The 71,408-nt window shown below is 47.2% G+C and overlaps 3 protein-coding genes and 1 non-coding gene across 7 annotated transcripts; 2 read left to right on the plus strand and 2 right to left on the minus strand.

The window, feature by feature from the left end:
• Positions 1-13,409: 13,409 nt before the first annotated feature.
• On the minus strand, positions 13,410-20,959 carry LOC123123763 (PTI1-like tyrosine-protein kinase 1). 2 transcript variants are annotated; one of them, XM_044544364.1, is made up of 8 exons: positions 20,670-20,959; positions 19,578-19,686; positions 17,552-17,796; positions 17,308-17,434; positions 16,926-17,199; positions 14,668-14,800; positions 13,979-14,065; positions 13,410-13,860 (listed from the first exon to the last, which is right to left on the minus strand). In XM_044544364.1, exons 2-8 carry the CDS (start codon positions 19,669-19,671, stop codon positions 13,714-13,716), a joined length of 1,107 nt encoding a protein of 368 aa, XP_044400299.1. In that variant the 5' UTR covers positions 19,672-19,686; positions 20,670-20,959; the 3' UTR covers positions 13,410-13,713. The 2 variants fall into 2 exon arrangements, with proteins under 2 accessions (XP_044400299.1, XP_044400300.1); XM_044544365.1 differs by having other exon boundaries at positions 19,578-19,679; positions 20,670-20,931.
• Positions 18,986-19,057, plus strand: TRNAC-GCA (transfer RNA cysteine (anticodon GCA)). The gene has a single exon. It is a non-coding gene; the product is annotated as a tRNA-Cys (tRNA).
• A 4,055-nt stretch (positions 20,960-25,014) lies between the features above and the next one.
• LOC123123764 (serine/threonine protein phosphatase 2A 57 kDa regulatory subunit B' theta isoform) lies at positions 25,015-29,047 on the plus strand. 3 transcript variants are annotated; one of them, XM_044544367.1, is made up of 4 exons: positions 25,015-25,240; positions 25,666-27,075; positions 28,121-28,495; positions 28,589-29,047. In XM_044544367.1, the coding sequence occupies exons 2-3, from the start codon at positions 25,894-25,896 to the stop codon at positions 28,478-28,480; spliced, it is 1,542 nt and encodes a 513-aa protein (XP_044400302.1). In that variant the 5' UTR covers positions 25,015-25,240; positions 25,666-25,893; the 3' UTR covers positions 28,481-28,495; positions 28,589-29,047. The 3 variants fall into 3 exon arrangements, with proteins under 3 accessions (XP_044400302.1, XP_044400303.1, XP_044400301.1); XM_044544368.1 differs by having other exon boundaries at positions 28,592-29,047; XM_044544366.1 differs by having other exon boundaries at positions 28,121-29,047.
• A 41-nt stretch (positions 29,048-29,088) lies between these two features.
• On the minus strand, positions 29,089-31,848 carry LOC123123765 (GDSL esterase/lipase At3g48460). The gene is made up of 2 exons (XM_044544369.1): positions 31,116-31,848; positions 29,089-29,795 (listed from the first exon to the last, which is right to left on the minus strand). The coding sequence occupies exons 1-2, from the start codon at positions 31,767-31,769 to the stop codon at positions 29,271-29,273; spliced, it is 1,179 nt and encodes a 392-aa protein (XP_044400304.1). The 5' UTR covers positions 31,770-31,848; the 3' UTR covers positions 29,089-29,270.
• Between the last annotated feature and the right edge of the window lie 39,560 nt (positions 31,849-71,408).

Raw genomic sequence — 71,408 nt, forward strand, 5'->3', positions numbered from 1 at the left:
CTAAGCCGTAAAGCATGGCACACTGAACTATCAAGTAGTCATCAGCTTTGCTCTGCCAGACGTTCATAACATCTGGCGTTGCTCCTGCACCGGGTTTGGCACCTAGCGGTGCTTTCAGGACGTAATTCTTCTATGTAGCAATGAGGATAATCCTCAAGTTACGGACCCATTCCGTTTAATTGCTACCATCATCTTTCAACTTAGCTTTCTCTAGGAACACATTAAAATTCAACGGAACAACAACACGGGCCATTTATCTACAACAACATAGACATGCAAAATACTATCAGGTACTAAGTTCATGATAAATTAAAGTTCAATTAATCATATTACTTAAGAACTCCCACTTAGATAGACATCCCTCTAATCATCTAAGTGATCACGTGATCCATATCAACTAAACCATGTCAGATCATCACGTGAGATGAAGTAGTTTTCAATGGCGAACATCACTATGTTGATCATATCTACTATATGATTCACGCTCTACCTTTCGGTCTCACTGTTCCGAGGCCATATCTGCATATGCTAGGCTCGTCAAGTTTAACCAGAGTATTCTACGTGTGCAAAACTGGCTTGCACCCGTTGTATGTGAACGTAGAGCTTATCACACCCGATCATCACGTGGTGTCTCGGCACGACGATCTGTAGCAACGGTGCATACTCAGGGAGAACACTTGTACCTTGAAATTTAGTGAGAGATCATCTTATAATGCTACCGTCGTACTAAGCAAAATAAGATGCATAAAGGATAAACATCACATGCAACCAATATAAGTGATATTATATGGCCATCATCATCTTGTGCCTTTGATCTCCATCTCCAAAGCACCGTCATGATCATCATCGTCACCGGCTTGACACCTTGATCTCCATCGAAGCATCGTTGTCATCTCGCCAACTATTGCTTCTACGACTATAGCTACCGCTTAGTGATAAAGTAAGTCAATTACATGGCGATTGCATTTCAAACAATAAAGCGACAACCATATGGCTCCTGCCAGTTGCCGATAACTGTGTTACAAAACATGATCATCTCATACAACAATTTATATAATCACGTCTTGACCATATCACATCACAACATGCCCTGCAAAAACAAGTTAGACGTCCTCTACTTTGTTGTTGCAAGTTTTACGTGGCTACTACGGGCTTAGCAAGAACCGTTCTTCCCTAAGCATCAAAACCACAACGATTTTCGTCAAGTTTGCTGTTTTAACCTTCAACAAGGACCGGGCGTAGTCGCACTCGATTCAACTAAAGTTGGATAAACAGACACCCACTAGTCACCTGTGTACGAAGCACGTCGGTAGAACCAGTCTTGCGTAAGCGTACGCGTAATGTCGATCTGAGCCGCTTCATCCAACAATACCACCGAATCAAAGTATGACATGCTGGTAAGCAGTATGACTATTATCGCCCCCAACTCTTTGTGTTCTACTCGTGTATATAACATCTACGCATAGACCTGGCTCTGATACCACTGTTGGGGAATGCAGTATTTCAAAAAAATTCCTATGATCACGCAAGATCTATCTAGGAGATGCATAGCAACGAGCGGGGAGAGTGTGTCCACGTACCCTCGTAGACCGAAATCGGAAGCATTAAGTAACGCGGTTGATGTAGTCGAACGTATTCGCGATCCAACCGATCAAGTACCGAACGCACGGCACCTCCGCGATCTGCACACGTTCAGCTCGGTAACATCCCTCGTACTCTTGATCCAACAGAGGTCGAGGGTGAGTTTCGTCAGCACGACGGCATGATGACGGTGATGATGAAGTTACCGACGCAGGACTTCACCTAAGCACTACAACGATATGACCGAGGTGGAAATCTGTGGAGGGGGGCACCGCACACGGCTAAACAATCAACTTGTGTGTCTACGGGGTGCCCCCTCCCCCGTATATAAAAGAGTGGAGGAGGGGGAGGGCCGGCCTCATGGGGCGCGCCCAAGGGGGGATTCCTACTCCTAATAGGAGTAGGTTTCCCCCCTTCCCTAGTTGGAGTAGGAGAAGAAGGAAGAGGGAGAGGGAGAGTCCCCCCTCCCAATTCGGATTGGGCTTGGGGGCGCGCGCCTCCCACTTGGCCGCCTCCTCCTCTCTCCCACCATGGCCCATTAAGGCCCATTAACTCCCCGGGGAGTTCCGATAACCCCCCGGTACTCCGGATAATGCCCGAACTCATCCGAAACCTTTCCGGTGTCCAAATGTAGCCTTCCAATATATCAATCTTTATGTCTTTACCATTTCGAGACTCCTCGTCATGTCCGTGATCACATCCGGGACTCCAAACTACCTTTGGTACATCAAAACACATAAACTCATAATACCGATCGTCATCGAACGTTAAGCGTGCGGACCCTATGGGTTCGAGAACTATGTAGACATGACCGAGACTCATCTCCGGTCAATAACCAATAGCGGAACCTGGATGCTCATATTGGTTCCTACATATTCTACGAAGATCTTTATCGGTCAAATCGCATAACAACATACATTGTTCCCTTTGTCATCGGTATGTTACTTGCCCGAGATTCGATCGTCGGTATCATCATACCTGGTTCAATCTCATTACCGGCAAGTCTCTTTACTCATTCCGTAATGCATCATCCCGTAACTAACTCATTAGTTACATTGTTTGCAAGGCTTATAGTGATGTGCATTACCGAGTGGGCCCAGAGATACCTCTCTGACAATCGGAGTGACAAATCCTCATCTCGATCTATGCCAACTCAACAAACACCATCGGAGACACCGACGTAGAGCATCTTTATAATCACCCAGTTATGTTGTGACGTTTGATAGCACACTAAGTGTTCCTCCGGTATTCGGGAGTTGCATAATCTCATAGTCATAGGAACATGTATAAGTTATGAAGAAAGCAATAGCAATAAACTAAACGATCATAGTGCTAAGTTAACGGATGGGTCAAGTCAATCACATCATTCTCTAATGATGTGATCCCATTCATCAAATGACAATTCTTGTCCATGGCTGGGAAACTTAACCATCTTTGATTAACGAGCTAGTCAAGTAGAGGCATACTAGTGACACTCTGTTTGTCTATGTATTCACACATGTACTAAGTTTCCGGTTAATACAATTCTAGCATGAATAATAAACATTTATCATGATATAAGGAAATATAAATAACAACTTTATTATTGCCTCTAGGGCATATTTCCTTCAAAATACGGGTCGCGCGGAAAAATCTACCCGATCAGACACCGCATAAGCGTCCGACTCGTAAACTTTTTTGCGGGGCGCGACAAAAGATCTCCCCCGACCTCTAGATTCATAGGGTGGGAGGATGACCAGAGCTCGGCCCCTATCCGCAGCGAGATTTGGCGAGATGTACATTTCCACGCGGCCGTTCCCGCTCCCCCCACCCTCCGCCACCTCCCGCTCCGGTGCGTCTTCCTCGGCAGTCCTTCGCCGCCATGGATGACTCCTTGCTGTACCCCGTCATCGTCGAGGTCGCACATGCTCAATCCCTTCGGGCGGATCTCGTCGCCGGCCATGTTGGCCCCGCCATCGCCCAAGGCACCACTGCGCTTGCCAGCAAGCGGCAGGGCAACGTGGTCGTGCAGGGCAGGAATCCGGTTGCCCCCGCCGTGGAGGCCCACGCTCCGGGCGCCAACGCCGATGCGCGATCCCGGCCGGTGGCGGAGAAGGTCGCCAAGGTCTTAGGCGTAAAGCAGAAGAGGATTCCGGCTACAAAGAAGCCGGCTCCATCATCCACTCCCCCCGCCCCGGAAAGAGGTTCCCCGGTGATGCCGCTCAACGGTGCTGCTCCCAACGCAAGCGAGGTGTTCGACGAAATGGCCGGAAGGTATGCTCTTGACTTGTTGTCGTTCACTAGAGCGGTGGTTCGAACATGCAAGTGTCGAGTTCGTGAACTTGTTGGACACCAATGCCGTTGAAATTGAACAAGCCCCGTTCGCCGCATTTGATTACAATGAAACGGAGGGCGGCGTGGATGATCATGGAGGTGAAGAAGAAGTGGAGGAGATCGATGAGGGGGCGTATGAGCAATCGCAAGCAAGAAGTGGAAAAAGCCAGAGATCGAAGAACTACACGATCTTGGAAGATCAAATCTTGATCAAGGCATGGAGTGCGGTGTCTCTTGATGCATGCACGAGTACTTCTCAAACCGCCAAGAGGTATTGGCAAAGGATCGAAGATCAATACTTCCGCATGATGGCAAAGTATCCCTCCACGCACCTTTCGGTCGCTCCAAGGGCGTTGGGACGTGATCAAGCCTATTTGCAGCCGTTGGGCAGCTTGCTTGGAGCAAATACGCAATGCACCTCCAAGTGGAACCGTGGAATCCGACTATGTGAGTTCGTTGATTGACTTTGTTCAAGATGTGCACATCATATGAAATCATTGCATCATATGAAATGATTGCATCGTTCAAATTGTGTAGGACAAAATTGCCCAACAAAGATACAACAACATGGAAGCTTCGGAAGGCAAATTCTTCAAACTAGCTAGAGCATTGTTGGGACTTGCTCCAAGAGTGCGAGAAGTGGAAGTAGATTGACAAAGAATCCCCACCGAAGAGAGGTTCACTTAAAAACATGGATGAAGATGAGGATGATGATGGCCCAAGAAACTTGAACAAGCCCGATGGTGACAAGAAGACTAAGGAGAAGATGGAGAGAGAGCACGAAGCGTCGAGCTTGAGGAAGAAGATTGATGCCATGGTGCACTCAAATGAGTTGATGTTAGTGAAGACGTTGGAGACCAAGAAAGAGTTGGCCGAGAAGAAGGCATGGGAGAAGCAAGAAAAATGGCAATTTCTCAAGGAAGAGGGGCTGCGCAAAGCGGCCATTGAGGAGAGAAGAGCACGTGCCGCTGAAAACAAAGCCATGTCCAAGTTGCTCGCCGAAGAGAACAAGATCATGACAATGAACCGCAATGATATGGACGCCCTCCCCAAAGAATGGCATGATATGGCAAGAAGAGAAATCTTGAAGAGGAGAATGCTTGCGTCGGCCAGTGTGTGTTACCGTGCCGGAGATGTTTTTTCAGCAGGGTTTGGAACCATTGTCGCCGATGCGTTCAGTGCACCAGCCAATGATTTCGGTGCAGGAGTTGGAACAAGCACCGGAGGTGGATTCGGTGGTTCCGAAGAACTCCATGGACTCGATGGTGCGGAGTGAAGATTGACCAAGATGAAGCCGGGCGTGGTCGTCACTTTTGCAAGACCTCTTTTGCGTTTGTCCTACAAAACTTAAGCTTTTATTTGCGCGTAAACTGTGTTCTATTGTTTGAATTTGAACTTATTGTCGGAACCGATGTCAAATTCGATAATTGGGCGTCTTCGGTTTGAGGGTCGACGCGGCGGTGCTCGAGCAGACCCCGCGTAGCCGACCCGTAAAAAAAGCATATTCACCGAATATCCTTTTTTACGGGTCTGTTTTGTGGGGTCTGAATCTGACCTCGCCCGCGCCGGCATGCATATACACTTTTCCGCGAACTGCAAAACACTTATGTGGGTTGGTATTTTGTGGGGTCTGCTAGAGATACTCTTAGGCCAACTCCACCGCGCGACCCCGTCCTATCCGCCCCCGTCCGTTTGGGGTAAAACGGACAAACCAGACGGCCCAGCGCGCGGGCGCAAACGGACTTTTGTCCGTTTTCTGTCCACTTTCGACCCATTCCCGGCCCAAGTTTGCGCCGCTTTTGGGGTGAAACGGACAGCACGCGGATGCGCGGGCCGTCTGCGTGTATCCTTCCCTGGCCCGCCCGACGGTGGCACAGGGGCGCCTTTTTCTATCCGGCCCCCTCCCTCCCTCCGGCCGCACGCCCTCCATTCTTCTCCACTCTTCCCCACTCTTCCCTCGCCGCCGCCGGCGCTGCCATTGTAGCTGTGCAGCTCGGACGCGCGCTCGCCCAGCCCCTTCCCCCCGGCGCCTGCGAGCTACCCAACCACGGCCACCTGATTTGCACACCCGCCGGCCGGATTTGGGGCGGATCCGGTCGGTCTTGAGCTCGCCCGGCTGTGGGAGGCCGCGCCGCGCCATGGACTGGCCGGGCACCGGGCCGGAAGGCCCTGGCAGGGCCGCAAGGCCACATGCAGGCAGTGGCTCCTCCTCTAGCCGCTCGGATCTACACCGTCGGTGGTCCGCCGGCAGATACACGAATGGCGGGCGGCCGGGCTCGGTGCTAGCCCAAAAGCTCGTCGGCGCACCGTTGCCGCTCATTAAGTGCGACCACTGCCCAAAGAAGGTCGTGCGCCGCGTGTCTACAACGCCGGAACATCCCGGATGGGTGTTCATCAAGTGCTTAAACGATGGGGTATGTGCTCTTTTTAGCTTCGGTTTGTGCTCTACATTTGACTAGTTGTGCTAACTTCAAATTTTGTTATGTAGAATGGATGCAAGTTTTGGTATTGGGAAGAAGAGTACATCGATATATTGATAGAGCGCAATTTAGTAGATGTTCGTGCACTTTTAGCTAGCATAGAGGCTGTAGATAAGACAAGCGCACTTGTTGCTAGATTAGAGGCTAGACACGAGACTAGATGCGAGGAAGCAACCTCTACTTCTTTAGCTCGAAGAAGAAGAAAGAAACACGCAAGATGGAGGCGGCTCCAAGGCACTAATCCAACTTACAGGAGCAGTTATGGAAGTTGGACATCTTCTAAAATATATTCTTGTGGTTCTTGTTTTCTTTGGTCTTACTTTTCTAGTTAAAATTTGGTGATGTATTCCCATGTACCAAAAAAATGAATGAAGAAAAAAGTTAAGGGCTTGCAAAGAAAATGGTATGCGGACAGGATGCAGCAGGGATGCGTCCGTGCGTTGGGCGCACGGCCACCGCATCCCAAAAACTGCCCGGACACGATCCCATTGCCCTACCCAAACGGACAAAATTCGGACAAAGCGGACGTCCGTTTGGGATCGCGTAGTGGAGTTGGCCTTAGTTGTGAGAGCGTGGATCCTGGACGCGCAGATATCTGGCCGCGCGCTGCGTCAAGATGATGTGCGCATTAATAATGGGGGAATGACAAATGGAGGCATACATCGATATATACTCCCTCCGTTCCTAAATATGTGTCTTTCTAGAGATTTCAAATGATTATCACATACGGATGTATAGTATAGATTCACTCATTTTGTTCCGTATGTAGTCACTTATTGAAATCTTTAAAAAGACAAATATTTAGGAACGGAGGAAGTACAAACAAATACATGTGTCTGACTTAAGCACCAGGCGTGCAGGGTGGTACTTTTTTGCCACGTGGGCCTGAGTTGGTTTTCTTTATGTGTGCGATGTGCCGGACCTGCTTGATGCTCGGATTGCTGCTTCTCCGTGCTGTATTCTCTCTCTGTCCATGATGACGGAGTTGATTCAAAGCCTGTGTCTTGCTGGTCGCCCCGGTCTTTGACGAACTTCTCCGCCCATCGACTGATTCAAAGCATGTCCGTCGACATGTGCCGTGGGGTTAGGCAAAGTGCGGCGAGGTAGTGAGAGTGCGGCAAGAGATGGCATATATACTTGGCAACAGTGCCGTGGGGTTAGGCAAAGTGCACGATCATTCGTCTCACTTGCCCGTATACTTCGCAACAGAATGACCGTGCTGAGCGCGTGCTTCATACTCTTAATGACTGCGTCCGCACGTTTCTTTTTCATGCCAACGTGCCATCACGGTTTTGGCCCGACGCGCTTGCCACCGTATCACTACTCATTAACATTCATCCTTGTCGCACTCGCGGGAATTTTGCACCTCATCACCTCCTGTTCGGCACGCCACCCTCCTACAATGAGCTACGCATCTTCGGTTGCTTGTGCTATCCTAGCATCGCTTCCACTACTCCGCATAAGCTCGCTCCTAGGTCCTTGGTCTGCATCTTTCTCGGCTATCCACCGAACACCAAAGGCTAACGCTGCTATGATCCTATCTTCCATCGGGTGATCACTTCCCGACACGTTTACTTTGATGAGATGGTTTTTCCGTTTCAGCAGGTACCTTCGGATGTTGCGGCTTTGCCCGCTCCCGATGGCTCTCCGACGAGCCTTTTCGGTGACGGCCACTCGAGAGCATCTCTCGGGCCGCCTCCCGGCTTTGAGGGCGCCCCTCGCGCCACGGTTCGAGTTCCTCCCCGTTTGGCTGCCTCAGGGGCCGCGCCCCTCCTCGGGTCGGCACTCCCGACCCCGACGCCTTCGGCGTCCAATGCGCCCGCGCCATCTCCGGCGCCCCCGACGTCACCAACGTCCTCGGTGCCCCCCGCGGCCTCGGACGCGGCGGGTTCTTCAACATCCTCACTCGCCGCCGACCCGGACCCACTGCCCCGCCTGATGACTCGCTCTCGGGCTGGCACTCTTCGCCCGAGCATGCGGTACACCAGCGATGAGTATCTTCTCGCTGCTTCCGCCTCTGAGCCGTCCCATCTCCCATCGTCAGCTCGAGCCGCCCTCCACGATCCTCATTGGCTCGCTACGATTCAGGAAGAGTTCGACGCTCTCCAGCGGAACCGCACCTGGCAGCTCGTCTCTTGGCCGCCTCGTGCCAACATCATCATGGGCAAGTGGGTCTTCCGGCATAAGACTCGTCCGGACGGCACTCTCGAGCTCTACAAAGCTCGCTGGGTGGTTCGGGGCTTTCGGCAACGTGCGGGCGTGGACTTCACCGACACTTTTGCATCGGTTATCAAACCGGGCACGATCCACACCGTGCTCCAGTTAGCCATCTCCCGGGCCTGGCCCGTGCATCAGTTGGACGTTTCCAACGCCTTCTTGCACGGCCACCTCGCTGAGCAGGTGTTCTGTGAGCAGCCCACCGGCTTCGTCGACACCACGCATCCCAACCACGTGTGCTTGCTCTTCCGTTCCCTTTACGGGTTGAAGCAGGTGCCCCGGGCCTGGTACCAGCGTATCGCTGCGTTCCTGCAGACACTTGGATTCACATCCACTCGCTACGATGCGTCCCTCTTCGTGTATCATCACGGAGCTGCCACGGCCTACTTGTTGCTCTATGTCGACGACATCATCCTGACGGCATCCACTGCCGAGCTCCTTCGACGGCTCACTGCTCGTCTTCGCGATGAGTTTGCCCTCAAAGACTTGGGGCCCCTGCACTACTTCCTCGGCATCGAGGTGGTTCGACGGCCAGATGGGTTCTTCCTGCACCAGCAGCGGTATGCCCATGAGCTTCTTGAGCGTGCTGGCATGCTTAACTGCAAGCCCGCCACCACACCTGTCGACATCATAGCATACACATTTCTATATAAATATGTAAGGAAACCAATAAAGTAACAGATACATACAGAAGTACTCGGGCCCGAAAGGCCAATCAGATAAGCCAAGATGAAGTACTCGGGCCCGAAAGGCCATGATCCGCGACTAGACCCTATGGGCCTCAGCCCATCTTCAATGGATGGCTACATTAGTGTCATCTTCCTCCCGATGTGAGGCATGATCTGAATGGTCAATAGAGCACCCTCGTGTGCATCTCTCCTTCCTCTTGAACCCTAGACTTTCCCCTCTTCTGTGCAAGCTCTTATATCTGGATCCATATTACCGTCTAGTGTGTCGCTGGAGAGCACCCTCGTGTGCATCTCTCCTTCCTCTTGAACCCTAGACTTTCCCCTCTTCTGTGCAAGCTCTTATATCTGGATCCATATTACCGTCTAGTGTGTCGCTGGAGATGTCATGTATGTGACAACATTTCTCCGAATGGTCTATCGTCATGAGCAAGCATAACACATGACAAAGCTTAGGTTTATAGGTTAGTGGCCGGGCATAGGAAAAGGACGCCAACAATGGTGTGACACGATGGCGAAGAAGATTGATCATGTGAGCGTAACACCATATAGTGGCGAAGCTAGACGATGAATTGAAGGGGCGTGTGCTGTTAAAACAGGTTTAGGGAGAGCCAAGCCAAAGAACAATAAGGTATTTACCGGCTGGGCCCACCCCCCATGAAATTCGGGGGGGGGGGGGGGGGGGGGATTTGTTTGGAAGGTTAGTAGGGCAGTAGGCCTTCATAGTCCATTCGTAGATGTAGAATTGGTTGCTCATTTTTCTTCTGGAACGAGGCGCGGTGTGTTTCCATTCTCGTCGACTCATCATATAACACGAAAAATGGTGTATGTTTTTGCGGATCTGAAAAATGGTGGCTCTAAATTTGACATGGGAGGAGTCCGTTAAGAGAGACCTGAAGGATTGGAGTATCACCAAAGAGCTAACTATAGACATGGGTGCGTGGAAGCTTGCTATCCATGTGCCAGAACCATGAGTTGGTTACGAGATTTTATGGGTTTCACCTCTAGCCTACCTCAATTTGTTTGGGACTAAAGGCTTTGTTGCTGTTGTTGTTGTTGTTGTTTGAAAAATGGTGGCTCTGAGTAGTCGTTCCCATCCCATTTCAAGAGGCAGACAGAAATATATTGCCCAAAAACAAGAGGTAGAAGTAGAGCACGTCCGTACGCGCACCGTACCTGTCAAAAAGAAAAGGGAAACGGATCCGTGCGTGCGTGCAACTATGTCCGCTGATTAATTGCTCCCACTTGTACCTGCTGCGATACGAGGAATGTACGGATGTTGAGCTATGTATACGAGGAATGTCGTCTCCATATCTTTCTCACAGCTAAGCCAACACAAATGGTCAACGTCATGGCGCGTCAATGCTCGCTCCTCCTCCTTGTCGCCGCCGTGACGGCGTTCGGGGCGGCCGGCGACTCCTCCAAGGACGTCACAGGGGGCTACCTTCTGTACGACTGCGACCCGGATCCACGGCCCCCGGTTCTACGACGTGGAGGCGCTGGTCGAGCTGGCGCGGCCCCTGGCGCCCCGCGCCGCCGGGGGCTCGGGGCCAGGGCGCATGCTGGCCGCGGCGAGCGCGAGCCTCGGGGCGAACGGCAGGCTGCACGCGGTGGCCCAGTGCGCCCCGTGGAACGTGACGGCGGCGGGCTGCGCCGCGTGCCTGAACAGGTCGGTGCGAGACGTGCCGGACGAGGACAGGCTGATCGGCGGCGTCGGGCGAGGCGTGGGCTCCGTGCACCGCTACAACTGCAACCTGCGGTTCGAGATATCCCCGCCGGTGCCGCCGCCCATGGGGAAAGGAGCGAGTATCCGTACGTGAGCTCGCCCGTGCATGCATTCTTAGAGTCAAACTAAGTAAAAGTTGGTGATTGAACTTATATCTTCTGTCGTGTGCGTGTAGAGAAGAGGATTCGAGATAACCTTGTCGTCGTCATAGTGGGCGCCGTCGCGGTGGTCGTCGTCGTCGCGATCATCATCGGAGGAGCTTTTCTCCTTGTGAAGCGAAACAGGATGAGGAAGAGGCTCAACACATTCCTAGCGACTCCTAGGTAGGGGCAACATACAGGCTCCTCCCAAGCTACATACACACTATCGATCACATTACATCACATTTGATCTCATGGATGGAGGGCTGCCTTCTGGTTTCTGCCTTGATTTGATTTGATTTCTGTACTGCCGAGCTTTGTGCCTTGCAGCCTCGGCCATCATGCATTCAAGTTCTTGCTTGAGTTTTCTTATGTGCTTAATTATGTTGCACTCCTACCAGAAGCCCGTCGTGTATTGTTATCGTTGCTTTGAGTGAACAACAAGCTGGGAATAATTACTCACTATCTGTTGCAGAGTGTTATCAACAAACTGAGAATTCTTTTTTTTAATGCATATATGAACCAGTATCACGATAGTGATAAATCAAAGAGAAAGGTCCACATTATAACCCTCAAGTTGCCACTCGGTTTAGGATTCAACCCTCAACTTAAAAACTGGTTATCAGACACCCTACACTTGCCAATTGGTTCAGGGATCAACCCTCTGCTTGGTTTTGACCGCATTGACGGGTTTTCATCATGTCAACTGCTGATTGGGCAACGCCGCATCAGCTTTTGATTGGTCAAATTATTTGAATTTTTCCCGTGTTTAATTAATTTGGGCCCCTTCTCATCCAAAAAATCCCTGCTTGAATCGTGGGACATTCCTTCCTCACAGTAGCAACATTATCTCTTCTTTATTCTCCCCCACCTTTCACATGGTAGCGGCCACCGTTGTTCCTCATCCCGGCTGGTGAGCCACCTACGGCCACCACATCCTCCTTATCGCAACTCGTAGCCATGTCATTTTTTGATTCTCACATACTCCCTTCGTTCCTAAATATAAGTCTTTGAAGAGATTCCACTATGAATCACATACAGATGTATGTAGATGCATTTTAGAGTGTAGATTCATCTATTTTGCTTTGTACGTAGTCCATAGTGAAATCTCTACAAAGACTTATATTTAGGAACGGAGGGAGTACTTAAGAAGCTTCTCGCTCCACCTGCCCTGGGAGAGGGCCTGGACCCTGGAGAGACACCATGTCCTTGTGCCGCCCACCCAACATCTTCTTGCTCTCCGGGAACCAATCACTAGGTCCGAGGGACACGAAGACAATGAAAACGGAGACCACTGACACGCAGTAGATGGAGTTGGACCAAGTGTGGTACCATCGCTTCATGAGACGACTGACTATCAGGGTCCACCAGTCAGGTCCACGTCGCGAGAGAACGCCAAATCACTTGTCGCTCCTGTTTCTTTCTAGGGAGCTTGGAGGTCTAAGGGGCATGAAACAATTGAACATTGCATATCATATTTCTAAATAGTTGGTATCCACCAACTATTTTTTTCAGTTTTGCTAATTGTCAGGTGTCCGAATTTTTTTCCCTGCATCAGTCAATTTCCGTTTTGGATGAGGCCGAAGGTGGGGATGAAGTGAGGAGCGGCAGCGACGAACATCGGCCACACAGAGGCCGAGCCAAGACCTCGATGGAGGCAAGGACAATGTTGCAAGCAGCAGCGTTGCGGCGTCCCAAGGGTTGGCAAGGAAGAAACTTGATGGGTAAGCGTGCGAGGGTTGGGAGGAGGAGTAGAGGAATGTCCAGGGCGGCGGCCGGCATGAGGTGGGGGGGAGGTTGGGGTGGCAAGGCAGCGATGGCAGGTGGTGAAGGCTGGGTCAGAGAGCAGCTACACGAGAAAGAATATGAACAGGGAACGCTTGAGGAGGAAGAGAGGATATGAACCATTAGATTTGGATCGGAAGGACGGGGAACGAAAGATGCAAACTTTTTTTCAGACACCTGATGAGTAGGTGCTCCCGATTTTTATTCTGTACTCACGAGCTATATGCCATGTCACCCTTCCTTTTGTCGAGTTTCACCTCCTATTTTTCCGAATCAAAAATATTGTTCCCCACTCAAATGCTATAAATGTTTGGACGTACAGTTCTGAATTTCCTCATGCTTTCCATCTCAGGGATTAGATGTGAAAAATATGCATTGCTGAGATTCTTCGTCAAGATTCTACTCCCTCCGTATAGTGATCTAAACGCTTTTATATTTCTTCACAAAGGAAACTATCATGGGTGACCACACGAAGCACAAATATAGAAGCTCTGAGCATGTTGCACTTAATCTAGTTCCAAACGATGTCTCGAGTTTTCAACACTTCCGATATGCACTTCCAGTAAAAAGAGAACAGATAACCACTAACCACCTATAACAGACAAATGCACTGCACAAATCTCAAACAGCAGAGAAGTCCCTAGGGTGGCAACAGACTGGCAGAGAAAATATTCTGTATCCGACCGAAGAATCCCGCAAAACAAATCTACAAACCGCTTGCAAATCACACCAGGTGTGCCATTTCGGGCTAGTAAGCGCTGGGAAGTCTCATGATCCAACACCTCCTAAGCCCCGGGTGCCGGGGCCAGCTCAGAGGCTGCCGGCGCTGCTGCTCTTTGTTGTAGCAGAGGCGAGAGCGCCTTGACGACGATGCTCATGTTGGGCCTGAACTCTGCTTCATACTGCACGCACAGAGCTGCCACCGCACCAAGCTGCAGGTTGAGAATGCAATGGGTAAACATAAGTAAGTGACCCCATTGTTCACCGTGACAAAATAATTGCGGAACAATGGAAAATACCATACAAACAGAGTGGATGAGATAGATATACCTTAGCAACTCCCTTTGGAGGATATTCTCCCTTCAACCGAGGATCTACGCATTGCTTCACCTTATCTTCACTCAATCTTGGAGTAGCCTGGAGAGAAACATTGCACAACCAGATTGCTGTCGATCAGTACCAAGTGCTCACTACTTACCAACTGGAACCAGCAAATAATAGCCATAAGAAAAATCCAAAATTCTAGACAGAAAGTGCGTGTAGGTGGTTATCACCCAATTTCCTGCTAGGTCTGGTATTCAGACTTAGAAAAATCCAAAATTCTAGACAGAAAATGTGTGCTATCATCCAATTTCATGTTAGGTCTGGTGTTCAGACTTCAGACACGAACTGGTTCAAGTAACTCAGCTGGACTGAGCTGTTACTGTTCAAGTACACTGCTGAGAGAGTAAATTCACATCCCGAATGACTTATAGCCAAGCTAACTTTTAGAAAACATAAATCAGTGTGCAAATGCAGGTATCCAGTATTCCAGTCAGATAGTTACTGTACTGTTAGGATTTTACAATTCTGAACTTGCAACAAGCTGCTTGCTCTTAAAAGCCTCTCTTTTCCCAGTATTTTCTTTATAACTTTTACAGCTTCAGTTTTACGCACTTGATATGTAGACAAGGGGAAATTCACTAAAGTAACAGGGAAATAAGCAAACACAGTAAAAGCATGCTAACAAAATAACATACCCAAGTGACTAAACTTTGCTGCCCCCGAGGCATTGTGTGATCAACCGGTTTCCTTCCAGTCAGAAGTTCAAGAAGAACCACGCCAAAGCTGTAGACGTCACTCTTCTGTGTCAGCTGGCCAGTCATAGCATATCTGCAACAAACATGAGCATCAAAGTTAGAGACGAAATGCATGAAAAGCAGGGCTACAAACATTTCCGCAACACATGCCAAGAATAATAGTACGCCTTTTGTTACAATGTTAATCTGACTAGATAAAGATATAGTGGCTGCCATATAAGTTATTGATCTCACTAGAATATTTCTTAGGGCCAGTCCTTGGTAACTTCACGATTAGTTTGCGCAAGGTAATACTGAGAATATAAGGATTATGAACAGATAAACCAACATCGTCCAGGCAAAACACAAAAATTGCAGTTCGTCGTGTTTCTTGTTTGACCGGTTTCCTTCCAGTCAGAAGTGCCAACAAAATCAATCAGTAAACATATTGTTTTTTGTAGGCATCGGAAAGCAAATGTCAGCACGTTTGGACTGCAAATAAAGCAAATATCAAATTGTTGCCAGAAATGTTAGCTTTGTGGATTGAGACAAATATCCTGGAAATATAGGATAAACTAGGCCTGGAATAAAAGGCTACCGCTTAACTAGGCTTATGTAGTCCACCACAAGGTTTTAGGTCGCTTAGATGACGCACACACCTATTTGGCAAATTAATGATGTTCTGCAGAATGTCCAAAAATGCACACTACATGCTGACAAGCCATATTTTGTCGTGTGCGAACTGGGAAAGCAGATGCCCGACAGCGTGCTAGGCGATGCCCAAAGACAGAAATACAATCTCCAAAAGTCAGCCATTTTCCTTAGTATGACATATATTTATCCTAAATTAAGTGTGTTGTCGTTTTTAGCCCAAATACGCAATATCAGTGCCGCTATATAGGAACATTAGTTAGCAGAGAAAGGCTGCATGCCTAAGTATCAGCAGAAGCCAACCACCGTATAGTTGGAAGTTCATAAGTTGATATCCAAACGACCATATAATGGCGAATACATTTTACATGTTGAGACAATTAAATATTATATCAAACGATATTAGTCTCACACGAAAATATGACAGTTGGGGCTAATGGTTATCAATGTAAAACATGATTATCAGTCTACAACTCCACATATCCTACTCACTCGACACATTAGAGCCAGATTTACTAGTGTTCTTTTTGGATATGCAATTATGTGGAGGTTCTCAAGTCCAACGGTTGGTTCTAAAGACCAAGTGTTAGTACGAAATTGAATGCTCAAAAGTCATACAAGTAGTTTTCATGTATTTTGTGAAGAAGAGAAAAATGTACTAGATGTGCAAATTGTAAAGTATTACGCGAGTAAACAATGGACAAAAATAGCGAGCATCAGTTTACTTGCACATATCATGGTAATCAGATTCATCACCCCAAGTTGCAGCACAATAACGGTTTTAAGATAGATTCTAGAGGATACGTGCCATGCTGTGCACCATATTCCCGGTGACTACGGCATACACTACTACTTTCAATTCCAACATTTGCCACAAAGAATGGTTGGGTGCAGCGGTTTGGGCATCCACTCTACTGATACAGGTGTACATCATGGGGTTCAAATCAGGAAGTTCTTTAATCCACTACATTTGGTCAGCAGGTTCCCAGAACTATGCTGCAGTGTTTATTTGTTGGGTGCATGAAACATGAATGCTTCCCTGCCATGATGCGCCACCACATCCACGGCAGGGTTACTTGGCTATGATAGTATGCAGGTCATGGCACTTAAGCTTGTTCCGGTCATGTCTATTGAATGTCAACCCCATGAATCTATTGCTATATCAGGAGCACCACAAATGTGGTTTATGCTGGCTACTTAAGCAGTTACAACTTACGAAAACCGTCAGTCGGACATTCATACACAAAAAGTGGGTTGAAGTCAATAGGAATCAACCGGCTGAACATAAAACGCGTACGATAGCAAGCCACGTGGTGATGAGGACAATCTAAAAGTTAGTTCATTCAAACAGCATATTAAACCTTTCGAAGCAGCTGTCATTTAAAGATGGGCCCTACCACATTGACATCATTATGAACTAAAACCATAGGAATACTTGCTTTTGCAATACAATTCTATTATATCTAACTTTTTTCAAGACTGTGAGCTGGAACAACTGTAGTTGAGTTATGTTAATGCAAGGTATTGAACAACATGCAAAAATGTATTAGTATGAATTAGACAATTACTCTGGAGCATGATATCCAAATGTCCCTAATACACGAGTCGAATGGAGACGTGCTGCCATATCAGGAGCTTGATTTAAGAGGTTGAAGTCCGCAATTTTCGCCTTGAAGTCCTCAAACAGAAGCACATTGCTTGATCTGATGTCCCGATGGATGATTGAAGGCTGAACCTTCTCATGTAGGTACTCTATACCTTTTGCCGCCTCGATAGCAATTTTGACTCTCTGCATCCAGTCAAGCACAGGGCCAGGCTGCGCACCTTGAACTCCTTTTCTTCCTGTTTATAGAGAAATAGATGCAGGTCCATCATAACTGAACTTGTTACCCTTAAGAATAGTTTCATGATTATGCCACATGTTAAAGACACTAGGTTCTCAAGTCTTACCATGCAGAACATCGTGAAGAGAACCCATTGTTGCAAATTCATATGCCAGTATACGATAGTTGCCCTCCACATAGTAGCCCAGCATCTCCACAAGATTTTCATGTTTTAGCCTTGATACAAGTGAGACCTGGAGTTATAAAAATAAAACTATAGAGCTTAATTCCTTTGGTACTATCATCAATGCACGAGGTATAACAGTCAGAAAGTTAAGATTAAATAAACTAAATAGGCAACACATGTTCACCTGTTTCAAGAATTCATCGTTGGGCTCATTTTCAGATGCATCAAATTTCTTAATAGCCGCTTGCCTGCCATCATCCATGGTAGCATGATATACTCGTCCATATGAACCTTCACCAATCAGGGAACTCGATCCAAAATTGTCAGTCTTTTCTTTCAAGTCCTCAAATGACAGTTCTGGGACATCAATTGTAGGAGGGGAAATATCTGGCTGAGGTTGGTCAGCAGGTTTCGAAGATTTTAGCTTGCCTGATGAAAAACATAAAAATGCAATCACTAAGGACTCGGCATAAAAATCAAGTCAGCAAAAGGAAAAAAGATGCAACGAGCAATAACATATATATTTGAAACCGTTTTCCCAAACAGATTGCAACAGAATACATTATAAGGCATATGAGTGAAATACACAACAAGGGACTCGGATATGACAAGAGGCCATTAGCAGCCAATATTGATACACACAGCTCATAGATGGTTCCACATATATGTATGACCAACAACAACCACAGCAGCAGGTCCATAACGCAGTGGTAGCTCTACCACTGCGCTATGGACCCACTGCTTTTGCTGTTGTTAGAGCAATTGACTGCAGATCAATAGGTCACCGGTTCGAACCCGGTTGGGCCCTATTGTTTTCTTTTTGTAATTTTATTTCTTTGTCAACTACGGTCTTGGCCTTCCACACTTGCGTCACAGCTATTCACTTTCAAGTTTTAACCATATCTAGCTTTATTCCCTTTTCATCCGTTATGCATTTTTTGTCATGTCGATTCTTCTTTGTGAGAACTGCTATGCTTACATTAGATGGTCACCGCTAATCAAATAATTCTCAATTACTTCCCTTTTCATCCGTTTTGCATTTTTTGTCATGTCGATTCTTCTTTGTGAGACTGTTATGCTTACAGTAGATGGACACTGCTATTCACATAGTTCCCTTTTCATCCGTTATGCATTTTTTTGTCATGTCGATTCTTCTTTGTGAGAACTGTTATGCTTACATTAGATGGTTACCGCTATTGAAATAGTTCTCGATTACTTCAAATTAAGACAATTATGTATTGGATATTCTGTGGAGCGTGATAGACTGATATACGCATTTTTAGACACGTATAAGGACATTTCTCCAATTAGGTCCCTTCAAAAGAATCTAAGAATGGCATAACTCAAAAATAGCATCTTACATAAAAGCTGGAACTGGCAATCCATGAGCACTGGTTGAAGTATGTGTACCTAATTTATGATGGCATATACAGCTGATATGAGTATGTGTAAGTTCCTAACTAGCGCTCTAATCCATATCTAAATCTGCAAGGATACAAATTGATATTCAATTTGCATTCAGTGAACCAATTAATATTTGAACGCAAGGATATGAACGCACCGTCTATCTATTTGCTTGTGAAATTATTTATTTAGGGTCAAATGTAAGGACAGAAATGGGTCCATAGCTCAGTGGTAGAGCAATTGACTGCAGATTAATAGGTCACCGGTTCAAACCCGGTTGGGCCCTATTCTTTTCTTTCTTCTATTTTTATTTCCATTTTCAACTATTGTCTTTGCCTTCCGCACTTTCTTCGCAAGTATTTACTTTCAGGTTTTAACCATATCTAGCTTTATTCTCTTTTTTATATGTTATACATTTTTGGGTATGTCGATTCTTCTTCCTGAGAACCGTTGTGCTTACACAAGATGGTTACCGCTATTCGAGCAGTTCCAAAATACTCCAAAATTGAGCTTATTATGCTGTTAGACACATAGCGTTGTTAGACACGTAGCAAGAACATTTCACGAATCAGGGCCCGCCCTTCAAAAGAATCTAAGAATGGTTTGCACAACCGTCCATGGGCACAGCTTGAAGTACATTTCTACCTAATCTTTGATGGCACATACACCTGGTCTGAGTATGTGCTAAGTCCTAACTAGCATTCAAATCCACATCTAAATCCACAGGGATACAATTGTTATTCAGTTTGCATCCATAATGCAGAGTGAACCAAATAATGTTTAAACACACAAGTACATGAACGAACCGTCTATCTTATTCCCCTGAGCTTTGGAATGTTCCACCTCATGTCTGTCGTCGTCGTCACCGCTCTGGCCATTGCAACAAAGCCAATGCCTCATACTGTCTCCTGGCCACTTCAATGCATGTACCAAATGCACAAAACAAAAGAGTTAGCCTATATAAAAAGTTTGGGGCACAAGCCATTTCATTACACACACAAAAAATTACATTTCTAACGAAGCATCCAATGCGTACAAAATCTAGAGTTCAGTTATTGCCGAAAACACCTACTACTACTGATGAATGCACAATACCAATGACACACATTTAAAATCCAGCAGCTTAAACACGCAGTAGTACTACTAGAACTGATTTAAGGAACAACCAGCCAGCACGTACAAAATATAGAGTTCAATTATGTTCTGTGCAAAAAAAACAAACAAAAAGTGGGTATACTCAGGCGCTTCCAGTTCCAGGCTTGGTCTAGGAACCCAATCTACAATCCCTCACATCCCCAATTCCTCCAAATCCAATTTCCACATGCACCATTCGATGCGGCGAAAACGACAAGGGGTTGAAAATGAAATAGCACACAAATGGAAACCTTACACATAAGCTACCCTCACTGCACCAGTCACCACACGCTCTAATTGGCCAAAAAATGCATACTACTACTGATGAATGCGCGGCACCAACCACACGCACTTCACATCCAGCAGCTAACATAAGCAGAAGTAGTAGTACTAATTTAGGAAGGAACAAACAACCAGCCGATCGAAACGGAAACATCAGTCGCACCGCGCGAACTATGAGCGTCTCCCTCTTCGCACAGGCCGCCCAAAATCATCCCAAAATCGTCGCGGATTGAGCCGAACGGCCCGCGATGAATCGCGAGCGGGCGGCGCCCACCCCAGTGATTATTTCCCCTTTTCGGAAATAGAACAGGACGAGCCCCTCGCCTGGGCGACGAATCCCCGCTCCTCCCCGTCGACCCCGCGGGCCCCGAGCAGAGCAGCCGCTAGAAAACCGCGGCCCCAGCGATACCGACGCCGAGGAAGGGGAGCGAACGAACCAACCAGGAAGAGGAGGAGGGGCCGAGGCCGAGCTGTCCGCTTACCTGCACGCCGGCCGCGGCCGCGAGCTCCCTCCCGCCTCCTCCGCAACCACCAGCAGCAGCAGGCCGCACTCCCACGCGCCCGCTAGCTCGCTCCGGCCGTCTCGCCTGAAAGCCGAGGGGTGGGAGGGGGACGGAACGGAGAGGGCGGTGGGCAGGCCAGAGCAGCAGCCTCGCTTCGCTTCCTCCCCCCTCGCTGCCGCCCGCCTAAGCAAAAGCCGCCGTCCTACCCTCAAAAAAAAAAGCAAAAGCCGCCGTCCGTTACCGGTGTGGGAGCGTCGCTAATTACACGGCTACCCCTCCCTCCCCCTAACAGCGCGGCCCACGCCGACCCCGCGCCCATCCACCGCCAACGGAAACCGGCCCGCTCCGCCCATGACGCGTGGGACCGGGCGGCCCCGTGGCCCGCGCGTCAGCGAGGCGGGTGCCGTGCCATTTGCTGGAACCGACAAAGCTTAATGCGCCGAACCAGGTGGCCGGTTTTGGCCGGTAGCGGCCGCCCTGCGTGGTCACCCGCCTTGGGCCGCGGTGCTCTGCGTGACGTGTGGGGCCCGCGTGGAGGTGGGGCGCAGCTGTCCGTGGGCGGGCGGAGCGAGTTCGGGGTGCGCGGCGCGTCCGCGCGCTGTGTGGGGATGGGCGAGGGGCTTCCGGCCGTTGCGTGCGACCTGGACCGGGTCTGGAAGTGTCTACGCCGCGGGTTCGGGTGGGAATGGGACGGGCTAGTGCGGGCCCCACGGCGGCACCGAAAACGCGTGGGCCCGCGGGTGGATTACGTCCGGGGCAGGTGTTGCAGATAGCTGACCTTGTGGGTCCGCAGAGCCCTGATTACAGTGAGTCAGAGGGAGTACAATGAAAGAGCACAATGATAATGATGGCATTAAACTTGGGCCTGTGCAGCCCGGCCCAAGCCTGAAGCCCGATGGTTGGCCCGTCTACAAGCACAAAATACCTCTAAACTAAGCTGGTTATAAAATTTTCTAAAAAACTAAGCTGGTTATAAAAATGTGTCTGTAATAATGCGTTTATATGCTCCTAAAATAATTCAAATAAAATTTTAAAATATGAAAGTTGCATTGTTTGGTTATCTTAGGTTGGGGTGGCTTTAGGCTTGGGTTTTTAGGATCATGCTTCTTAGAAGCTCGACGAGACAAATGCACATGTTTATATGGCATTGTTGATGTTCCAACAAATGCTTTTCAAAACAAAACGCATAACTCCACTAACTAAAAGTGTAACCATTTGACACACGATGCTTGCATCCTTTGGCCTATATATATCGAGTAGATCTGTGGTTGTTGGTTTCATGTTCATGGCAAACTAAAATTCAATGTAAAATTACCCATTTCAACTATTATAGTATGCAACATACCACAACCACATCATATTCAATCGCAGAATGAATAAAAAAAATCCTTTAGGGAAATCCTTGAATACCTCACAGGTACCGAGATTGCTTCCAATCGGCAGAGGTCGGCGGAGGTTGAGGGGCGGTGTCAAGAGCTGGTGCGGCGACCAAGTTCGACCATGGGACCTCGCCCAAGCGCGGCGCGTCAGTTATTGCCAGCCAAGTGTGCATCGGCTCCTATTTGAGCTCGACGGCGACCATGCCTGACCGACGGCAGCCAAAATCGGCTAGCCAATGGCGTGGTCGATGGGGCCCGTTGGGGCCACAGCGGGTCACGGGGTGGCCGCGTGAGTGGCGACGATGGCGGCCAAAATCAATAGGCACGAAAGTGGTCTAGGGTAGCACGATGCGTGGTGGTGAAACTTCCCATTCATGCGGTTGACTTTTCCGGCTGCCGTCTTGGGTTGGATGGATCTTCTAGTATATTGGACCTAAATATGCCTCATTGGAAGCAAATATATGGGTTCCTACCCATATTTTTCCTTGCGCAGAATTAGGTGTGCTGTTACAACTGTTTTAAGGCTAAAAATCCATAGTTTCTACTTGTTAGGTCTTGAGATAAATTTTTAGTAACCAATTCTATGATCTCTATCCCCATACAGAGCATAAACCCTTCCCAAAGCCCCAAGATATAGTTTATCTTTCATGATCTTCTCTTCATTCGGTCCATCTTTTCAAGTCGGATTCGTAGCATAGGAGTAGTGTGCTACATGTGAGAGAGACGGGTCAATGAGTCTTCTAGCTAGCACAACTAAACTAATCAAAGAAGCCTGCCTATTCAAAGGATTTTCATAGGAATTTTGGAGGATTAGAATTCATTGATTTTTTTTCTTCATATGTTGGTTATTTCATTCATAGGATTGATTCATAAAGGGATTTTTCCTAAGGATTTCGTTGTAATACTTTCCATAGAACTTCTAGCATCCACTCAAACCTCTTTGAAAACTCATTTGTCTTTCTTACGATGCAATCAAACAAACCAAAATCCTATAGCATTTAAATGATCATAACATTTCAATCATATGTTTTTTTATTCCCGTGTTTTTAGAATTCCACGAATCGAAGAGGCCCCTATAAGTTGCACACGCCGATAGGTTTGAATCCGTGACAGAAGTTTGTTGCGTAGGCAAAAAAATCCTTTGAACAATCGCCCACCAAACCTAGGGTCTATCAAGGGCGATGGATTACACATTATTCAAGGACTCTCTCTTTCTCACGCATACTCTTGTGCCGTACCTGATCTATGGCCTGCCACTGGCAAAAAATATGAGAGAAGTAGCTATAGACGCTTTATTCAAACGTTTAACATTTTTCTTTTTCATATGTGTTATATTACCTATTTCCTTCGACCCGAACTAACTGTGTCAATTAGTTCAGATCGGAGGAAGCATCTCTTGTTCTTTAATATTGTATTAGTTTGTATCTTGATAAGCAAATACGAAGCAACTTCGGGGTGGTCATTGGTTAATTATGTCATGAACTTCGCACATATATTAATTGTCAACTGACGCGTTATTTTTGTTGGTTCGCTTTTCTTGGTTATAAGCCAGCCCAAGACAATTCTGGATAGGTCATTAGTCGATTCTGTCACAAGATCAACTATCCGACGTCGATTGTCAACCCACGTGTCATTTTTGTCGGGTTGCTCTTCAGTTATAAGACAACATGCAGAAACAATTTTGGGCAGTTCATTAGCTGATTACGTCACAAGATTTGCGCCGACCTCGTTTGTCAATGCATGTGTTATTTTTGTCGGTTTGCTCTTCGGTTATAAACGAGCTTGAAACAATTTTGAACAGGTGATTAGTTGATTCTGTCACCAAATTTGGACCGATGTCGGTTGTCAACCCGCGTGCCATTTTCGTCGGTTCGCTCTTAGGTTTTCACGCGGTGACACACGGTGCTATCTACACTTTTTGCCTCTACCAATGTTGAATAATCATGCAATTCGAGGTTCGGGATCTCCTCCATGGGTTCCTCCGTGATCTTTCTAACGCGTACCTTCTACCGCGACACGACAATCTTTGTCTAAATCTTGAGATACTTAGAATCGACCATCCGACTGAATCCATGGATGCTATATATCCTTGTGAACCACCGCCCTTCAAGGAGATCAATACTCGGCAAACCACTAGCGATGTAGTAGCACATAGTTTCCATAAGCTGCACGGCGGTTTTGTTCCGCATTTCAAACCTTCTGTTCAAACAGTAGTGCATTTTGTTTCTCGGGGGATTGAGATTGACCCGACCAAGTCACTGTTGAGACGCACTACATAGATTCTGATAAACTCCACTACCTTGGAGCATCTTCACTTGATGAAATTCGCATATTCACATGCATCATAAGATCTCCGCTTCACTTTAGCAAATCCACCCGATTTGTTCGTCGAGATTGTGGATCCCCCCTTGGCCCTTGACGGTTCTGCCTTGCATTTCAAACCTTCCATTCAAATGGCTAGCGCATTTGTTTCTCGGGGGATTGACCCGACCGAGAAGTTCAATTCCAGAAATGGCTGGGTGCTAACGTGCAGATCCGGCCTCGTTGGCTTTCCAGATTAGCTGTAAAACCGCGCGCTGCAAATGGTGACAGGAGGATTAGGCGGAGCAGCAGCTTCGTTCGCAGCGGAGTCGTTAGTTAATTAATAACCAATTAATCATCAATTAACGTCCAGCACGTGACATGGCGGCGGCCTCATGATTCACTTCTTCTCTCTAGCCCACAGCCAATCTCATGACGGCTTAAACCTTTTTTTTTTCCTGGGAGAGAACATGACGGCTTAACGGAAGGAAGAGAGAGAGGGGGGCAGGCAGGCGGCCAGACAGCCTAGCATCGCACAAGAAAGAAAGAAAAGCGACCCGGCCCAACTGCCCTTCCCTGCCCACGGATTTGCTTTTTATTTTTCTTTTCGTCGGAGAGAGGGGGAAAAAGCGACGCGTTACGCCACGTCACCCGCGCCCCAACAAACTCCGCCATTTCTTTTGCGGAGGAAAAGTAGCCCAGCGAAGGTCCAAGTTCCGAGTCCTCCCTCCCTCTCTCCGTCCCCGTCTTCCTCCTCCCTCAAGCGACTGCTTCTCTCCACCGGCCGCGCCGCCCCACCGACCGGACCCAACCACCGCGGCACCGCTTGACGGCTCCCTCCCTCCGCCCGCCCGCTCCTCGGAACCACAGGTACGTGCTCAGCGGTCAGCGCCGTCGTATGCCGTCTCTCGCGCGCGCGTGTCGCCTCGCCGTGCGCGGGTGCTGCGGCCTCGGAAGCATCCGGTGCGCTGGCTCGGTGTCCGTCCGGCCGGTGGTTTGTTGCGCTCGTGGGCTCCCGGCTCGGCCGGCGGTGCGGGCAGATTTGGCCCCCGCCGCCTTTTTCGTTTCGGTCGCCGTAGTGGGGGATTTGTCAGAGTTTTCGGGATTTTTTTCCCTCTATATGGGTGGGATTTACTCTAGATGCCGCCGGGACTGTTCTCCATTCCGCGATGCGGGCTACTTCGCTTCAGCCCTCGCGTAGATTGATTAGCCGCGCCTGTGATCCTGCGGAGAGCTTGCCTCGCGCGATCTTACCGTGATCTGATGTTTCTCACCTGTCAATTTCGTTGTCGCAGGTCGGGGGCGCTCGATTCGGCGCGCTGCCACGCCGGAGACGCCTGCGTGGGTCTCGGTGAGAGCTCAGCTCGGCTCCCCTCCCCTACCGTGGTGCGGCAACGGACCTAGGGTTTACTGTTCATCAGCAACAGGGTGAGGTGGCAGCTCCTGCTGCCCGGGAGTCAGGGGACGAGCCAGCTTAATTCAGCGTCGGTGTCGGGGGGATTTGGACTGATCTGGGCGGTAGTATGATCAAGCAGATCCTTGGGCGGTTCCCTAAGAAGCCGTCCAAGTCCGGGGACAAGGATCCGATCGGACGGTCAGGCGCCTCCGTGTCCAACCCTCCGAGAGGCGTGGAGAGGGCGGCATCCGGCCACACGCCAATTATCTCCAGCTCTGGGCTCAGCTACGGAAGCGGCCAGCAGCATCCGGGTAACGGAAACAACCCGAGGGTCAATAATGGCAATTCGTCAGCCTTCGAGCTGCTGCCGGGCTTTAAGGACGTGCCCAACGCCGAGAAGAATAACCTCTTTGTCAAGAAACTGAACCTGTGCTGCGTCACGTTTGACTTCAGCGACCCGACAAAGAGCATCAAGGAGAAGGAAGTAAAACGACAAACTCTGTTGGAGCTCGTGGACTATGTCGCCTCGGCCAATCAGAAGTTTCCGGAGATAGTTATGCAGGAGACCACGAGGATGGTTTCTGTGAACCTGTTCAGGACGCTGACTACCCCTCCCAGAGAGAACAACATTTCAGCCTATGATTTGGATGAGGACGAGCCTGTGATGGATCCTGCATGGTCGCACTTGCAGATTGTTTATGAGTTGTTCTTGAGGTTCATTCAGTCTCCGGAGACGGATGCCAAGCTGGCTAAAAGGTACATCGATCATTCGTTTGTTCTCAGGCTACTTGATCTCTTTGACTCCGAAGACCCCAGGGAGAGAGAGTACCTCAAGATGATACTCCATCGTGTCTATGGAAAGTTCATGGTTCATCGGCCAGTCATTAGGAAAGCCATCAACAACACCTTCTACCAGTTCATCTATGAAACTGAAAAGCACAATGGAATTGCAGAGCTATTGGAGATCTTAGGGAGCATCATCAACGGGTTTGCGTTGCCACTTAAGGAAGAACACAAATTGTTCCTTATTAGGGCCTTGATTCCACTTCACAAGCCAAAGTGCATTGCAATGTACCATCAACAGTTGTCTTACTGCATTACCCAGTTTGTTGAAAAAGATTGTAAACTTTCAGACACAGTTATCAGGGGCCTACTGAAATATTGGCCCATCACAAACAGCACCAAGGAGGTGATGTTTTTGGGAGAATTAGAAGAGATACTAGAAGCTACACAGCCTGCAGAGTTTCAGAAATGCATGGTTCCTCTTTTCCGCCAGATTGCACGTTGTCTGAACAGTTCTCACTTTCAGGTAATATTAACCGCACACGGTACCTTTTTTTTAATTAAAAGTATACATCTATTTGTGTTGCTTGATGCTTCATTTCCATTTCTCCTGTTGTGTAATTTTCATCTGTCCTTTTGTCCCTGGATAGGTAACAAATGAATAGGGATAAAATCTCATTTTATTTATTAGGTTTCTATTCAAGGCATGGTAGTGCAGACTAATATTTGTATTGTGTCAATTTATCTGGTGGCTGGTCTGTCTAGAATTAGTGCAAAAGTTACCTTATTTTGCACGGAATGTCATATTTCCAGCTCACTGCTTTGTATTCGAAACGGCACTTTTGTGATAGTTTTCTCTATTCTATACCTTTCCGTTTACTCTCAGGCTTCCTTTTCTAGAGCGCCCTGTTATTTTGTGCTAACGACACACAGTGCGGTGCTGCACGCAATCTCTGACTGGCAAAGCCGTTTTTTATTTTATTTTGGACATAAATGCTACTCCCTCCGTCCCTTAATATAAGACGTTTTGGCAGTTTAATTTGAACTACAAAAATGTCTTATGTTAAGGGACTTAGTACATGTTTAAGTTGTTATGAAGCACTGCCGGGGTCCTAGCACTGCGACTGACAACATTACCAGAACAAAGTGCTAAAGTCAATCTTATACGGTTAGTTTTAATAATGCTTGAGCAGTACTCTGGTTAGTGACTGTCACAGAAGCAAATTCTATTAGCTGTTTATGGCTTTTGTCCACAATGGGCACCTGACAAGATTCTGTTTAGGAGATGTCTGTTTCGTGTGGGCTATGAGCCTATGACCTAATTCAGGGACTTCTCTTGCACTTTATTCCATCAAAAGCCCTTGTGGTACATCTTGAATCTGTCAGAATTTTAAAAAGCTGATGCTTATGGTTCTTTATTCTCATTCTTCATGATTATGTGAATAGAATCTTTACTTTGTTGTTGGAGAAGGCACTCATGAATGCACATGCTAGCATGCTCGAAGTTGCAGAACCAGAGTATATCATTAACTGGTGAATTGTATAGCTAATGGTGCTTATGCTACTTGTAGGTTGCTGAGAGATCATTGTTTTTGTGGAACAATGACCATATCGAGGGTTTGATCAAACAAAACAGCAAGGTGATATTGCCTATCATATTCCCTGCACTGGAGAGAAATTCCAGCGGGCACTGGAACCCAGCTGTGCAAAGCCTCACTCTTAATGTGCGCAAATTGTTCTCTGATCATGACGCTGGACTGTACACCGAGTGTCTGCGGAAATACGAAGAAGCCAAAGCCAAAGAGAAGGAGAACAAACTGAAGCAAGAAGCCACATGGAAGCGCCTAGAAGAGATCGCGTCATCAAGAGCAACCAGCGGAGAGGCTGTGCTCGTCCATCGAACCTTACCCCGTCAATCTTCAGCTGTGTAGCTAATTATTCAAGCGGTAAAGATGTTTCCCTTTTCTTTTCTTTTCTTTTTCTGCTGGGTAGTTTGTAGCCTGTGCAACTGTGTCTAATGTAAGCATTTCTTGAATCAGTAGGGGTCCTCCAGAGATTCGTGAAACATTGTACATGATTGAATTGTATATACAAGGTATATTAGGTGGGCAAATCGACGGGAGATCTGAGAAGCCAGGTGGTGGGTTAGGCGCAGCGCGGGAGCGTCATAATTTTCTCGGTCCTGAGCCTCGGCGGCTTCTCTCGGCATGCTGAGATCTGCGGTTCATTGCTATATCCTTTATCCTTGTCTGAATTCGGTTACAGTCTGTTCCTCCCATGGAAGGGTTTGTTGTGGAAGCAAATGGTCGGTCGTTGGCGGTGGTTAGACCTCTAGTTAGAGAGGTAGAGAGAGGTCGGTCTTCATTTCAAAACGAGTCATGGTTGTTCTTGAGTCGGCATGGTTGTAAAAAATGGAAGCAGAGTTTTCTTTTCGTGTACAATATAACCAAAATATTTTCTCACAGAACGTGTGAGTTGCATTCATTCCATTATTATTATTACGGCGTTCTGTCTTGCTGGAAGAAATATGAGTTGGCCATTTTAACCTGAAACTCTAGGATACTCTTTATTAAAATTCTCTGTTCGTGGCCATAGCGTGGACTACATCTGTCTCACAAATCACACTGGATTCAGAACAAGGTGGTGGTCACAGTTCAACTGAATTACAACAGCCGCCACAAGACTGCTGCTGAATGCTGAAGATGATGATGATGCTGGCGCTCAGTTGCCGTGGCCTTTCCTGGCGGCGGCGAGCAGGGAGGCGAAGGATGGGCGGATGAAGGCGCCGGAGGCGTCGCGGAAGAACATGCCGGCGACGACCTTGTACATGGCCTCAGTCATGTGGACGCCGTCCCAGTTGACGTAGCGGGCGGGCTGGGCGCAGGCGGCGGGGACCTCGGGCGAGCCGCAGGTGGAGAAGATCTCGAAGTTGTAGGCGCCGCCGCCGGAGCCGCAGCAGGTCTTGAAGGGCTCGGCGAAGCCGTACCTGGCGGGGCTGCGCATGACGGCGAGGTGGGCGGCGTAGTAGTCGGCGTAGGCGACGACGGCGCCCGGGTGGGCCTGCCGGAGCCGGTGGATCCCGGCCTGGAGGTGGTGGTTGTGGTCCATGCTCTGCTTGTTGACGGAGGCGACGCAGCTGAGGTTGTCCCGGTCCTCGGGCCGCGCCAGCGTCATGGCCAGCGGCAGGCAGCCGGTGAGCGGCAGCCCCTGCACCACCACGTACTTGGCCCCCCTCTTCAGCAGCCCCTGCCATTTTTTTCTCTCCGTCAGTCGCACAGAAATCACTCCAAATTGATGAGACGAAAATTTGATCAGAAAGGAAAAATTCTTTTTAGTACTACTACTCCAGTTGATGACTGCATGAAGAGCAAATGATCAACAGCATGATTGCTGCAATCTTCACCAGTTTCCTTTATTTTGCAATCAATCTTTACCAGTTTCTTTATTCAACAAAGGACAGCTTGTTTTTAATTAGATTTGAGTGAGTAGGTAGCAGAAATTGAGGCTGGTACTAGTACTGTACATGCATATGCAGTGGCAGCAGATGGAGACAGTGCAGTGAATGGCCATCAAAATTAGGTCGGGGTGGCACTGGCTCGTTGTACTGGAAGCTGCAGGCGGCGCCTCATCAAAGCGGCAGACAAGAATTATACAGTACACGGTACACTACTCCAATTAACATCGTTTATCATCAGTGACCGTATAACTTAACAACACTGAGCCAAATTCAGACCAGAACTTCAGCTGTAGAAAGAAACACATGGGGCAATTCACAGTGGAATTTACTCTTCTTTTATGCAGTAGCTGTTTCTTGCAAGGGACACAGTTAGAAACACTAGCTAGTTGCATTGTATTCTCCAGGGACAAAGGTAAAAAGATGGAGTTTAAGACGGGATCGATGAGCGGCAGTAGTAAGTGTCGGCAGGGACAGCAAAAAGGCAGCCGTAGATCTATCTACTCTTGGCCTTTTGGGTAGTGTTCATGAAGAAGAACAGCTCACTCACTACTTACAACCATGCATGGAAAGGTAGAGAAACCACAAGTAACTAATGTACCCTCATTCGTTCGAGGCCAGGTCAGGCCAGGCCAGTAGCTAAGAATTAACCACACCGAATTTAATCAAAGTAAGTAAATGCACCGATCTGTCAAACCAACCCTTCTGACAAGTGCAAGGACACATCACAAGACGGTGCAAGTGGTCTGGAGTTCTGACTTCTGAGCTCTGAGAGCACTCTCACTGTGCTAGTGCTAACTAACTGCATCTTCATTTTCGCCAACTACTTATGGAGCACTTAGTTCTAAATAACAGTCATGAAATTAGGAGAATCTAGCTATGAGATCTGGCAAGCATCCCTAGCTAAAGTTGGTTTTAACTTTCATCGACATGCATGCTCACTGCACTCTAGATTGATGGATAAGCATTTGTGAAGTAATGCCAGAGAGTGAGAGCAAACGAACACAGCATATGAGAGCACGACTAACTACATATTCAGGCTGAAAGTTAGTTAGTACTGGTAACCACTAGCTGTGCAGCCTGTGCTAACTAATTGAGGTACTAGTTCGTACCTCGAGGAAGGTGGTGACCCTGTCGACGGCCATGGTCCGGATGCGCTCCGGCGGGATGGAGTCGGCGGCCATGAAGCTGTAGGCGTAGTCGTTGGCGCCGATCTCTCCCACCCAGTACAGCGCCTCGCCGATCTCCTCCTTCTTGACTTGGCGCGCCTTGAGGTGCGCGTCGAACCAGCCCAGCTCCGTCATGATGGACTGCGGTGTGATGTCGACGCTGAGGTTGTTCTTGGCGAAGAAGTCGTGCTCGATGGCCGTCGCGCCGGCCACCGCGAAGTTGGCGCCGTAGTACTTGCTGCTCTTGCTGCTGGCGGAGGTGGCGTTGGGGCCGGCGAGGGAGAGGTAGGGCGGGAGGAAGGAGGGCAGCGCGAGCGCGTCGGTGGCCAGGAAGTCGACGACGAGGCGGCCGTCGGAGTAGCGGTTGGTGGAGCGGTGGAAGAAGGTGGCGCCGTAGGGCGGGTTGGAGACGTAGCCGTACGAGTAAGGACCGGTGGTGGAGTGCGTGTTGCCCGTGTCCGTGAACGAGTCCCCGAACGCGTACACCGTCCGGAACGGCGGGGGTGGCGCCGGCGCCGGCGCCGCGGCGGCCACGGAGACGACGGTCACTGCGGCGAGGAGGAGGAGGAAGCGTCGGGCGGCGGTGGACGCGGCCATGGCGAGCGCGATCGAGTGAGCTCGCTTGCCACCTGCTGCTGGATGCTGCTTAGCCGCTTAAGCTTGCTGCCTCGGCGTCTGGTGATGGTGGTTTTTATAGTTGGATCCAGGCCCGCCAGGTAGCACACCGGGCCGGACTTGACTGACTTGAGGGTCAACGCTTGCCCGAGGCCCGGCCTGGCCCGTGGGATCAGACCTGGGCCTCCCGTGACTTGCATGCATGGCGCTTCTCATTGACCTGCAGGCGCCTGCAAGTCAAGCTGCTGTACTAGTGGTACTATGCTGAATTTCACTGGGAAATTATTAGCAGACCAATTAGGTGGTGGTTAAGGGGCCAAGCATAATGAGCCGTGTCTGAGGTAGGAGGAGATGTGGATGAATCAAACAGATTATTAGTGTGTGTGTGTGTGGGTTCAGTCATGGCTGCACCAACCCCTTGGGATTTGTTAGGTGGTCATTACTAGGCGGTAGTAATACACACACGGCAGGCAGGCTGCAGGCGCCGCACTTACACCTCTGTCCATATCCTTCTAGATGATCGACTATACTAGAGGCTAACGCGCGCTTTGCCACGCGGTTCTTCATTCTGGGATTAACTCTTTTATATCTAGTAAATTATTGTGATTGATTGTTTTCTTTGGATTTTACCTGTGTTGACTTGTGATTTAATTATGTTTTGACGCTGTTTTTTGGTTCATATATCGTGTCAGATTGCCGTTGGAGACTGTATTTGTTCCCATAGGAGAATGAAATTGTTTGGTGCATGGTTGTGGTGTATTTACATGTTTCGGCCTGGGTGTCAGTTAGTGGTTGTCATCTGAGACTCTTGAGAGCTCCTATTCCACGCTAAAACTGTGAAATTATTGCTATAACACTCACATATGCCAGCCAAGGAAGCTCATGCCCGCTCAGCTTGGCTCTGTGGTCCTCTTGCTCACTTAGTTTTTTCGCCCGCCTAATGCTAGCTAAGAAAAAAACATCAATGATAATTTTCTATTTGTAAAAGTTAGTTTAATTAAAAGATGTTCAAGAAATTTAAAATATACAATGAATTTTAAAAAGCATTAATTTTAGAAAACATTCACAAGTATAAAATATATTCATGGATTTAAAAAAAATTCACAAATTAAACAACTTTTCAAATTTTACAAGCGTTCACAAACTTTAAAAATGATTGTGAACTTTGAAAATTAATAAATATTAATGAATCTAAAAAATGTTTTGTTTTCTTAATGTTTACAAATTTTATTAAGCACTTACAAATTAAAATGTGGAAAATAAAATATAAAAGGAAAGGACAGATAATAACCAAACAACACACAATCTTACAAGTGGGGCGCTCACCGACCCCACAACTCCTGGAGCACCACAACGCTTCAAATCATGGGAGCTTAGTATCTCTATAGATATACGCGGTGCAATGCTTAATAATCCAGAAAAAAGTTACTACTACACATTTGTATGTGCTTTATAGCAATAATGCTAGACCTACAAAGAATCTACAAACGATTACTCAATTTATCAAACTATAATTCTCTCCCCTTGCCCCCTTCATCCCCTTATTACCAATCATAATCCTTCACATCGGCTTGTTTATAGAAAAATTGTGTAACCTTTGATCTAGAGTTGTGCGGTCTGGATTCAATTTTTTGCAAACAGAGTTTTCTCTCCGACTTCTATTATTAACAAACTGTATAGAAAGATTTATTTCTACCACCCTTTAGGCCCCTTTGGTTTGGAGGAATTTTGTAGGAATTCTATAGGATAGGATAACTATAGGAATAGAAATCTATTTCTATTTAGGAATTCTTCCTATCCTCCATGTTTCATAAAAAAATAGACATTAGTCTAGACTCAGTACAAAAAATCCTATGATATGAACCAAAGGACATCTCTTTCCTATCCCTATTCATAGATTCGAGATACATGTCATTTCATTTCCTACCACTAGTAGAGAAATGGCTAGCCTTCAAATAGTGGTGTTGTTGGCATATTTAGTACGACGTCAGTTAGACCATAGTGGTGACGTTGAAAAATTGTTGTACACAACTTATATGTGGGACCCGCAGTTGGTACAAGGTGTCATATAGTGGTGACGTGGCATAACAGGGAACTCCAACACTATTAGGTTTTCTTGTAGCATGATATGTGTTGCCACATCACCACTATATTATTTTGTGACATTTTTATAATATTGTAGTTATTGGAATTACATTGAATCTTTTTAAGATTTTGAGTCTTTTTATAATTTTAACCTTTTATTTTGAACCTTTTTATGATTTTGATTCTTTTGTTATTTTGAAACTTTCTGAAATTTTGCGTCTTTTTACTATTTTGATTCTTTTATTATTTTGTGTCTTTTATCATTTTGAAACTTTTTATTACTTTGAACCTTTTTATTATTTTCTTTTATCTTCTTCTGTCTTTTATAATTTTGAGTCTTTTATTATTTTATAAATTTTTATTACTTTGTGTCTTTTATTATTTTGATTATTTCGATTTTTTTATTCTGTTATTATTTTGAGACTTTTATTGTTTTGAATCTTTTTAGTACTTTGAATCTTTTTATTATTTTGAGTCTTTTATTATTTTGAAACATTTTATTACTTTGAGCCTTTTTATAGTTTTCAGTATTTTATCATTTTGTTTCTTTTATAATTTTGAGTCTTATTATTTTGAAACCTTTTATTACTTTCAGTTATTATTATTATTTTGAGTCTTTTTATCATTTTGATTCTTTTATTACTTTGATTCTTTTATTATTTTGAGTCTTTTATTATTTTGAGTCTTTTATAATACGACCACGTACGTACATACGGGCGGGGTCTCGAACGCCTACTCGCGTATACGTACGGCCATGGCTCGTGTACATGGAGAGACAACGGAGAGCAGCGATGGCATCCTGTTCATCGGCAGTCAACCGGCTGGGTCGGAACGGAGAAACTGCGTCGTGTTCATCGGAAGGCAACGGAATGCGTCCTGTTGATCGGGAGCCAACCGGCTTGGACGGAACAGCTGAAACGAGGCCTGACATACCGTAGAACGGAGGAAACGGCCTTCTGTTCGACCGCCCACGGTCGAAACGGGATCCTGTTCACCGGGAGGGGTCTGGCATACCGGAAAATGGAGGAAACAGACTTCTCTTCGACCTCCTACGGTCGAAACGGGGTCCTGTTGATCGGGAGGGGTGTGGCGTACCGTAAAACAAAGGAAACAGACTTCTCTTCGACCTCCTACGGTCGAAACGGGGGTCGTGTTCATTGGGAGGGGTGTGGCGTATCGCAAAATGGGACTCCACGGGCTACTGTTCATCCACAGTCTACTGCCTCGCTCCAGCCTCTACGGGCTACTGTTCATCCACCGTCGACCTCCTCCAGCCTCCACCTACGACTGTTCATCCACGGTGTCTCGCTCCTGCCTCCACCAGCTACCGTTCATCCACGAGCTCCTGTTCATCCAGCCTTCTCCGGCTACTGTTCAACGAGCCCTTCACGAGCTACTGTTCATCCAGCCCTCCACCGGCTATTGTTCAACTAGCCCTCCACGGGGTCCTGTTCATCCACCTCCAACCGGCTTGATCGGGGTCCTGTTTATCCAGCGGCAACGGCCTCTACTACCACGGGGTCTTGTTCATCCAACCCCCACCGGGAACTATTCATCCAACCCCCAACAGTGCTCACTATTCATCAAGAGGCAACAGGTTCGATCGGCTTCAGTTAGTAGCAGTAGCGAAGGAATCGTTCAATCGGGTTCAGTTAATAGCCAGGGATCGACCGTTCGCTCGGGTTCAGTAACGCGTAGCCAGTGCATCGCTCGTGTTCAGTAGGCGAACGCCTCGCTCGGGTTCAGTTAGAGCCCAACGCCTCGCACCCACGCGCGTACGTGTCCGAGAGAAACGCGCAATCCCTCCATGCATCGCTCGGCCCCGACCACCACCGTAACCGGGAACTCCCCGATATTTTCCTCGAACTCGCTTCTACCACGGTTTTTCCCGTCATGGACGGCCCAAAGAATGTCATGCAGTTGCGTCTCCGGCCCGCCCAGGACGAAAAGCCCATTTTCTGTCATGATTTTTCGTCATAGAAGTAGGAGCCCACCACATCTATGATGATACCTGGTTTTGTCACAATTATCGTCATAGAAGTGTCATAAGCATGACAGAAAAAAATTCATTCGGCCCAAAATGTCACGGGTGTGTCTTTTTTTTTTGTAGTGTATCATAATTAAAATATTTGTAATTCAAAAGAGTGGGCACATCACTAGTTAAAGTTTTGACCTCTCCAAACCCATTTTTATCAAAAATTTCAACAAGATTTTCACCCTCCGAATTATGATAACGCCCTCTAGCTAAAGTTGACTCTTCTTCAGTCCTCTTTTCATCAAGTTTAATATTACTAAACAAGGAACCAATAGAAGAAACATTAATCATGTTAAGATCTTCATCATTATTATGAAAGCAATCGGTAGAAAACGCTCTTTTTAAAACTTCTCTTTTAGCTCTAGGCATAGCGGTTCTTTTCTTACTTTCATCCATAAAAACATATAAGGCTTTAATTGATTCCTTGACATCAACCTTAGGTGGAAAATTTTTACTCGAGATTTTCAACATCATGGGAAATTCTATCAATTCTTCTAGAGATATCATCAATCTTATTCAACTTTTCTTCTATCGTAGTGTTGAAAACTTTTTGAGAATTGATAAATTCTTTAATATTAATCTCAAGATCAGAGGGGTTCCTATTATTATTGTAAGAAGAATTACCATAGGAATTGCCATAATTATAAGAGGAATTTCCAGGAAAAGGCCTACGATTAAAATTACCTCTATAAGCATTGTTATTAAAATTGTTTCGCGAGACAAAATTCACATCTACGGGATCACTATTTTGCTCAATCAAAGTAGACAAAGGCACATCATTTGGATCAATAGGAGCATTTTTATTAGCAACCAATTTCATAAGAGCATCAACTTTTCACTCAAAGTGCTAATTTCTTCAACGAAATTGATCTTTCCACTAGTAAGTTCTCTTTCGGCATGCCATTGTGAATAATTTTCCATGATATTATCTAGAAATTTAGTAGCTTAACCCAAAAGTAATTCCCATAAAAGTACCTCCCACTGCGGAATCCGAAAGATTTCTAGAAACAAAATCAACCCCGCATAAAAAAATTGTATAATCATCCAAAGATTTAAACCACGAGTTGGACATTTCTTAGCATCAATTTCATTCTTTCCCAAGATTATGCAACATGTTCATGCTCAAGTTGCTTAAAATTATTTATTTGATTTTTAAGGGAAATGATTTTCGCGGGCGGAAAATACTTAGTAATAAAAGCATCGTTGCACTTATCCCAAGAATCGATACTATTACGACGCAAAGAAGAAAACCAAATTATTGCACGATCCCGCAAAGAGAAAGGAAACAATTTCAATTTCAAAATATCATTGTCCACATCTTGTTTATTTTGCATATCACACAATTCTACGAAAGTGTTTAGATGGGACGTGGCATCCTCATTAGGAGTATCGGAAAATTGCTCTTTCATAACAAGATTCAACAAAGCGGCATTAATATCATAAGACTCCGCACTAGTGGCGGGAGGAGCAATCGAAGTATTAATAAAATCATTATTATTGGTATTGGAAAAATCACACAATTTGGTGTTTTCTTGAGACATTGTGACTACGCAAACAAGATCACACGCAAACAAAAGATCTAGCGGGAAAAAGTCAAACGGAAAAGAAGGCAAATAAAAAGGCAATTTTTTTTGTGAAGTGGGGGAGAGGAAAAGGAGAGGAAAATGGCAAACAATGTAAATTTCAAGGAGATGAGATTTGTGATTAGGAACATGATAGATGTTGATTATGTCTCCCCGGCAACGGCGGCAGAAATTCTTCCTGATTGCTTGTATCTGCGTTGGTATTTCCCCGAAGAGGAGAGGATGATGCATCACAACAACGGTAAGTATTTTCCTCAGTTATGAAACCAAGGTTATCAATCTAGTAGGAGAACCAAGCAATACTATGTAAACGGTACCTGCACATGAATGACAAATACTTGCAACCCAATGCGTAAGAGGGGTTGTCAATCCCTCCTCGGTATCGAGATAGATTAAATTGTATGAGAATGGATAAATAGGTCTGACAAAAACACAAAATAAAATAAATAAAGGAAAAGTGCAGCAATGTATTTTTGGGGTTTTGGAATAATAGATCTAAAAACAATATGATAGGAAATAGACCCCGGGGCCGTAAATTTCACTAGTGGCATCTCTCGAGAAAATAGGATACGGTGGGTAACAAATTACTGTTAGGCAATTGATAGAAGAGCAAATAATTATGACGATATCCAAGGCAATGATCATGTATATAGGCATCACGTCCAAGATTAGTAGACAGACTCCTGCCTGCATCTACTACTATTACTCCACACATCGACCGCTATCCAACATGCATCTAGTGTATTAAGTTCATGGAGAAACGGAGTAATGCAATAAGAACGATGACATGATGTAGACAAGATCTATTCATGTAGGAATAGACCCCATCTTTTTATCCTTAATAGCAACGAGACATGCGTGCCTCGCTACCCCTTCTGTCACTAGGCGAGGACACCGCAAGATCGAACCCATCACAAAGCACCTCTTCCCATTGCAGGAAAGATGAATCTAGTTGGCCAAACCAAACCAATGTTTCGGAGAAGGAATACGTGTTGGGAAACGCAGTATTTCAAAAAATTTCCTACGATCATGCAAGATCTATCTAGGAGATGCATAGCAACAAGCGGGGAGAGTATGTCCATGTACCCTCGTAGACCGAAAGCGGAACCGTTAAGTAACGCGGTTGATGTAGTCGAACGTCTTCGTGATCCAACCGATCAAGTACCGAACGCACGGCACCTCCACGATCTGCACACGTTCAGCTCGGTGGCGTCCCACAAACTCTAGATCCAGCTGAGGCCGAGGGAGAGTTTCGTCAGCACGACGACGTGGTGACGGTGATGATGAAGTTACCGACGCAGGGCTTCGCCTAAGCACTGCGACAATATGACCGAGGTGGAAATCTGTGGAGGGGGGCACCGCACACGGCTAAGAATCAACTTGTGTCTCTATGGGGTGCCCCCTCCCCCGTATATAAAGGAGTGGAGGAGGGGGAGGGCCGGCCTCCTATGGCGCGCCCCAAGTGGGGATTCCTACTCCTACTAGGAGTAGGTTTCCCCCCTTTCCTAGTCCAACTAGGAGGGGGAAGGAAGGGAAGAGGGAGAGAAGGAAAGGGGGGGGGCCCTCCCCAATTCGGATTGGGCTTGGGGGGGGCACCACTTGGCCGCCTCCTCCTCTCTTCCACCATGGCCCATTAAGGCCCATTAACTCCCTGGGGGGTTCCGGTAACCCCCCGGTACTCCAAAAAATGCCTGAACTCATCTGAAACCTAGATGAGATATGAACTCCTTCATCTAGACTCCTTCATTTGTTCCTTCCGAAGCAGCTATGTACTCCGCTTCACATGTAGATCCCGCCATGACGCTTTGCTTAGAATTGCACCAACTGACAGCTCCACCGTTCAATATAAATACGTATCCGGTTTGTGACTTAGAGTCATCTGGATTAGTGTCAAAGCTTGCATCGACGTAACCATTTACGACGAGCTCTTTGTCACCTCCATAAACGAGAAACATATCCTTAGTCCTCTTCAGGTATTTCAGAATGTTCTTGACCGCTGTCCAGTGATCCACTCCTGGATTACTTTGGTACCTCCCTGCTAAACTGTTAGCAAGGCACACATCAGGTCTGGTACACAACATTGCATACATGATAGAACCTATGGCTGAAGCATAGGGAATGACTTTCATTTTCTCTCTATCTTCTGCAGTGGTCGGGCATTGAGTCTGACTCAACTTCACACCTTGTAACACAGGCAAGAACCCTTTCTTTGCTTGATCCATTTTGAACTTCTTCAAAACTTTATCAAGGTATGTGCTTTGTGAAAGTCCAATTAAGCGTCTTGAACTATCTCTATAGATCTTGATGCCCAATATATAAGCAGCTTCACCGAGGTCTTTCATAGAAAAACTTTTATTCAAGTACCCTTTTATGCTATCCAGAAATTCTATATCATTTCCAATCAACAATATGTCATCCACATATAATATTAGAAATGCTACAGAGCTCCCACTCTGTTTCTTGTAAATACAGGCTTCTCCAAAAGTCTGTATAAAACCATTTGCTTTGATCACACTATCAAAACATTTATTCCAACTCGGAGATGTTTGCACCAGTCCATAAATGGATCGCTGGAGCTTGCACACTTTGTTAGCATCATTTGGATCGACAAAACCTTCTGGTTGCATCATATGCAACTCTCCTTCCAGAAATCCATTCAGGAATGCAGTTTTGACATCCATTTGCCAAATTTCATAATCATAAAATGCGGCAATTGCTAACATGATTCGGACGGACTTAAGCATCGCTACGGGTGAGAAGGTCTCATCGTAGTCAACTCCTTGAACTTGTCGAAAACCTTTTGCAACAAGTCGAGCTTTGTAGACAGTAACATTACCGTCAGTGTCAGTCTTCTTCTTGAAGATCCATTTATTCTCTATGGCTTGCCGATCATCGGGCAAGTTAACCAGAGTCCACACTTTGTTCTCATACATGGATCCCATCTCAGATTTCAGGGCCTCAAGCCATTTCGCGGAATCTAGGCTCATCATCGCTTCCTCATAGTTCGTAGGCTTGTCATGGTCAAGTAACATGACCTCCAGAACAGGATTACCGTACCACTCTGGTGCGGATCTTACTCTGGTTGACCTACGAGGTTCGGTAGTAACTTGATCAGAAGTTTCATGATCAACATCATTAGCTTCCTCACTAATTGGTGTAGGAATCACTGGAACTAATTTATGTGATGTACTACTTTCCAATTCAGGAGAAGGTACAATTACCTCATCAAGTTCTACTTTCCTCCCACTCACTTCTTTCGAGAGAAACTCCTTCTCTAGAAAGGATCCATTCTTAGCAACAAATATTTTGCCTTCAGATCTGTGATAGAAGGTGTACCCAACAACCTCTTTTTGGGTATCCTATGAAGACACATTTCTCCGATTTGGGTTCGAGCTTATCAGGTTGAAGCTTTTTCACATAAGCATCGCAGCCCCAAACTTTAAGAAACGACAACTTGGGTTTGTTGCCAAACCATAGTTCATAAGGCGTCGTCTCAACGGATTTAGATGGTGCCCTATCTAACGTGAATGCAGCCGTCTCTAAAGCATAACCCCAAAACGATAGCGGTAAATCAGTAGGAGACATCATAGATCGCACCATATCTAATAAAGTACGATTACGATGTTCGGACACACCATTACGCTGTGGTGTTCCGGGTGGCATGAGTTGCGAAACTATTCCGCATTGTTTCAAATGAAGACCAAACTCGTAACTCAAATATTCTCCTCCACGATCAGATCGTAGAAACTTTATTTTCTTGTTACGATGATTTTCCACTTCACTCTGAAATTCTTTGAACTTTTCAAATGTTTCAGACTTATGTTTCATCAAGTAGATATACCCATATCTGCTCAAATCATCTGTGAAGGTCAGAAAATAACGATACCCGCTGCGAGCATCAACACTCATCGGACCGCATACATCAGTATGTATTATTTCCAACAAGTCTGTTGTTCGCTCCATTGTTCCGGAGAACTGAGTCTTAGTCATCTTGCCCATGAGACATGGTTCGCAAGTATCAAGTGATTCATAATCAAGTGATTCCAAAAGTCCATCAACATGGAGTTTCTTCATGCGATTTACACCAATATGACCCAAACGGCAGTGCCACAAATAAGTTGCACTATCATTATTGAACTTATATCTGTTGGCTTCAATACTATGAATATGTGTATCACTACTATTGAGATTTAGTAAAAATAGACCACTCATCAAGGGTGCATGACCATAAAAGATATTACTCATATAAATAGAACAACCATTATTCTCTGATTTAAATGAATAACCGTCTCGCATCAAACAAGATCCAGATATAATGTTCATGCTTAACGCTGGCACCAAATAACAATTATTCAGGTCTAAAACTAATCCCGAAGGTAGATGTAGAGGTAGCGTGCCGACGGCGATCACATCGACTTTGGAACCATTTCCCACGCGCATCATCACCTCGTCCTTAGCCAATCTTTGCTTAATCCGTAGCCCTCGTGTCGAGTTGCAAATATGAGCAACAGAACCAGTATCAAATACCCAAGCGCTACTGCGAGCATTAGTTAAGTACACATCAATAACTTGTATATCAAATATACCTTTCACTTTGCCATCCTTCTTATCCACCAAATACTTGGGGCAGTTCCGCTTCCAGTGACCAGTCCCTTTGCAGTAGAAGCACTCAATCTCAGGCTTAGGTCCAGACTTGGGCTACTTCACTTGAGCAGCAACTTGCTTGCCGTTCTTCTTGAAGTTCCCCTTCTTCCCTTTGCCCTTCTTCTTGAAACTGGTGGTCTTGTTGACCATCAACACTTGATGCTCCTTCTTGATTTCTACCTCCGCAGCCTTTAGCATCATGAAGAGCTCGGGAATTGTCTTATCCATCCCTTGCATATTATAGTTCATCACGAAGCTTTTGTAGCTTGGTGGAAGTGATTGAAGAACTCTGTGAATGACACTATCATCAGGAAGATTAACTCTCAGTTGAGTCAAGTGGTTGTGGTACCCAGACATTCTGAGTATATGTTCACTGATAGAACTATTCTCCTCCATTTTGCAGTTGTAGGACTGATTGGAGACTTCATATCTCTCAATCCGGGCATTTGCTTGAAATATTAACTTCAACTCCTGGAACATCTCATATGCTCCATGACGTTCAAAACGTCGTTGAAGTCCCAGTTCTAAGCCGTAAAGCATGGCACACTGAACTATCGAATAGTCACCAGCTTTACTCTGCCAGACGTTCTTAACGTCATCAGCAGCATCTGCAGCAGGCCTGGCACCTAGCGGTGCTTCCAGGACGTAATTCTTCTATGCAGCAATGAGGATAATCCTCAAGTTACGGACCCAGTCCATGTAGTTGCTACCATCATCTTTCAACTTAGCTTTCTCTAGGAACGCATTAAAATTCAAAGGAACAGTAGCACGGGCCATTGATCTACAACAACATAGACATGCAAAATACTATGAGGTACTAAGTTCATGATTAATTAAAGTTCAATTAATCATATTACTTAAGAACTCCCACTTAGATAGACATCCCTCTAATCATCTAAGTGATCACGTGATCCAAATCAACTAAACCATGTCCGATCATCACGTGAGATGGAGTAGTTTTCAATGATGAACATCACTATGTTGATCATATCTACTATATGATTCACGCTCGACCTTTCGGTCTCAGTGTTCCGAGGCCATATCTACATATGCTAGGCTCGTCAAGTTTAACCCGAGTATTCTGTGTGTGCAAAACTGGCTTGCACCCGTTGTATGTGAACGTAGAGCTTATCACACCCGATCATCACGTGGTGTCTCGGCACGACGAACTGTCGCAACGGTGCATACTCAGGGAGAACACTTATACCTTGAAATTTAGTGAGAGATCATCTTATAATGCTACCGTCGAACTAAGCAAAATAAGATGCATAAAGGATAAACATCACATGCAATCAATATAAGTGATATGATATAGCCATCATCATCTTGTGCCTTTGATCTCCATCTCCAAAGCACCGTGATGATCTCCGTCGTCACCGGCTTGACACCTTGATCTCCATTGAAGCATCGTTGTCGTCTCACCAACTATTGCTTCTACGACTATCGCTACCGCTTAGTGATAAAGTAAAGCAGTTACATGGAGTTTGCATTTCATACAATAAAGCGACAACCATATGGCTCCTGCCAGTTGCCGATAACTATTACAAAATGCTACCTCTTGAGCACTGCGTTGGTTTTCCCTTGAAGAGGAAAGGGTGATGCAGCAAAGTAGCGTAAGTATTTCCCTCAGTTTTTGAGAACCAAGGTATCAATCCAGTAGGAGGCCACACGCAAGTCCCTCGTACCTACACAAACAAATAAGAACCTTGCAACCAACGCGATAAAGGGGTTGTCAATCCCTTCACGGCCACTTGCAAAAGTGAGATCTGATAGAGATGATAAGATAATATTTTTGGTATTTTTATGATAAAGATTAAAAGTAAAGATTGCAAAATAAACGGTGCCAGAAATAGCTCGTTGACGAGATATTAATATGATGGAAGATAGACCCGGGGGCCATAGGTTTCACTAGTGGCTTCTCTCAAGATAGCATAAGTATTACGGTGGGTGAACAAATTACTGTCGAGCAATTGATAGAAAAGTGCATAATTATGAGAATATCTAGGCATGATCATGTATATAGGCATCACGTCCGCAACAAGTAGACCGACTCCTGCCTGCATCTACTACTATTACTCCACACATTGACCGCTATCCAGCATGCATCTAGAGTATTAAGTTCATAAGAACAGAGTAACGCATTAGGTAAGATGACATGATGTAGAGGGATAAACTCATGCAATATGATATAAACCCCATCTTTTTATCCTCGATGGCAACAATACAATACGTGTCGTTTCCCCTACTGTCACTGGGATCGAGCACCGCATGATTGAACCCAAAGCTAAGCACTTCTCCCATTGCAAGAAAGATCAATCTAGTAGGCCAAACCAAGCTGATAATTCGAAGAGACTTGCAAAGATAACCAATCATACATAAAAGAATTCAGAGAAGATTCAAATATTGTTCATAGATAATCTTGATCATAAACCCACAATTCATCGGATCTCGACAAACACACCGCAAAAAGAGTTACATCGAATAGATCTCCAAGAAGATCGAGGATAACTTTGTATTGAGATCCAAAGAGAGAGAAGAAGCCATCTAGCTAATAACTATGGACCCGAAGGTCTGTGGTAAACTACTCACACATCATCGGAGAGGCTATGGTGTTGATGTAGAAGCCCTCCATGATCGATGCCCCCTCCGGCAGAGCACCGGAAAAGGCCCCAAGATGGGATCTCACGGGTACAGAAGGTTGCGGCGGTGGAATTAGGTTTTCGTGGTGCTCCTCGATGGTTCCGGGGTACGTAGGTATATATAGGAGGAACAAGTAGGTCGGTGGAGCCACGAGGGGCCCACGAGGGTGGAGGGCGCGCCCAGGGGGGTAGGCGCGCCCCTGCCTCGTGGCCTCCTCGTTGATTGCTTGACGTCCACTCCAAGTCCTCTGGATCACGTTTGTTCCAAAAATCACGCTCCCGAAGGTTTCATTCCGTTTGGACTCCGTTTGATATTCTTTTTCTGCGAAACACTGAAATAGGCAAAAAAAACAACAATTTGCACTGGGCCTTGGGTTAATAGGTTAGTCCCAAAAATAATATGAAAGTGTATAAATAAGCCAATTAAACATCCAAAACAGAATATATAATAGCATGGAGCAATCAAAAATTATAGATACGTTGGAGACGTATCAAGCATCCCCAAGCTTAATTCCTGCTCGTCCTCGACTAGGTAAATGATAAAAACAGAATTTTTGATGTGGAATGCTACTTAGCATTTTTCTCAATGTAATTTTCTTTATTGTGGCATGAATGTTCAGATCCGAAAGATTCAAGATAAAAGTTTAATATTGAAATTAAAATAATAATACTTCAAGCATACTAACAAAGCAATTATGTCTTCTCAAAATAACATGGCCAAAGAAAGTTCATCCCTGCAAAATCATATAGTTTGGTCATGCTTCATTTTCGTCACACAAGATGTTCTCATCTTGCACAACCCCGATGAAAAGCCAAGCAATTGTTTCATTCTTTAGTAATTTCAAACTTTTTGCAACTTTCACGCAATACATGAGCGTGAGCCATGGATATAGCACTATGGGTGGAAGATAAGATGATGATGGGGGTTGTGTGGAGAAGACAAAAAAGGAGAAAGTCTCACATTGATGCGGCTAATCAACGGGCCAGGGAGATGCCCATCAATTGATGTCAATGCAAGGAGTAGGGATTGCCATGCAACGGATGCACTAGAGCTATAAATGTATGAAAGCTCAACAAAAGAAACTAAGTGGGTGTGCATCCAACTTGCTTGCTCATGAAGACCTAGGGCATTTGAGGAAGCCCATCGTTGGAATATACAAGCCAAGTTCTATAATGAAAAATTCCCACTAGTTTATGAAAGTGACAAAACAAGAGACTCTCTATCATAAAGATCATGGTGCTACTTTGAAGCACAAGTGTGGAAAAAGGATAGTAGCATTGTCCCTTTTTATTTTCTCTTTTTTTCTCTTCTTTTTTTTCTTTTTTTTCCGGGCCTTTCTTTTTTTGGCCTTTCTCTTTTTTTATTTGGGACAATGCTCTATTAATGATGATCATCACACTTCTATTTATTTACAACTCAATGATTACAACTCGATACTAGAACAAAGTATGACTCTATATGAATGCCTCCGGTGGTGTACCGGGAAGGGCAATGAATCAAGAGTGACATGTATGAAATAATATGCATGGTGGCTTTGCCACAAGTACGATGTCAACTACATGATCATGCAAGGCAATATGACAATGATGAAGCGTGTCATAATAAACGGAATGGTGGAAAGTTGCATGGCAATATATCTCGGAATGGCTATGGAAATGCCATAATAGGTAGGTATGGTGGCTGTTTTGAGGAAGATATAAGGAGGTTTATGTGTGATAGAGCGTATCGTATCACGGGGTTTGGATGCACCGGCGAAGTTTGCACCAACTCTCAAGGTGAGAAAGGGCAATGCACAGTACCGAAGAGGCTAGCAATGATGGAAGGTTGAGAGTGCGTATAATCCATGGACTCAACATTAGTCATAAAGAACTCACATACTTATTGCAAAAATCTACAAGTCATAAAAAACCAAGCACTACGCGCATGCTCCTAGGGGGATAGATTGGTAGGAAAATACCATCGCTCGTCCCCGACCGCCACTCATAAGGATGACAATCAAAGAACACCTCATGTTTCAAATTTGTTACACAACGTTTACCATACGTGCATGCTACGGGACTTGCAAACTTCAACACAAGTATTTCTCAAATTCACAACTACTCAACTAGCACAACTTTAATATTACCACCTTTATGTCTCAAAACAACTATCAAGTATCAAACTTCTCTTAGTATTCAATGCACTTAGAAGTTTTTATCTTGGATGCCTATCATATTAGGACTAATTTTATAACCAAAGCAAATTACCATGCTGTTCTAAAGGACTCTCAAAATGATATAAGTGAAGCATGAGAGATCAATAATTTCTATAAAATATAACCACCACCGTGCTCTAAAAGATATAAGTGAAGCACTAGAGCAAAATTGTTTAACTCAAAAGATATAAGTGAAGCACATAGAGTATTCTAATAAATTCCGAATAATGTGTGTCTCTCTCCAAAGGTGTGTACAGCAAGGACGATTGTGGTGAACTAAAAATCAAAGACTCAAATCATACAAGACGCTCCAAGCAAAACACATATCATGTGGTGAATAAAAATATAGCTCCAAGTAAAGTTACCGATGGAGGAAGACAAAAGAGGGGATGCCTTCCGGGGCATCCCCAAGCTTAGGCTTTCTGGGTTGTCCTTAGATTTTACCTTGGGGTGCCTTGGGCATCCCCAAGCTTAGGCTCTTACCACTCCTTGTTCCATAATCCATCAAATCTTTACTCAAAACTTGAAAATTTCACAACACAAAACTTAACAGAAAATCTCATGAGCTCCGTTAGCGAAAGAAAACAAAACACCACTTCAAGGTACTGTAATGAACTCATTATTTATTTATATTGGTGTTAAACCTACTGTATTCCAACTTTTCTATGGTTCATAAACTCCATTACTAGCCATAGATTCATCAAAATAAGCAAACAACACGCGAAAAACAGAATCTGTTAAAAACAGAACAGTCTGTAGTAATCTGTAACTAAAGCAAACTTCTGGAACTCCAAAAATTCTAAAATAAATTTCTGGACGTGAGTAATTTATCTATTAATCATCTGCAAAAATAATCAACTAAATAGCACTCTCCAGTAAAAAGTTGTAGCTAATCTCGTGAGCGCTAAAGTTTCTGTTTTTTACAGCAAGATCGCAAAGACTTCCCCAAGTCTTCCCAAAGGTTCTACTTGGCACAAACACTAATTAAGACACAAAACCACATCTAAACAGAAGCTAGATGGATTATGTATTCCTAAACAGAACCAAAAAAATCAAAACAAAACTAAAATAAAATTGGGTTGCCTCCCAACAAGCGCTATCGTTTAACGCCCCTAGCTAGGCATAAAGGCAAGGATAGATCTAGGTATTGCCATAATGATAGTAGGGTAAATCACGAAAACTCATCTCATATTCCCTATGTTCAGCAGCAAGTTTTCTTTGTGGCAAGCAAAAGTAATCAAAAGGGCTAAATTTAATAGGACAAAAGTCCTCATGATCAAGCTCGGGAGGTATGGGTTCCTCCTTTGGCCCCTTATATTGCACAACCAATTCATCATTATAAGCATTCTTTTGTCAATAAGTCATGAGCCTTTGTTCAAGAGAAAAACCGAACCCGTTGTTCTGAATAGCAAAGTCATCATTAAGTTCAGAAATTCTATCAACTAGAACATCGGTAGGAACCTTTTTTCTAAGGTTTTCATTGTAAGCAACATGATCTAAGGATCGTAAGCGCATTAAATCTTCTTGATTAAAAAGGATAGCCTCTATGGAAGGACGACCAGCGTCCACCCTATAATGCGCAAAAATTTCATTGGCCACTTTCATTATAAATCTGAACTCATGTGCCAAAAAGATAGTAGCCGCTCGCTTAACAGAAGAATGCTCGATATTGGAAAACTCTAGAAAAATCCTTTGTATGCAAGGATGCAAATGAATAAATTGTCTTTCAAGTTCAACTACGAGCAAGGATATAGCATCCGCAAGACTACTAGTTCTATGAAGAATAGACCCACCCATAGAGGGTAGGGTACCGACACACACTACAGGAAACAGCTATTTTGCCGTCTGCCACGGCGGACGGCAAAGGCTCGAACGGCGGACGGCAAAGGCCTTTGCCGTCAGCCGCGGACGGCAAAAGGCTCCGGCAAAGTAGGCTACGGTAAACAGGTCCTTTGCCGTCTGCTTTTTATGGCGGACGGCAAAGAGTCCTTTGCCTACAGCGGCGGACGGCAAAGAGGAGGGACGGCAAAAATACTGGACGTCCGCCAGCGTTAGTCCGTTAGGCGGCTAACGGCGGCCTTTGCCGTCCGCCAGTTGACGTCAGCAATGCGTCAGCGCCCGCTGTTTTTTGCCGTCTGCCACGGCGGACGGCAAAGGCAAAGTCTTTGCCATCAGCTTAGCTTTGCCGTCCGCCACGGTAGGCAAATTTGCCAAATGGCCCATCTCTCAGGAAGCACAGGTGGGCGCCACGTGCCCCCTTTGCCGTCTGCCACCGATGGCAAAGGTGTCTTTGCCGTCCGCGGCGGACGGCAAAGAGCCTGCACTGCCTCTTTTTATTCTGTTTTTCTTATATCCAACAATTATCACAGGAAATATATCACATCAAATATATCACAGGAGCCAGCACATATATATCCAACATAATAAATATCCAGCACATATATATCCATACATACATAGTAGGTTGCACATAGTTCCATCGATCCATACATATTACAATATGCAAAGTTTCATCATAGCAATCTAGTTTCATCATAGCAAGCGAGCAGAATACAAGAAGTGCATCAAAGGAAAAAACAAGCAATCCATCATAGAAAGCTGGCTTCCGTGAAGTGAACGAAACCTGCAAAATGACAAATAAGAAAGTTAGAAAAAGAAGACTAGTAGAAGAATTAGACTAGAAGAAAAAGAATAGAAGAAGAAGAAGACTAGAAGAACAAGTATATGCCATTTATTAGCTAACCTAGGTGAAATGGATCGTTTATGAGCTATCTTAGGTGAAATGGATCGTTTATGAGCTAAGTTAGGTGAAATGGATCGTTTATGAGCTAACCTAGGTGAAATGGATCGTTTATGAGCTAACCTAGGTGAAATGGGTCGTTTATGAGCTAACCTAGGTGAAATAGGTTGTTTATGAGCTAACCTAGGTGAAATGGGTCGTTTATGAGCTAACCTAGGTGAAATGGGTCGTTTATGAGTTAACCTAGGTGAAATGGGTCGTTTATGAGTTAACCTAGGTGAAATGGGTCGTTTATGAGCTAATTATGCAACTTTTGACATAAGTTAGCTAAGTACATATCGTTTTAGAGCTAACTTAGGTAAAATGGATGGTTTATGAGGTCAGTAAGCTTATTAAGTCATTTTGGAGGAAAAGAAGCTAACTCTAGGTCATTATGGTAAGCATATTGGAGGAAATAAAGCTAAGTCTAGGTCTTTATGCATTTGTTAAGCAAAACACTAGAGAAACTTACCGTGATCAGGGAGGTGTAGGAGCGGGGTGGCTAGTGCCGCTACCTGGAGAAGGATCGTGCGATGCGTTTCTGGAGTTAAGCCGCACCAAAGATCATTTCCAATGTCTCGTTAGCATTATGACACTCAAATGTTAAGACTAGCAAGTAATGTCCATTCAAATTAAACTCACCGTGCTCCCAGGAGCAATCACTGGCATCGGCGGAGCGGGCTGACCGGACTTCTCGCACACAGACTGCACATTTGGTTTTCACAACAGAGTCATACTAGTTAGTAATGAGACTCAAATGTTAAGACTAGCAAGTAATCTGCAGAAGAAACTTACCACAAGGAGCTCGTACATGGCCCTTGCCTGCATGTCATTCCGTGCCCTCTCCTCCTCCATCATCTTTCTCGTCCTCTCCTCCATCTCCCGCTGCCTCTCCGCCGCCTCAGCCAGAAGTTTCTCCGTTCTATCTCTCTCAGTCTGTATAGCAGCCTGCAACACCACTCACATGACCATTTGTAATCATTGATGGAAGCGCACACAATGTAATGGAGAAAGATAACTGAGTACGTATCACTAACCTTGATGGCGAGTTGCACTGGCCGTTCACGAGGCCTTATCTCAGGAGTGGAGCTCGACTGGCGCGCCTTGATCTCCGAGAGAGTGCTAGGACAACGGATAAGTTCATCTCCAATGGCTATGGAGCCATGGGACCTCCCGCCACCAGATATCATCACCAGCTCTGGATCAATGGGACCCTGGCTCGGGTTAAAGTCCTCCCCTTTCCTCGCCTTCCCCTCATCTCTATATCTCACGAGCTTGTTGTGGGAGGAGATGTTGGTGAAGTTGTTTGCATCATCGAGGTCAGACTGAGAGAAATCCTTGATTTCTTGAAAGAGCCAGTGTGGGCCATGGCATACAGGTCGTACACATTCATATTTTTCCCCGGATAGTTGGGCCCTGGAATTATCAACGTCAGGAAAATGTTCTTTCTTTGCATAATCTGTCCGGGGGGGATATTGAGTGGAAAGACAAATACGGGCCAACAACTGTATTGGGCTGCCGTCATACCAAACACACTGAACCCATCCGTGCTGATGCCGACTCGAGGATGCCTCAGATCTGCCGCTTTGTCACCATGTAATTCATCAAACTTTTTCCACGCAACACCATCCGATGTGTGTACAATCATCAGATTCCCATCTGCATCTAGTTCGGTTCTTTTGCCCGTTTTGTGCCATGTCATCTGTCTTGCCGTCTCTTCGACCATGAAAAGACGTTGAAGTCTTGGTACGATTGGCATATACCGAAGAACACTAACGGGGATTTTGGTCTGTGTCTTCTCACCCATACCGTTGTCTACCACAACATACCTGGAAGACTTGCAAATGGGACAATAGTTCAAGTCCGCATAGTCAAGCCTAAACAAGACACATCCTTTCTCACAGGCATGTATCTTATCATAGGGCATCTTCAGTGCACGGAGGATTTTGTCCGACTGGTACAGGTTTGCAGGCATTACATGGCCTTTGGGTAGAAAGCGTCCAAATACTGTCATCATTGCATCGTAGCATTCTCTGCCCAAGTTGAACCGAGCCTTCAGAGCCATTACTTGTGAGATGGCATCCAACTGACAAAGCTCAGTGTGATCATGGAGAGGACGTTTTGAAGACTCCAACATTTCATTGAAGGCCTTTGCAGATTCCTCCATCTCCTCGTCCGAATCCCGAGCATCATCAAAGTCTTGCACCATGTTTTCCATCCCGGTACCATGCTCGTCGGTGCGACGACGATCCACCTCAGCTCGGTCACGTTGGGCAGACTCACCATGAAATGTCCACACCGTATAATCGGGCGTAAAACCACTCTTCTGCAGGTGTTTGCCCATTTCAGCCTCTGTCCTCTTTTCCCAATTGCCGCACCGTAAACAGGGGCACCAGGTTTTCCTATGGCCATTTGCAAATGCGGCTCGCACAAACCCCTTGGTTTTTGTGAACCATTCAGTGCTCCATTTGTTCTGACCAGTGTGACCGGTGTACATCCACGCACGATCACTCATCTTGACTTTCAGAGCTACTAGACACACAACAAATATATATATATATATAATTCACCATGTATATATTCATCAGTTGATCTACTTTGTCAATTTTATTACGTCCATGCAACCTACACTCTAATAGGTAATGATAGGTCCTAATCCCACCTGAGTATGTTTAGATTGGGTTCATTTTCCCATGCTATGCTCCGGATCCTACGCAAAATTTCGGCAGCACCTCCCCGCTGTTCTCCTGATACACGTCTCTGCAATAAACAGAGAGGATGTGTACCCGGAGAACAACAGGGGAGGCACTGACGAAATTTATGCGTCGGATCCGGAGCAAAGCATATGGGAAAACGAACCCAATCTAAACATACTCGGGCTGTCCATGGATAGCGTTGGACAATTCGAAAGAATCAAGGTTATAAATATGCAAATGCATGCATATTTATAACTATGACGCTTTCGAACGGGAGACACATATTGGTTACGCATACTGATGATTCAAGACACATATGTAGCTAGCTATCAAGTTTCATCGGAATAGATCAAATAATTAATGGGGGAGGAGGACATGTCATTTGTGCTCACCCACGAATGAAGGGGCAGAGCTCGTCAAACGCACGGCGAGGTCGTCGAACACCAAACCTCGCAGCGATGAAACAACTGCACATTTAAAACTACCCGATCAACACAATTATATATGATGTTTTTCATAACAAAATCGAAAGATATATGACCTAACTAATAATTCACAAATATATGACCCCGTCGGCTTCTGGAAGGCCAAAGAACACCTTTTCGGGAGGTGTCGGGGGTCGGGGTGTCGTGTCGGTCTCGGGGTGCCGTGTCGGGGTCGGGGTGGGGGTCTCGGGGTCGGGGTGTCGGGTCGGGGTGCCGGGTCGGGGTCGGGGTGCCGTGTCGGTGTCGGGGTCGGGGTGTCGGGTCAGGCTCGGGGTCGGGGTTTCGGGGTCGGGGTCGGGGTCGGGGTCTCGGGGTCGGGGTGCCGGGTCGGGGTCGGGGTGCCGTGTCGGTGTCGGGGTCGGGGTGTCGGGTCAGGCTCGGGGTCGGGGTCTCGGGGTCGGGGTGTCGGGTCGGGGTCGGGGTGCCGTGTCGGTGTCGGGGTGTCGGGTCAGGCTCGGGGTCGGGGTCTCGGGGTCGGGGTGCCGGATCGGGGTGTCGGTTCGGGGTGTCGGGTCGGGGTCGGGGTGTCGGGTCGGGGTGCCGGGTCGGGGTCGGGGTGTCGGGGTCGGGGTTGGGGTCGGGGTGTCGGGGTCGGGGTCTAGGGGTCGGGGTGTCGTGTCGGGGTGCCGGGTCGGGGTCGGGGTGCTGTGTCGGGTCGGGTTTTTTCCCCTCTTTTTTCCTTTTCTTCTTCTTCCTATTCTTCCTTTTCTTCCTTTTCTTTTTTCTTCTCCTCCTCCTCTTCTTCTTCTTCCTTTCCTTTTTCCTCTTCTTCTTCTCCTCCTCTCCTCTTTTTTCTTCTTCTTCTTCTTCTTCCTCTTCTTCTTTTTTCTTCTCCACCTCCTCTTCTTCTTCTTCCTTTCCTTTTTCCTCTTCTTCTTCTCCTCCTCTCCTCTTTTTTCTTCTTCTTCTTTCCTCAAACTAAACTAAACCTAAAACTAAAACTACAACTAAAACTAAATCTAAACTAAAACTAAAACTAAAAAGGAAAAAAAAAAGAAAAAACAGAAAAAAGGAGGGCTCACCTGGGGGTGGAGGAGGCCGGTGGAGCAGGGGGGCGGGGCGGTGGAGGAGGCGGCCTGGGGCGGCGGGGGCCGGGCCCTGGCGGTGGGGCGCGAGGCGGCGGGGGGCCGGGGCGGGGGGGGGGGGGCGACGGGGCGGTGGGGGCGACGGGGCCCCGGGGCGGCGGCGGGGGCGACGGGGGGCCGGGGCGGCGGGGGGCCGGGGCGGGGGAGGGGGGGGCGACGGGGCGGTGGGGGCGACGGGGCCCCGGGGCGGCGGCGAGCCGGGGCGGCGGGGGCGACGGGGCGGCGGCGGCGGCGGGGTGGGACGAGAGAAACGGCGAGGGAGAGAAGAAGTGAGTAACGGGCGGGGGGTACGGGCCGTTAGGTAGTGAGCTCTTTGCCGTCCGCCCCTCTTTGCCGTCCGCTTTTTTGCCTCTTAGCCGTCTACTAGCGGACGGCAAAGAGGTGGCCCGTTAAGTTTTTCCCAAACGGGCGGGGGGTGGGGGCCACCTCACTCTTTGCCGTCTGCTGGCAGACGGCAAAGAGTTGGCAGATGGCAAAGAGCTTCTTTGCCGTCTGCCCTTTCTTTGCCCTCTGCTTTTGGGTAGCTGATGGCAAAGAGCTTCTTTGCCATCAGCTAGCAGACGGCAAAGAGCTGGCAGATGGCAAATTAGCTGATTCCAGTAGTGACAAGTAAAGAAATCTTGAAGAACTCCTTTCCCAATAATATTACCGCTCCCAATCCGAAACTTTTTAGTGTGTAAAATAGTAGGATCTTCAAGAGGATCATCAAAAACATCAAAGTTTTCCATATTACTATCCTTATCAATGATAACCTCCCTAGTTTCAGACATAACGGCAACACAGAGAATGATCACACAAGAAGCAAGCGAAAAAGAGGCGAATGGAAAGAGAGGGCAAAGAAAACGACAAGGGTGAAGTGGGGGAGAGGAAAACGAGAGGCAAATGGCAAATAATGTAATGCGAGGGATAAGAGTTTGTGATGCATGGGTACTTGGTATGTCTTGACTTGTGCGTTGACTCCCCGGCAACGGCGCCAGAAATGGCTTGTTGTCGGTAGATCAAATCTTGACTTAACTTGGTGTAAGCCTCCCCGGCAACGGCGCCAGAAATCCTTATTGCTACCTCTTGAGCACTGCGTTGGTTTTCCCTTGAAGAGGAAAGGGTGATACAGCAAAGTAGTGTAAGTATTTCCCTCATTTTTTGAGAACCAAGGAATCAATCCAGTAGGAGGCCACACACAAGTCCCTCGTACCTACACAAACAAATAAGAACCTTGCAACCAACGCGATAAAGGGGTTGTCAATCCCTTCACGACCACTTGCAAAAGTGAGATCTGATAGAGATGATAAGATAATATTTTTGGTATTTTTATGATAAAGATTAAAAGTAAAGATTGCAAAATAAACAATGCCAGAAATAGCTCGTTGACGAGATATTAATATGATGGAAGATAGACCCGGGGGCCATAGGTTTCACTACTGGCTTCTCTCAAGATAGCATAAGTATTACAGTGGGTGAACAAATTACTGTCGATCAATTGATAGAAAAGTGCATAATTATGAGAATATCTAGGCATGATCATGTATATAGGCATCACGTCCGCAACAAGTAGACCGACTCCTGCCTGCATCTACTACTATTACTCCACACATCGACCGCTATCTAGCATGCATCTAGAGTATTAAGTTCATAAGAACAGAGTAACGCATTAGGTAAGATGACATGATGTAGAGGGATAAACTCATGCAATATGATATAAACCCCATCTTTTTATCCTCGATGGCAACAATACAATACGTGTCGTTTCCCCTACTGTCACTGGGATCGAGCACCGCATGATTGAACCCAAAGCTAAGCACTTCTCCCATTGCAAGAAAGATCAATCTAGTAGGCCAAACCAAACTGATAATTCGAAGAGACTTGCAAAGATAACCAATCATACATAAACGAATTCAGAGAAGATTCAAATATTGTTCATAGATAATCTTGATCATAAACCCACAATTCATCGGATCTCGACAAACACACCGCAAAAAGAGTTACATCGAATAGATCTCCAAGAAGATCGAGGAGAACTTTGTATTGAGATCCAAAGAGAGAGAAGAAGCCATCTAGCTAATAACTATGGACCCGAAGGTCTATGGTAAACTACTCACACATCATCGGAGAGGCTATGGTGTTGATGTAGAAGCCCTCCGTGATTGATGCCCCCTTCGACAGAGCGCCGGAAAAGGCCCCAAGATGGGATCTCATGGGTACAGAAGGTTGCGGCGGTGGAATTAGGTTTTCGTGGTGCTCCTCGATGGTTTCGGGGTACGTAGGTTATATAGGAGGAAGAAGTATGTCGGTGGAGCCACGAGGGGCCCACGAGGGTGGAGGGCGCGCCCAGGGGGGTAGGCGCGCCCCCTGCCTCATGGCCTCCTTGTTGATTGCTTGACGTCCACTCCAAGTCCTCTGGATCACGTTTGTTCCAAAAATCACGCTCCCGAAGGTTTCATTCCGTTTGGACTCCGTTTGATATTCTTTTTCTGCGAAACACTGAAATAGGCAAAAAAAACAACAATTTGCACCGGGCCTTGGGTTAATAGGTTAGTCCCAAAAATAATATGAGATTGTATAAATAAGCCCATTAAACATCCAAAACACAATATATAATAGCATGGAGCAATCAAAAATTATAGATACGTTGGAGACGTATCACAAAACATGATCCTCTCATACAACAATTTATATAGCATCACGTCTTGACCATATCACATCACAACATGCCCTGCAAAAACAAGTTAGACGTCCTCTACTTTGTTGTTGCAAATTTTACGTGGCTGCTACAGGCTTAGCAAGAACCGTACTTACCTACGCATCAAAACCACAACTATAAGTGCATTTAGTGCCCCTTAGTGATTTTGGTGTATTGAAGACTTATAGGTTAAGGGACTAATGCGTTTGTGAGTGTACACAAGTCTATAAGTCTATGAGGAGTTTGATATTTACAGAGAAAGTCGACCCCTAAAAATGAATGTCTTCAACTGAAGACTTTGGATTTCTGAAGACTTTGAAAGTGAAGAAATTGGTGTGACCGTGAAGACTTGGATTTCATGCGAGGAACATGAAGCATGAAGACTTTTGTTTTCGTAGTTTCGTTTTCTCTTTCTTGAGTCATAGGAAACACCGTACTGTTAAAGGGGGTCAAGGAAAAACTAAGGAAAAGTTTCCAAGTGATGCTCATCTCAGAATCCTACACCTACCAATCCTTTCGAGTGAAGCCATTGGAAATCTCATGCAGTTCAGTCAATTTCTTCAGTGACAGCGACGAAGTTCTTTTGGTCTCTGAGGAATTTGTTCTGACTGAGGAGTTAGGAATTCGCCAGTGCGGATTGCCTACAAGTGAGGATCATGATAGCCATGAGGAATTTGATAGTCAAATTTCCGACCGTTGCTGTGCTATGCGCCAGCTGTCCCAAAATATCTACCCACCTAACGGTCATATCATTGAAGGGCATTTATGTCTTATCGTGTTCGGCTACTCCCTAGGCTATAAATAGCCGCCCCCTACAACCACTAGCTGGTTGGCTACTCCGAGAGAAACTGACACTTGTCATTGAGAGCATCCCATCCTCCGAGGACTTTGAGCGAAAATCACCAAGTGAGGAAAACCCAAACCCAAACACCTACAAACCCAAAGTGATTGAGCATCACTGAAGAGATTGATCCTGTGTGGATCCGACGCTTGTTACCTTTGAAGACTGTGCATCTTCCAGACGGTTAGGCGTCATGGTCTAGAGCATCCAAGAGGAAATTGTGGATCGCCGAGTGATCGAGTTTGTGAAGGTTTGGAAGTCACCTGAAGACTTACCATGAGTGCTTGGGCGAGGTCTGTGTGACCTTAGCTCAAGGAGAATACGGTGAGGACTGTGTGTCCTCAGGTTTAAATACCTAGCCGCTCCAACCAGACGTACAACTGTCACAGCAGTTGGAACTGGTCTACCAAATCATTGTCTTCACCTAGCTAACTGGTTCTATTTCCTCAACCCTTCCATTTCCTCATTACTATGTTGTGAGCTTGTTCATATCTGTTTGAAGACTTTGACTGAAGACTTTCTCAATTTCCTCAGTTCAATTTCTTCAGTATGTTTGTCTTCATCCTATTTATCCTGTGCTTATGCTTTCTGTAGTCTGTGTTTGTTTTCATTTCATCATGATGTCTATGCTTATGTTATGTTATGACTTCATCTGAGTACTTATTCCGCTGCAAGTAGTTCTTCGTTAAGGAATTTCCTCACCCTGAAATTCCCGAGTGAAGAATTCATAAAAATTGCCTATTCACCCCCCTCTAGTCGACTTAATGCACTTTCAATTGGTATTAGAGCAAGGTACTCCCTTGTTCTATGTGATTTTGGTTTAACTACCCGGAGTTTTAGTTATGTCGACCGCAGGTATGATCAAGGTCTCTGCTGGGTGTCCTACCTTCGATGGGACGGACTACCCCTACTGGAAGAATAAGATGCGAATGCATCTTGAGGCAATTGATAACGATCTCTGGTATGTTGTGGAGAATGGTGTCCCCTCTGTCACTCCTACCATCAACGCTGCTGACGTGAAGAGATTCAAGCAACTCGACTCTCAAGCGAATAACATCATATGTGGCCATCTGAGCAAAGGGCAGTATGGTAGAGTGAGTCCTTTGGAGACAGCTAAGCTTATCTAGGATAGGCTGTCCAAGGTCAATGAAGGAGTCTCAACACAGCGTGACTCTTGAGTTGACATTCTTCGCAATCTCTTCAACCGCTTCAAAAGACTCGACAATGAAAATGTTTAACAAACCTTCGATCGCCTCATTGACATCTCAAATGAGCTTCAAGCACTAGGTGCCACTGACATCACCGACCATGAGGTGGTGAAGAAATTGCTGAGATTGCTTGATTCCTCATTTGACACTCTGGCACTGATGATACAAGAACGTGGAGATTACAAGTCACTTGATCCCGCTGATATCCTCGAGAGGCTAAACACTCATGAGTTCTAGCTTGCTGAAAAGAGAGATATCTATGGACCGAGCTATGGCAGATCACGTGCTCTGAAGGCCAAGGCAGTGTCTGAATCTGAAGGTGAAGATTCTGGTAGCAGCCTTGGTGATCCTGAAGAACTGAGCCAGGAGCTAGCAATGCTCGTGAAGAAATTCCAGAAATTCTCAAGATGTGGTTGAGGGAGTCCTAGACTAAGGGGTCCTCGGGCGTCCGGCCTGTTAGCCATGGGCCGGACTGATGGGCTGCAAAGATACGAAGACCGAAGACTGCACCCGTGTCCGGATGGGACTCTCCTTGGCGTGGAAGGCAAGCTTGGTGATCAAATATGTAGATTCCTTTCTCTGTAACCGACCTTGTGTAACCCTAGATCCTCCCGGTGTCTATATAAACCGAAGGACTTAGTCCGGAGAGAGAGATACTCATTACCATAGTCATACAGGCTAGACTTTTAGGGTTTAGCCATTACGATCTCGTGGTAGATCAACTCTTGTAATACTCATATTCATCAAGATCAATCAAGCAGGAAGTAGGGTATTACCTCCATAGAGAGGGCCCGAACCTGGGTAAACATTGTGTCCCCCGTCTCCTGTTACCATCATCCTTAGACGCACAGTTCGGGACCCCCTACCCGAGATCCGCCGGTTTTGACACCGACATTGGTGCTTTCATTGAGAGTTCCACTGTGACGTCGAAGACAGGATCGATGGCTCGCCTTGTTCTCAAGGACAATATCACCTCCGGAGGAGCACTGGCCCCAGGCCAAACCCTCCGGCTGGGCGGCTTTACCATGACCGCCCGTTCGGCCGTTGAGCCGACGGTGACCTCTCGGGTCATCAAAAATCCCCTTCGTATTGACTCCGGACACTCCAAGCAGATGGATCCAGCGGAGCTTTCGTATTTAAACGAACTCCTCGACCGCATCACCGCCCTGGGGGTCGCTACAGACTACGATCGAATTGGGCTTAAACCCGATCAGAGAGAAATCAAATCTTCGCCGATCACCCACCAAATAGCAGTAGTCGAGGGGCGAGACGACAACTCTTCCTCCATACTAAGGACAGACTATGTTCGGATCTCCGATCTCAAAGAACCGGACACCCACCTGCGAGGAGATCCATCCTGCCCTCCGAACGTAGAATCGGACGGCGGGCCCAAGAAATTAGTGGATATCCCGGAGCCCGATCTGTTAAATTCGGACGACCTTCAGATTCCGGATCCAAAATTGGGTCAGGGTTCGGATTTAAAACCACCCACCCACCCAAATATAAGCACTCTCATGAGCATACAACAGCAGTCTCAGGAAACAGTCCACCACTTCTGGGCCAGATTCCTTCTTGTCAAAGACAAGATTAAAGATTGCCGCGACGAGGAGGCAATCTCAGCGTTCCGAAGCAATTGCATGGACGAAGGAATCCTCAATGCCATCAACCGCCGTCGCATATTACACGTTGCTGACCTGGCAACTATCGTACAGAAGTACAACACAATGGAAAGCGCCTGGAAAACTCAGGCAGCCCGTTGGGAACCATCGGTCCACACTCAACCCCTCGGTCAGGCGAAAAGGGTGCACCCTCGTGGCACGCCCGGCCCAATAGTAAAAAAAATACAAATCCACTACGGGGCGCGGAACCGTTCTGGAAGGATGGCTCGATGGGCCATGCAAAATACACGCAACACCGGATAACATACCAACCCACAGCCTTAGAGCATGTTGGATACTCCGGCAAGTGGCCAAGAGCGGCGAAGATATCCTCACCAAGAATACACCAGAACAACACCCCCCAGAAGATGACGACCCCAAAGTACTGACGGTCTTCGAGACATTCGCTTCAAACAATAGGCGCAAAAGGGCACTCGGCGAACTCGCCGAAGTCTGCCAACTCGCAGAAATAAACCCGTGGAACGACACGGCTATAACTTTTAACGCCAGCGATGAACCAAAATACAGGACAGTCCGAGCACCAGCCGCCTTGGTCCTCAGTCCAATCGTGGACGGCTTTTGGCTCACCAAGGTTCTCATGGACGGCGGCAGCGGACTGAACCTCATTTATGAGGACACACTCCATAAAATGGAAATAGACAGGAGTCGCATTGAGCAAAGCAGCACGACCTTACGAGGAATCATTCCCAGTCGGGAGGCATGGTGTGCGGGAAAAATCACACTTGACGTGGTATTCGGTACACCGGAGAATTATCGGTCCGAAGAGATAACCTTCCAAGTGGCCCCTTTCAACAGTGGATATCACGCCCTCTTGGGGCGAGATGCATTTACACGCTTCCAAGATATACCTCATTACGTATACATGAAGCTTAAGATGCCCGGGCCCAACGGCACAATCACTCTCACCAGTGATCCGGACATAGCACTCCGCGCCGAGAATAAAACCACATCCCTCGCCCTTGAGGCATTATCTGAAGCCCTCGCGGCCGAAGAGTTAACCACACTGCGCTCCACGATGGACAGGGATGATGTGATCCTAGACAAACGACCCAAATCCACCTCCTTCAAGCCGGCAGAGGAAATAGTCAAATTCCAGGCCCATCCAACAGACCCCAACAAGACAGCATCTATCGGGGCACAACTCGATCCAACGGTCGATGCCGCGCTATAAGAGTTCCTGCGTGAAAACTGGGACATATTCGCCTGGCACCCTTCTGACATGCCAGGAATCCCACGCAGGCTAGCCGAACACAGCCTCAATATTTTAAAGGGATATAAACCGGTCAAACAAACACTGCGGCATTTTTCCGAACCCAAACGACAAGCTATGGGAGAAGAGCTAGCCAAGTTACTCGAAGCCGGATTCATTAGAGAAATAAAACACCCGGACTGGCTAGCGAACCTGGTGATGGTACCAAAGAAGGATAAATCCTGGCGCCTATGTGTCAATTTCAAAGACCTCAACAAGGCTTGCCCCAAGGATCCCTTCCCCCTCCCCCGGATCGATCAGATCATTGACGCTACTGCAGGACACGACTCGCTGTGTTTTCTCGACGCATACTCCGGATACCATCAGATCAAGATGAAGGAGTCCGATCAAATCGCAACGGCATTCATTACCCCATATGGGCCTTTCTGCTTCAACACTATGCCTTTCGGGCTCAAAAACGCTGGCGCCACTTACCAACGCATGATTCAAACATGCCTGGAAAAGCAGATCGGCAAGACAGTAGAAGCATATGTGGACGACGTCGTCATTAAGACCAGGCACGTCGAGTCGCTAATAGACGATTTACGTCTCACATTCGACAATCTCCTTGCATACGACATTAAGCTCAATCCAGAAAAATGTGTTTTCGGCGTCCCTGTCGGAAAACTACTGGGCTTCATTGTTTCCAGCAGAGGAATCGAAGCAAATCCAGCCAAAATCCGAGCTTTGTCGCAATTGGCTACACCAAAATACCTTAAACAGGTCCAAAAACTGGCCGGATGTGTGGCAGCGTTAAGCCGCTTTATCTCCAGATTGGGAGAAAAGGCATTGCCACTGTACCGCCTACTCCGGCGCACCAACCACTTCGAGTGGACGGATGCGGCAACGGTCGGACTGGAAGAAATAAAAGCCCTCCTAGCGAGCAACCCAATCCTGGCCGCGCCAAACGTCGGCGAACCCATGCTATTATACATATCGGCCACACACCAAGTGGTGAGCGTCGTGCTCGTTGTTGAGCGAGAGCAGGTCGGACACAAGTTCCCGCTACAAAAGACGGAATATTACGTATCCACTATTCTCACACCATGCAAATCCCGGTACCCCCATTATCAAAAGATAGCATACGCGGTCTTCATAGCATCCCGGAAGCTGCGACACTATTTTCAAGAGTGTTCGATCACGGTGGCTTCCGAAGTACCACTCAATGAAATAATAAAAAACCGCGATGCTACGGGCCGGATTGCCAAATGGGCCATTGAGCTCCTTCCATTCGACATAACATACAAACCACGTCGAGCCATTAAATCCCAAGTATTGGTGGACTTCATCGCCGAATGGCCAGAGGCTGAACTCCCTAGGGAGTACGGCACATATTCCAACTGGGTCATTGTCGGTGTCAAAACCGGCGGATCTCGGGTAGGGGGTCCCGAACTGTGCATCTAAGGCGGATGGTAACAGGAGGCGGGGGACACAATGTTTACCCAGGTTCGGGCCCTCTTGATGGAGGTAATACCCTACTTCCTGCTTGATTGATCTTGATGATATGAGTATTACAAGAGTTGATCTACCACGAGATTGTAGAGGCTAAACCCTAGAAGCTAGCCTATGATTATGATTGTTGTTGTCCTACGGACTAAACCCTCCGGTTTATATAGACACCGGAGGGGGCTAGGATTACACAGAGTCGGTTACAAGGGAGGAGATCTACATATCCGAATTGCCAAGCTTGCCTTCCACGCAAAGGAGAGTCCCACCCGGACACAGGACGAAATCTTCAATCTTGTATCTTCATAGTCCAACAGTTCGGCCAAAGTATATAGTCCGGCTATCCGAGGACCCCCTAATCCAGGACTCCCTCAGTAGCCCCTGAACCAGGCTTCAATGACGATGAGTCCGGCGCGCAGATTGTCTTCGGCATTGCAAGGCGGGTTCCTCCTCCGAATACTCCATAGAAGATTTTGAACACAAGGATCGTGTCCGGCTCTGCAAAACAAATTCCACATACCACCGTAGAGAGTACAATTTTCCACAAATCTAATCTGCTGACAAATTTCATAGCGTGACATCACGCCACGGCCCGGTCATTGTTCGAACCTTTTTCTCAACAAACTACTGCACATATTGTGAGGCGGTTTTCTTGGCACGTCTTGTCAAAGCAGAGATCGTGTCCCCTTATCACGGGATTCTCATCAATACGGGTGTGGGTAACCCCACCCGCGCCATCAAGCACGACGCTTAGGGAATAAGCGAGTTTACCAGGCAAGTGGGGAGGCGCACAGTTTCTACCGCCCTTATAAAGGGACAAGGACTCCTCTTTTTCACCCACGCCTTCTTCTTCCCTGCCCATCCATTCTCGCGCACTCGAGCTCCAGCGCCCAAGTTCGCATTTTCTCCGCAAAACCACTCCGAACATGTCCGGAGCGGGGGGCAAGTGGATGGTCTCCGGCGCAAGGTTGTATCGGACTCATCGTCCGATAACACCGAGGCGCCCTCCTCCCACGAAAACGAGGAGGAGGAAGAGGAAAGTTCTCCCCCCCAGCCGGGGGAGACAAGAAAAGGAAGGTCGCCCCATCTGGGGAGGCCGAAGGGTCCAAGAAGGGAAGGACCTTCCTTCCGGATTGCTCCACAGTGGCCGCTTTCAGCGACGAGGAGTGGTTACCCAGGGACAAGCCCCTGGCGAAGTCGTAAGCATCCGGATAGCATAATAGTTATGGTATATTTTGTTTTATTGCTTCTTATCATGCCAAACATGATCATGCAGTCCATCCAAAGCCTGTATCGACGTATCCTCTTCGGATGAGTCTCTGGGCCAGTCGGAGATGAACAACGATTCACTCCCGACCGCCACCTCCCCCCCGCCCTACGGACGACGTCGAGGTGTTGTCTCAAAGGGCACTAAACCAAGGGGAGATAGTCCTGGAGGCGCCCCAAGGCGACATCCCAGACGCTGGGCGCATGGGGAGCAAGACTCCCATGGGCTCTAATGACGGGGGCAGCAAGTTTGGCCCCCAGCCGAATACTGCGCCGGAACCTCCAGTGGTTCCGGACTCTATCAGGCGACCCCTCGCTAAGGGGGGCAAGCCGTCTGTGCCGATGGCCTCTGTCCATCCAGAGGCATCGGACAACTTGCTGGAAGCGCTTCGCGGCGCTTCCATTGACGAAGAGCACCGCACTGTCATGAGTGCGGTGGTCGAGAAGGTTCAGTCCGCCAAAAGCGGACTGACTGAAGCCTGTGCGAGCCTCCTAACAGGCTTTGAGGTAAGTAATCAAATTATAAGAAAATGTTACAGCATAGACAGTAGCCCCTGATGCTCTGTTTGGCGTTCGCAAAGAAAGGCCGAACAGAGGATCAAATAATAATCACAAGAGTCTAATCATAATATGTCGATGTGAATAAGCAGGCTTCGCTGCTGGCCGCTGCCGCTTGTACTGCGGAGGTCTCCGCACTGAAGCGGGACCTTGAGCGGTCCAAGGAAGAGCTCGGCCTTACCAAGAGGCAGCTCGAAGAGAACAAAGGTAAGTGATACCCCGTCTGTATATTGATAAAGAAAAAAGAAGGTGGTTGTTAGATCATAGGATCGTCATGAATTTTTCTAGGGGCCACGACCGAAGTGGCGGCCCTGAAGAAGGTGCTATCCGAGGCCGAAGACAAAGCGGCCAAGGAGCGTGCCAAACGCGAGAAGCAAGAGGCCCGAGTCGGCGAGGTTCAGCAAGAGCTCCAGGATTTCGTCAAGAAATATGAGTCCTTGGAGCGTGACTCTAAGACGCAAGGGTCCGAGCTTGCGAAGGCCCTCGAGAACGCACAAAATGCCAAGGCCGAAGCCCAAAAGGTCCTCCAGGAGATTCAGGCGGTCAAGAAGGTAGTGGCGGGTAAGGCATTCATTATGCAAAGCAAGCATGTGAAGGAAACTTTCCTTTTACTTACCCGAGTTCGGAGCTCTCCAGGAGCGTTCGCAGATCTACCCAGTAGTGTGTCGGATGCCGTGGAGTTCTACCGGGCCGAGGAAGGGAGCTCGACGGAGAAGTTTTTCTGGTCTCAGTATACTGGGACCAAACATCCGATGCCCTTGAGCGACCAGTTGAAGCAACTGGTCGAGCTTCACAAGGCAGCCGAACAGGCCATGAAGGGTCTCATAGTCCAGATGTGGCCTGGCGAGCCCCTGCCTGGCAGCTACTTCGGTCTGGTAAGGCGGCTTGTGAATGCCTGCCCACGGTTTGAAGTCATAAAGTGGTCGGTCTGCATTGAGGGTGCGCGCAGGGCCTTTGCACGGGCGAAAGTGCACTGGGCGAAGATGGACGCCGAAAAGCTGGTGAAGGAGGGGCCGCCGGAGGGCAAGGAGCATCGCCACCCTGAAAAGTATTATGACAGTGTCCTGAAGGGTGCTCGCCTTGTGGCGGAGGAATGTGCTAAGGATGTAATATTTGAATGAATGTACTCATGTGATCCTACAATATGAAAACGAGTTCATGTGCGCTATATAACGCTTGTTGATTTAAAATATTACCTTTTGTGCGGCCGTTTATAAAATCTGAGAGTTGGCTAGTCGTCGGCTTCTGCCCCCATGTAGCTAGTACTGAGGTGTTCGGGATAAACCTGATCACTCTTTATCCCAGTTTTGGGTCCTTCGAAGGAGGTGTTCAGGACAACGAACCAGGCAATCGGACTATAAAGCTTTATCACTCTCACTTAGCCATAGAAGTCTACAATTTTAAATTTTGGCGAAGCCCCTAGTATTCGGAAGGCCGAACTTGGGGCGCTATGTACGCCTAAATCGGACAAGGCCGACTCCTCACCCGAAGCGGAAAAAATCTTTAAGGATTTGAGACCTCTCGAACAGCGACCAACTCTCGCCGCATCATGACAGTCAGTTTTCGGCTTTCTCTACTGAGGTGCTCGTCCGGAAGAACCGGGACACAATCGCAGTAGTTCTCCCAGTGCTACCTTAGCCGATATAGCGGAACGTAAGGTACCAAAACATGGGAGCCGGGCAAACCCAACTATTGACCCAAGACATGATTCGGAGCTGATGCATATAATGCTATAAGTTCGGGGTGCCGCACTGTCGAAAGTGTTCGGACTTTTCTTGCCGTGTTATGGGGTACAATGAAGCCCCTGGCGCACTGGACGTACCAGAATGTACGGGTGCAATTTGTCGTAAATAAGCAGACAAGGAAAAAAAAGATGAAGAAATGCAATAATAAGCTAACGCTGTACATTGTTATTTAAATGATACGTCAAAGCGTATGTATACAAGTAGTGCAATAAGCAAAAAATAGGACTATTTGACATGTCCTATCCAAGGGCAAGCTGCGTGTGGGTATGTAAAACAGGTATAGCGATCGTTATCAGAGACCACCTGGGGATTCCCTTGTACGTCAAAGCTTCTTGCTTCCTTGGTGTTTCCTTCCTGTGATGGGTCCGATAGTCAGGCTATCGGAAAGGGCTTCCAGAGAATAGGGTCTTGAAAGGAAGAAAATGGTAAAGATATTTTGGTCCTGAGGCGGTTGAGCCGCATTATGGGCCGTGCCATAGCCGTGCCTCCGCCTATGCCCATGGTATCTTGAGTGCATAATTATGTACGCGCGGCACAAATTTCGCTGCTTGACTGGGACTAGGACGGAGGCCGAATTGCTAGGCGAGCTCTGTACGTGCCTGGCGATCCTGTTGCAGGGTACTCCAGACTCGCTTGAAGGTGTCCGGGGGCTTGTTCGCCGAATTGGCGGTTGGCCTCAGAAGGCTGCTTTGAGTTCCGCTGCGAGGGCCGCAGTGTGCTCCTCCGTGCGGAGCGAGCGTTTCCATTAACTGTTATAACCCCGCGAGGTCCTGGCATTTTGAGCTTGAGGTATGCATAATGCGGTACCGCATTGAATCTAGCAAATGCGGTTCGTCCGAGTAGTGCGTGATAGCCACTGCGGAAGGGGACGATATCGAAGATTAATTCCTCGCTTCGGAAGTTGTCCGGAGATCCGAAGACCACTTCCAGTGTGATTGAGCCCGTGCAACAGGCCTCTACACCTGGTATGACACCTTTGAAGGTGGTTTTTGTGGGTTTGATCCTCGAGGGGTCTATACCAATTTTGCGCACTGTATCCTGATAGAGCAGGTTCAGGCTGCTGCCACCGTCCATAAGGACTCGAGTGAGGTGAAATCCATCAATGATGGGATTAAGGACCAATGCGGCAGAACCGCCATGACGGATACTAGTGGGGTGGTCCCTGCGATCGAAAGTGATCGGACAAGAAGACCATGGGTTGAACTTTGGGGCGACTGGCTCCATCGCATAGACGTCCCTTAGTGCACGCTTCCGTTCCCGCTTGGGAATATGGGTTGCGTATATCATGTTTACCGTTTTCACTTGGGGAGGATATTTCTTCTCTCCTCCTCTGTTCAGCGGCCGGGGCTCCTCCTCGTCGTCGCTATGCAGCCCCTTTTCCTTGTTTTCGGCATTCAACTTGCCGGCCTGTTTGAACACCCAGCATTCTCTGTTGGTGTGGTTGGCTGGCTTATCGGGGGTGCCGTGAATTTGACACGAGCGATCGAGTATGCGGTCCAAACTGGACGGGCCCGGATTGCTTCTTTTGAACGGCTTTTTCCGCTGACCGGATTTAGAGCCACTGAATCCGGCATTGACTGCCGTGTCTTCGGCGTTGTCGCCGTTGTTGCGGCGCTTGTGTCTGTTGCGACGTGGTCTGCCGTTGCTATCTTTGGCATCTGAATTGCCAGGATTTCTTGATGTGTTGTTGCTGCGAGCCAGCCAGCTGTCCTCGCCCGCGCAAAAGCGGGTCATGAGTGTCGTGAGGGCTGCCATGGACTTCGGCTTCTCTTGGCCGAGGTGTCGGGCGAGCCACTCGTCACGGATGTTATGCTTAAATGCCGCTAAGGCCTCGGCATCCGGACAGTCGACAATTTGGTTCTTTTTAGTTAGGAACCGAGTCTAGAATTTCTTGGCTGATTCCCCTGGCTGTTGGGTTATGTGACTCAAGTCATCAGCATCCGGTGGTCGCACATAAGTGCCCTGGTAGTTGTCAAGGAATGCGTCTTCCAAATTCTCCCAACTGCCAATGGAGTTTGCCGGCAGGCTATTCAGCCAATGCCGAGCCGGTCCTTTGAGTTTTAGTGGGAGGTACTTGATGGCATGTAGATCGTCACCGCGGGCCATGTGGATGTGGAGGAGGAAATCTTCAATCCATACCGCGGGGTCTGTTGTACCATCATATGATTCAATGTTCACGGGTTTAAATCCTTCTGGGAATTCGTGATCCATCACTTCGTCAGTGAAGCATAGGGGGTGTGCGGCGCCTCTGTGCCGGGCTATGTCACGACGCAGTTCATACGAGTCTTGTCTGCTGTATTCGGCCCGGCCGGATTTGCTTTTAGTATATCCGGCGTGACGATCGTCGTCACACGTTGGGGCGCGCCCCCGTGATCCGTAGATCGATCTTGCATGTCCTGCTTTGTTTTCCAATACGTCTCGCAGGTCCTGCGTGTTACCCTGGGCCTTGGTATTTTTGTTTAACCGGCGACGGGGTGCGGGCTGGACTTCGGCCTGATATGCCGCTTTGTCTCGGCCACGAGGTGGCCGGTCAGCCGCATCATACGCTGGAAGCGTAGGCTTTAATGCTTCCTCCTCGAGTTGGGGTAGCAACCTGCGCTTTATGTAACTTTTGGTTGGGCGCTCGAGTTCGTATTCCTCGGCCGCCAGGACCTCGGTCCATCTATCCGCTAGCAGATCTTGGTCAGCTTGAAGCTGTTGTTGCTTTTTCTTCAGGCTTTTTGCTGTGGCTATAAGTCGGCGCTTGAAGCGCTCCTGTTCGACGGGATCCTCGGGCACGATAAATTCTTTGTCGCCGAGGCTCACCTCGTCTTTGGAGAGGGGCATGTAATTGTCATCCTCTGATTCTCCGTCTGCTGCCTGTTCCTTAGGGCTAGCTTGCCCATCCTCCTGCTCGAAGCCTGGCTGGAGGGGATTGTCTTCGTCTTCGGCACTATCTGCAGCGTTATTGTCTCTTGTGCCGGTATCGCTGCTTTCGCTATGGCGAGGCTTAGAGCGGCGCCGATGACGCCGGTGCTTAGATTGCTTCTCGGGGGGATTATCCTCCGTTGCCTTATTGCCATCGCTTTCTTTGGGGGTGTCCACCATGTATATATCATATGATGAGGTGGCAGTCCAGCGCCCTGTGGGCGGTGGTTCCTGTTCGTCTCCTGCATCGTCGTCCATACCGTCGATGTCTTCGGAGCCGAAATCGAGCATGTCGGTTAAGTCGTCGACAGTGGCTATTAAGTGGGTGGTGGGTGGGGAACGAATTTCTTCGTCGTCCGCTTCCCACTCAAGCCGGACATAGTTCGGCCAAGGGTCTCCTGACAAGGAGAGAGACCTTAATGAATTTAGCACGTCGCCCAGGGGCGAGTGCTGAAAGATATCCGCGGAGGAAAACTCCATGATCGGTGCCCACTCAGATTCGATAGGCACGGACGCAGGCGGTTCGGAGCCCGTGGCCGGGGACGAATCCAAGTGTCCGGCAACACAGGTTTCATAGGAGGTGAAGTCAGTATTCGGCTCTATCGCCGCTGAGTGTGCGACCTCTGTGGCGGGGTCCATCCACCCGTCCTCGGATGACACGATCTGCTCCAGCTTGAGGGCCGGAGTAGCTACAGGTGTGATCTCCCGAACACCGTCCGACGGCAGAGCTAAGTCATGCTCATCGTGACTGTGCGGCGCACCTGACATGGGTTCGAATCCGTCGAAGATCAAGTCTCCGCGGATGTCGGCAGTATAGTTCAAGCTTCCAAACCTGACCTGATGGCCAGGGGCGTAGCTCTCGATCTGCTCCAGATGGCCAAGCGAGTTGGCCCGCAGTACGAAGCCGCCGAATATGAAGATCTGTCCGGGGAGAAAACCTCACCCTGGATCGCATCGTTGCCGATGATCGAAGGAGCCATCAAGCCTTTATCGTGACGGCACGGTGGAACTCTCAATGAAAGCACCAATGTCGGTGTCAAAACCGACGGATCACGGGTAGGGGGTCCCGAACTGTGCGTCTAAGGCGGATGGTAACAGGAGGCGGGGGACACAATGTTTACCCAGATTCGGGCCCTCTCGATGGAGGTAATACCCTACTTCTTGCTTGATTGATCTTGATGATATGAGTATTACAAGAGTTGATCTACCACGAGATCGTAGAGGCTAAACCCTAGAAGCTAGCCTATGATTATGATTGCTGTTGTCCTACGGACTAAACCCTCCGGTTTATATAGACACCGGAGGGGGCTAGGGTTACACAGAGTCGGTTACAAGGGAGGAGATTTACATATCCGAATTGCCAAGCTTGCCTTCCACGCAAAGGAGAGTCCCACCCAGACACGGGACAAAGTCTTCAATCTTGTATCTTCATAGTCCAATAGTCCGGCCAAAGTATATAGTCCGGCTGTCCGAGGACCCCCTAATCCAGGACTCCCTCAGTCATGTATTTCGATGGCTCCAAAATGCTGGCAGGATTAGGAGCGGGTGTCATTTTAACGTCCCCCACTGGAGATGTAGTCCACTACGTACTACAAATATTATATACAGACTCCAACAACGCAGCCGAATATGAGGCCTTATTGCATGGTCTTCGGATGGCCGTCTCCATGGGCATACAACGCCTAGAAGTGTGTGGGGACTCAAACCTCACAATATCTCAAATAAACGGAGATTTTGACGCCAAAGATCCGAAGATGGCGGCTTATCGCAATGCCATCCTGAAAATGTCGGCTCGGTTCGAGGGGCTCGAGTTTCACCA

The sequence above is a fragment of the Triticum aestivum genome, chromosome 5D, assembly GCF_018294505.1.
Source record: "Triticum aestivum cultivar Chinese Spring chromosome 5D, IWGSC CS RefSeq v2.1, whole genome shotgun sequence".
Taxonomy (NCBI): domain Eukaryota; kingdom Viridiplantae; phylum Streptophyta; class Magnoliopsida; order Poales; family Poaceae; genus Triticum; species Triticum aestivum.

What these genes read in the sequence shown, in the direction of transcription:
- LOC123123763 (XM_044544364.1), bottom strand. Translation starts at nt 19,671, where the DNA reads ATGAGGCATTGGCTTTGTTGCAATGGCCAGAGCGGTGACGACGACGAC. An exon ending in TCTTCACGATGTTCTGCATG is followed by an intron (nt 17,200 to 17,307) that starts GTAAGACTTGAG and finishes CTCTATAAACAG; the next exon opens with GAAGAAAAGGAGTTCAAGGT. An exon ending in TTTGGATATCATGCTCCAGA is followed by an intron (nt 14,801 to 16,925) that starts GTAATTGTCTAA and finishes TGTTTGTTGCAG; the next exon opens with ATATGCTATGACTGGCCAGC.
- LOC123123764 (XM_044544366.1), top strand. Translation starts at nt 25,894, where the DNA reads ATGATCAAGCAGATCCTTGGGCGGTTCCCTAAGAAGCCGTCCAAGTCC. An exon ending in TGAACAGTTCTCACTTTCAG is followed by an intron (nt 27,076 to 28,120) that starts GTAATATTAACC and finishes TGCTACTTGTAG; the next exon opens with GTTGCTGAGAGATCATTGTT.
- LOC123123765 (XM_044544369.1), bottom strand. Translation starts at nt 31,769, where the DNA reads ATGGCCGCGTCCACCGCCGCCCGACGCTTCCTCCTCCTCCTCGCCGCA. An exon ending in GGGTCACCACCTTCCTCGAG is followed by an intron (nt 29,796 to 31,115) that starts GTACGAACTAGT and finishes AAAAAATGGCAG; the next exon opens with GGGCTGCTGAAGAGGGGGGC.